General features: G+C 36.3%; 5 protein-coding genes and 2 long non-coding RNA genes across 10 annotated transcripts; 2 read left to right on the top strand and 5 right to left on the bottom strand.

The window, feature by feature from the left end:
• Window positions 1-12,563: 12,563 nt before the first annotated feature.
• On the bottom strand, window positions 12,564-21,951 carry LOC131017845 (putative late blight resistance protein homolog R1A-10). Of its 2 annotated transcripts, XR_009099879.1 has the most exons (3): window positions 19,170-21,951; window positions 18,904-19,003; window positions 12,564-12,941 (listed from the first exon to the last, which is right to left on the bottom strand). XR_009099879.1 is itself a non-coding variant. In XM_057946585.1 (2 exons), exon 1 carries the CDS (start codon window positions 21,829-21,831, stop codon window positions 19,207-19,209), a length of 2,625 nt encoding a protein of 874 aa, XP_057802568.1. In that variant the 5' UTR covers window positions 21,832-21,951; the 3' UTR covers window positions 18,746-19,003; window positions 19,170-19,206. The 2 variants fall into 2 exon arrangements, 1 of the variants encoding a protein (XP_057802568.1); XM_057946585.1 differs by lacking the exon at window positions 12,564-12,941 and having other exon boundaries at window positions 18,746-19,003.
• A 297-nt stretch (window positions 21,952-22,248) lies between these two features.
• LOC131017874 (uncharacterized) lies at window positions 22,249-23,549 on the bottom strand. Its single transcript, XR_009099903.1, has 2 exons — window positions 23,493-23,549; window positions 22,249-22,932 (listed from the first exon to the last, which is right to left on the bottom strand). It is a non-coding gene; the product is annotated as an uncharacterized LOC131017874 (long non-coding RNA).
• A 3,483-nt stretch (window positions 23,550-27,032) lies between these two features.
• LOC131017875 (uncharacterized) lies at window positions 27,033-27,772 on the bottom strand. Its single transcript, XR_009099904.1, has 2 exons — window positions 27,465-27,772; window positions 27,033-27,202 (listed from the first exon to the last, which is right to left on the bottom strand). It is a non-coding gene; the product is annotated as an uncharacterized LOC131017875 (long non-coding RNA).
• Window positions 27,773-39,958: 12,186 nt separating this feature from the next.
• LOC131017850 (putative late blight resistance protein homolog R1B-16) lies at window positions 39,959-42,764 on the bottom strand. 2 transcript variants are annotated; one of them, XM_057946593.1, is made up of 2 exons: window positions 40,234-42,764; window positions 39,959-40,147 (listed from the first exon to the last, which is right to left on the bottom strand). In XM_057946593.1, the coding sequence occupies exon 1, from the start codon at window positions 42,385-42,387 to the stop codon at window positions 40,255-40,257; it is 2,133 nt and encodes a 710-aa protein (XP_057802576.1). In that variant the 5' UTR covers window positions 42,388-42,764; the 3' UTR covers window positions 39,959-40,147; window positions 40,234-40,254. The 2 variants fall into 2 exon arrangements, with proteins under 2 accessions (XP_057802576.1, XP_057802577.1); XM_057946594.1 differs by having other exon boundaries at window positions 39,959-40,154; window positions 40,234-42,763.
• A 1,844-nt stretch (window positions 42,765-44,608) lies between these two features.
• LOC131018458 (disease resistance protein RPP13-like) lies at window positions 44,609-46,260 on the top strand. Its single transcript, XM_057947178.1, has 2 exons — window positions 44,609-44,926; window positions 45,796-46,260. Exon 2 carries the CDS (start codon window positions 45,841-45,843, stop codon window positions 46,258-46,260), a length of 420 nt encoding a protein of 139 aa, XP_057803161.1. The 5' UTR covers window positions 44,609-44,926; window positions 45,796-45,840.
• Window positions 46,261-60,291: 14,031 nt separating this feature from the next.
• On the bottom strand, window positions 60,292-63,098 carry LOC131017849 (putative late blight resistance protein homolog R1B-16). 2 transcript variants are annotated; one of them, XM_057946591.1, is made up of 2 exons: window positions 60,568-63,098; window positions 60,292-60,481 (listed from the first exon to the last, which is right to left on the bottom strand). In XM_057946591.1, the coding sequence occupies exon 1, from the start codon at window positions 62,719-62,721 to the stop codon at window positions 60,589-60,591; it is 2,133 nt and encodes a 710-aa protein (XP_057802574.1). In that variant the 5' UTR covers window positions 62,722-63,098; the 3' UTR covers window positions 60,292-60,481; window positions 60,568-60,588. The 2 variants fall into 2 exon arrangements, with proteins under 2 accessions (XP_057802574.1, XP_057802575.1); XM_057946592.1 differs by having other exon boundaries at window positions 60,292-60,488; window positions 60,568-63,097.
• Window positions 63,099-65,258: 2,160 nt separating this feature from the next.
• Window positions 65,259-66,910, top strand: LOC131018457 (disease resistance protein RPP13-like). The gene is made up of 2 exons (XM_057947177.1): window positions 65,259-65,576; window positions 66,446-66,910. The coding sequence occupies exon 2, from the start codon at window positions 66,491-66,493 to the stop codon at window positions 66,908-66,910; it is 420 nt and encodes a 139-aa protein (XP_057803160.1). The 5' UTR covers window positions 65,259-65,576; window positions 66,446-66,490.
• Window positions 66,911-72,089: the final 5,179 nt, after the last annotated feature.

Genomic DNA, 72,089 nt, shown 5'->3' with positions numbered 1-72,089 from the left:
AGTCTGTCCATATTTAGACAGGAACTTCCAATCCATGTGCCGGGCATGAGGATGGAAGACGCTCGCTTCGCTGGATACAAGTGAGGGTAGAGCAAACTTTGACGCCGGAGAGACGTTGAGACCCAGTGGAAGGGTCCGGTGAAGACCAAGTGTGTGAGCGTCATTCTTCCACTCCAAGACTTTGCAGTCATAGATTTCTCCTTTAGTCGGAACAATTTTTCTCTGCAACTTTTGAAACAATTGAAACTTTTTCTCACAGTGAAGACTGTGGAGAGTTGTTAGTTGATGCAGAAAAACTGTGAAGACAACATGGTATAAATAGACAAGATGTGAACCATGTAGAAGATGAAAAGATTTTTCGAAAATTGTGCCTAAAATGCAATTGAAGAGAAAATTCGCGTCCGCCGTCACTGCGAGGGACTGCGTCTTCAAAAAGTTGAAAGGCATCATTACATTCTGTCATGTCAATGAGCTTTTCAAGAAATTTTATTGCAGAGGCAAAAAGGTTGGAAGGATTTTTGGCAAAAAGATCAGGACAAGTTCAATCAAAATAGATTTTCACAAAAAAAAATCTTGTCCTTCTCGGATATTCCATTTTCCAACAATTTCCAACAATCAGTTAAAGTTTTTGAAAGAAACTGATCAGTTAGAGAAAAGGTTTTTGAACTAAAAACTTAAAACTCTTAACTGAAATAACTGATTTTGAAATGTAAGCATTTAAAATACTTACTGATCAACTGAACATCGTAGTCAGTTGATACCCCTTGATCCTGGTTGTTTCATCAGGATAACTTCTTCTTCAGATGAGCATTCGGACTTCATTGCTTTCCACGTCGGCGATTGTAGAAACAGCAGTTGGTTGACCACCAATCAGCATGACTGTTTGAGAGAATCTTCAAACACAGCATCACTCTTCAGGGTTGATGAGGCCGATCTTTGCACAAAGATCATTGAACCTCTCTTCTGGAAGAGCCTTGGTCAGCAGGTCCGCTCTCTGAATAGCAGTGGGAATCTATTCCACAGAGACATTCTTCTTTTCGACATGATCACGAATGAAGTGATGTCGAATCTCAATATGCTTTACTCTGGTGTGGTGAACTGGATTCTGGGAGATTGGAATAGCACTGGAGCTGTCGCAATAGATAGGAACTTCCTTTTCGTCGATCCCATAGTCCTTTAGTTGATAGACTAACCACAGGATTTGTGAGCAGCAGCTTCCGGCAGCAACATATTCAGCTTTAGTTGTAGAGGTGGCGACTGAAGTCTGCTTCTTTGAAAACCAAGAGATGAGCTTGTTGCCTAGGAATTGACATGTTCCGAAGGTTGATTTGCGATCAAGCTTGCATCCACCGAAGTCTGAATCTGAATATCCAGTGAGCTTGATGTCGCCGTCTGCTGGATACCACAATCCTAAATTGGGCGTGCCTTTGAGATATCTCAGAATCCGCTTAGCTGCATCCAAATGAGCTTCATTAGGATCTGATTGATATCTTGCACATACCCCAACTGCAAATGCGATATCTGGTCTGCTCGCAGTCAAATACAGCAAAGATCCAATGATTTCTCTGTACTTCTTCGAAGAGACAGAGCTTCCTTCTGAACCTGGATCAACTTTCCAGTTTGTGTTCATTGGGATCTTGACTGACTTCATGTGCTGAATACCGAACTTAGCTATCAGCTCCTTGGCATACTTGGACTGGCTGATCAGTATTCCTTCATTGGTCTGCTTGACTTGCAATCCGAGAAAGAAATTCATTTCTCCCATCATGGACATTTGAAACTTGTTGGTCATGATGTCAGCAAACTTCTTGCACATGCGTTCGGATTTGGATCCGAAGATTATGTCATCGACATAAATTTGAACAAGCAAGAGATCTTCTCCTTCTTTGAGAGTGAACAGAGTTCTGTCCACAGCTCCCTTTTTGAAGCCTTGTTCAACCAGATACTCCGAGAGAGTATCATACCACGCTCTTGGTGCTTGCTTCAACCCATAGAGCGCTTTCTTCAGCTTGTACACCTTTTCTGGTCCAGCAACCTCAAACCCTGGAGGTTGTTCTTCATAGACCTCATCTGTGAGCACTCCATTGAGAAATGCACACTTGACATCCATTTGGTGTACTTTGAAACCTTTATGAGCTGCGAAGGCTAAGAAGAGTCTGACTGCTTCCAATCTGGCATCTGGGGCGAATGTCTCGTCGTAGTCGATTCCTTCTTCTTGACTGTATCCTTTAGCCACTAGCCTTGCTTTGTTTCTCACAACGTTTCCTTCTTCGTCTTCCTTGTTCTTGAAAATCCATTTCAAGCCAATCACCTTTGCATCGTCTGGTCGATCTACAAGCTCCCAAACTAAATTCCGGTTGAATTCATTGAGTTTTTCTAGCATTGCGATGACCCACTGAGTAGACTTCAGAGCTTCTTCAATATCCTTGGGCTCTGTAGTTGATAAGAAACAGCTGAAATTCTTATCTTCGTTGATGCAGTTCTGATTGATGTCGAAGACGAGGTTTCACATTGATCTCCGAGTCTTGACGCCATCTGATGGTTCTCCAATGATGTTCTCCTTTGAGTGGAGTTCAAACCATCTTCGATACTTCTTGATCTCTTCTGGAGATGGTGGGGCTTCTTCGATCAGAATGGTTCTGAGGTGTTGAGCACCTTCTGGAGCAGGGGAGAGTTGAGCTGGGGCGGCTTCTGCGCGTTCAACTCGAATTTCAGCAACTGGAGTTCCCCTTTGACTGATGCCATCTGCATTGGCTCTAGTCTGAACTTCAGACCTTTGGTTGATCTTCTGATACTGAAGCATCTCAGAATCTTCATCTTTGCCAGGTCCCCACACCAAGACAGTAGAGGGCTCGATGTTGTGGATTTCAGCTTTGGAACCTTCAGCGATCTGAATACACTTTTCAGCTTCTTGTTCCCTGAAACCATCTGTAGACTCATCAAAGATCACATGAGGTGTTTCTTCAACACAAAGAGTTTGAGTATTAAACACTCGATAGGCTTTGCTTGAACGTTCTGTTCCAGAGTATCCAAGGAAGACTCCTGGATCAGCCTTGCTATCGAAAGTGTTCAACCTCTTCTTATCATTGTTGTGTATGAAACACTTAGAACCAAAAGCATGAAAGTAGGCAATTGATGGCTTTCTGTTCTTCCGTAACTCGTATGGAGTTCTTCTATGTCTCTGAGTGAGGAAGGAGCGATTCTGCGTGTAGCATGCGTTGTTGACTGCTTCGGCCCAAAACTTCAAGGGGAGTTTTGAATCGGCTAGCATCGTCCTTGCTGCTTCCTTTAGAGACCGGTTTCTTCTTTCTGCAACTCCGTTCTGCTGTGGAGTTCTTGCTGCAGAAGTTTGATGACTGATTCCTTGTTCATCACAATACTTATGAATGACAGTATTGAGGAACTCAGTCCCACGATCTGATCTGATGCTGATGATGTTGACTTCCTTTTCAACGCTCAGTCTTCTCAGCAGCTTTGGCAGTTCCTCCAGTGTCTCTTTCTTCTTGAAGAGAAAGATAACCCAAGTATATCGTGAATAATCATCCACAACTACTAGGGTGTACTTCCTACCATTGTAGCTTCTTGGAGTGATCGGGCCAAACAGATCCATGTGAAGTAGAGACTCTCTTGTCTGAATCCTTTCAGAACCACCTTCTTTTGATTGTTTCTAACAGTGAATTCATCCTTCTTGATCTTCACTGTGAAACCACTGTCACAAAATTGACTCACAGACAACATATTATGTTTAAGACCAGAAACAAAGCTAACATTACTGATACTGGCGTTACCCATGTTGAGCACATCGTAGCCTTTTGTTTCTCCGATTGAGTTGTCTTCGAATGCAACTTTGGATCCAGCTTTCTCAACATACTGAGATAGATATTCTTTGTAGCCCGTCATGTGCTTCGAACAGCCACTGTCCAGATACCACGTTCTGATTGAAGCTTTGGCCTCTTCCTTCTTTTTATGTTTCCTAACATTGACCTGCAAGGAAGAGTTGCTTCAGGCACCCAATCAAGCTTTGGGTCCTTCGATGTTAGCTCGAGTTCCCTTTGGAACCCATATCTGCTTCAGAATTGGTCTAGCTGATCTCTTGCGCTTTGTTGAATGTCTGATTGACGTCGTTGGCGCTTCAGGTGGCACATGAGCATTCTTCTGTTGAGAAATCCCTTTGAAGGCCTCACTCCTGTAGCAGTTCTGTCTGATGAGTGGTTGAGGTCTTCTTTGCTCGGCGAAGTATCTTTCCTGAGATACTCGAGTCTTTGCAGACTTTTGGAGACTTGGCTGATGTCCAGTAGCTTGTTGTCGTGAGTGGCTCTTGGCTCGTCTGGACTCAGCATTGCTTGGTCTCCATTGATGTTGTTCCTTCTGAAACTGAACTGAGGATGTCAGTTTCTGACTGATGTGGCTTTTCTTCCCCCTGGATTGATGAGGAAGATTCTTATTGGCTTCTGATGTTCCTTCCCTGATCTTTGACTGAAATCTTCTTTCCAGCCTTCTTAGTAGAATGATCTGGTTGGGGGCCTCCTTAGCTCGTCTGTAGCTTCGCGGATGTGGAATATTTGATCTAGCCATCAGTCTACGCTTGCGAACTTCATCCATATCATGATCTCTTGATTCTTCTGAGGTTGTGATTTCAGAAGAATCGTCCTTTGAGATGATCATGATATCCTTTCCTTTGTCAGCTGCAACCTTTCCTCCGATGCTGTTGACCAGTCCTTTCGATGGAAAGTTGCTCATCATGGGAGACTGCATCATGCAGTTCTTGACTGTTTCTTCCAGCTTGTGATTGAGCCTCTTGATTTCATGAGATGCTCTCTCACATTCTGAATTGGAGATTCTGAGCTCTTCTTCCAGTCAGTTGTTCTCCATGATTAGCTGATCAAGACAAGTTTCATCCGAAAAGTAGATGATTGTCTGATTCTTAGCTCGTTCATCATTGATCTCCTTGTCCATTTTTTGATTCTGCTTGAGGAGATCTTCGAACATTTTTCTCAACTGACAGTGATCATTCATGAGTTGATCAAACTCGTTAGTTTCATCGGATGAGCTACCTCCAGATTCTGAGTGGTCTCCTGAAAGCATCAGGAAGTTATCAGTATAAGGAGTTTTTGAGTGAGAGTTTACCTCTGAGCCATTCATTCCATTGTCGTAGCTGTTGTCAGCCACGCTTTCTGATTCATTGGCCATCAGGGCTCGGCTCTCATCATCTGAGCTGGAACTGTCGAATTCGGATGATTCTGATGTGTCTTTGGAAGAGTCAGCATCGTCAACAACCATCGTTTTCTTCTTCGAAAAGCTACGATCTTTCTTAGCTTTCAGTTCTCTGCGCTCAGCTGGAGTCAGATCAGGGCATTCATGTCGAAAGTGCCCTTTCTTTCTACATCCATAGCATTCCATATCTTTGATGTCGTAAGCAGCTGACTTCCTTTCTCCGCTTCGATCTGTGGAATGTCTGGAGTTCCCTTCTCTTTCTTTTCCTTTGTAGTGCTGCTTGTGGAACCTTCTGTACTTCCGGAACTTGGACTCCATCTTGTTGAATCTTTCAGTCAACAAAGAATATTGACTGAAGAAGTCCTCTGGGTTGAGTTCCGTTGGCTCCTTGATCTGCTTCTTGCCTTCTCTTGTTGAGGCCTTCAGTGCAACTCCTCTGGGTTGAGTTCCGTTGGCTCCTTGATCTGCTTCTGGCTTATGCTGATGAGCGACTGAGTAGATCTGCCATTCTCCACGTGGCAGTGCTCGAAGAATCTTCAGGTTGATTTCTCGTTGAGTGTATTTATCTTTGGAAATAGATTGAACTTCATTCAAGATAAGATTGAATCTTTGTTCCATTTCCTCGACAGATTCATTCTTGAGCATGAGGAAGGAGTCGAACTTCTGGCAAGCTATGGATAGCTTATTCTCCTTGATTTTCTCAGAACCTACGCACATCCTTTCCAGAATGTCCCACATCTCCTTTGCTGTTCCGCACTTGATGATCTTCATGACATGCTTGCCGGGAACGGTGTCGGAGATGATGCTTTTGGCGAGGTTGTCTAACTCATCTTGCTTCCTTTATTCTGTGGTGAAGTCTGCCTTTGACTTGGGCTGGACATCATCATAAGGATCCTATCGGAGATCAGCAAGAACCCTTTTGATAGTTTCGGTGATGGTGATCGGTCCGCTGGTGATGACTTCCCACATTCGGCAATGTTGGGCGGTGAGGAAGCTTTCAAGCCGAAACTTCCATATGTCGTATTTTTCAATACTAAACATAGGTAGAGAGGATAATCTGTTGTGGTTAGTCTCCATCAAAAAAGAGAGAACAGATAACAGCAGATAGAGCAAAAAGCAAGCACAAAAAGAAAGAGTAAAACTTTTTCGAGACCTTTAAGAAAAATGATCTAATTCAAATAGAACCTAGTCAGATGCAGATAGTTCTTGCGAACAACCTGCTCTGATACCAATTGTTAGGTCCGGGGGGTCTCGAATAGGTGTATGGGGGGAGGAATATACCTATAGGCTATTTTTACAACAATCTACTGACCTCAATCAGAGGAATCTCAGTCAGAGATTAAAATGAAACTTTACACGCAAACAAGGACTCCTATTTTACTGAAATCAATTTTGACCAACAAGGTTGACGACTGATACTGAACGCTCTTCAGTAATGAGTTATCAGTTAAGTTGCTGGAACTTAACTGATTCAAGTAAGGGGTTCAGTCGTGTTTGCTAAGATAGAGATGATATCACTCTTCCTTACTATCAGAGGATAGTTCAGTCAGATTGATATCATACGCAGCGGAAATTAAACTTAGTTTCAAAATAGCCTCGGTGGAGCAGATAGTTGGATTAAGGTTTCTCTTTGCTGTTAGTCAGTATTCAGTTTTATCAATAGAAATAGCACAAGTAAGAATGTAAAACTGAAAGCTGTAAATAACACAGAGACTTTTACGTGGTTCGGAAAAACCCTTTCCTATATCCACGGCTGGTTGATCAGACCAACAATCCACTCCGCAAGTGCTTCACTGGTGCACTGCAAACCGTACCCGTGTGCTTGCCTGGTGCACACAACCGTAAACTGAAGATAACCCCTCTTCAGCACCCACACACCTCGCGTAGGATTTTCCTACTAAGCACACCTCGTGCTCAGACTTTTCACTCAGAGTTCAGAGTACCTTCCTGAACTCCGAATCACTCAAACACTCTTATGGGGGAGAGGTTTAAACGAGTGCCAACTATACTTACAAAGAACAAGTTCTTTGAAGCAAGTTTGACCTTTGGCTTCTGGGTAAACAGATATATGCCTAGGGTCTAAGAGAATGTATGTAATCAGCAGTGACTGATTTTGGCTTTGGAATTCTCTTCTTCGATTCAAGCTTTGGGGCGGTTAAGCTTTAGGCTGAGTAGCAATTTCGGCAGAGCTTCAGCTTATGTCGTTGAATCGGTGAAGATTGAAGTGATCCTCGAGCGCTATTTGTAGGAGAACTCTTGAATGAAACCGTTGGCGTAAATCGTCCTCAAGATTTCTTCCGTTGGAGAGCAATTCGAATTTGGGCTGAGGCTTCAATCTTCGAGGTTCCTTGTCTGTGTGGAAACGGCTCTCTTTGATGGACAGGAGATGTGGCATCTCTGAAAAGTAACCACCAGATAGGAATGACCTCTGCAGAGATAAGATATTCTGAGATCTCTGCATTTAATGCGGTTGTACTTGTGCGTATGTGGCTTCCTCTGAACGTTGGAAGATCAGTCCTGGGAGGAATGTTCAACTGATACTTGACTTTAGTATCAGTCCTTTGCGCGCATTAAATAATCAGTCTTCAACTGGTTTTTCAACTGATACTTCAGTTGGTAACTGCAGTCTTCAGTCTTCAGTCTTCAGTCTTCGTTCTTCAGTCTTCAGTCTTCGACACCGCAACTAAACTAGAAACGAACTCTAACACTTGAGTTCAAAAATGATTCTAGTCTATTACATATAAGTCCTATGAATTTTGGTATCATCAAAACAAGGGTTAGGATATTCCACAAGGTTCCCAACAGAGTTACTTGCATGACCGAGAGATGTATGTTGATTGTAAAGTTTTGAATTGACTTTGTGAATGTTTGGATGGAAATGAACTTTGTTGAAATCAATCTCTTCCTAGGATTCATATAGATTTTGCTTGAGGACAAGCAAAAGGCTAAGTGTGGGGGAGTTGATTTATGCTTAATTTACTCTATTTTTAAGGGTTTGTTTGTGCGTGTTTTAAGATAATCTTCTGGAAATTGGTGCGTTTTATGGTGTATTTTATGCTTTATAGGAGATTTAGGCTTTCGAGATGGAAGAATGCAGTTTTGAAGAATTTTGGATGAATTTGGCGTTTTCTAGGTGTTCTGGTCTCCAGAGCAGAGGAACCGACATCTCCTGAGCAGAGAAATCACCATTCCTCTGGAGTCAGAGAAATCGAAGACCAGAGCAGCGACATCAAGTCTCCAGTGCAGCGGAATCAATCGCCAGAGAAATCACCATTTCTCTGGAGCCAGAGAAATCACCATTTCTCTGGAGTCAGCGAAATCAAGAAGCCAGTGTAGCGAAGTCATCACCATAGGAGTCAATAGTCAAAGCAGCCAAGTGAGAGTCAGAGCAGATAAATAAGTCAGAGCAGAGGGGAGAAAGTCCATTACAGCGGAATCGAGAAGCCAGAGAAATCACCGTTCCTCTGGCGATAGCAGAGAAATCATCCATTCCTCTGGCGTGACCCGTTTCTCTGACGACATCCGTTCCTCTGGCGAGAGCTGCGAATTCGGCATGAGTAGGAGTATTTTTCGGAGCGCGCATCCAGCTGGAGAGTTGCCTTATTTTACACGATTCTATTACCTTTAGAATTCTACTTTGCATGGCAACTTCCATGGTGATCCGAAGGAAATCTGAAAACTATAAATAGGTCCTCTTTTGACCTATTCAAGAACACCAAACCCGAACTTTCATATTTTCAGTTTTATAGCTTTAGAATTTTATTGCTTTTCTAGTTTTCAAGGCTTGGATCAAGATTGAAGATTCAAGCTGCTACAATCGTTTTTATTCGGTTTTTATACAATTTGTTTTTATAATTGCTTTCTTCTTAATTATGTTTAAGTTTTATTTCAACATGTCTGGCTAGTTTCCTTTAGCTGATTCTAGGGTTTGTAAATAGTTGATTGAATTTATGTGATTTATTTGTTAATACCTTTGTGCCTTCCAGTTTATGATTCATAATTCTTGGTGCTTAATTTCTTGTGAATTATCTGATCAATAGTTTGCATGTTTAGCTATTCGGTTTGAGACCTAGCGGAGATAACTGTTTAGCGGATTCAGGAATGTATGATATGATTTTAACCTTGAGACCTAACGGAGATAGGTGGATCATAGGGAGCTATTCTTAGGAACTATTGGGAGTTAGTAGATTTTCTTGAGACCTAACGGAGATAGAGAATTTACTAATCTACGATCGTTGCTGCTCTAGCGAGAGTAATTGATTAATTAAGTGATCTCTCATCATAACTGGATTAAATTGGTACATATGATTAATAGATTAATTGCGTAGATTTAGTTAATGAATTTACTACCCTAGGATCAGTTTTCTTTTATATTTGATATTTCCTACGTGATTTTAATTATTGTTATATTTACTTTTTAGTTTAAGTAAATCAATCTCTACTTTCGTTTGCTTGTCTACTGTTTTAGTCTGTTTAGGAGATAGCTAAAGTAGTTTCGTTGTGTCAGTCCCTGTGGATACGATACTTGGTTACCAATTTGTGCTACAATTGCACCGTGTTAGTTGCGGTAATTTGTTGCTAATAATTTAGTGATCAACGCATCTAATCTCCGCCTCCTTCGATTTCAGCCATGGCAGATCTGATCTGATCTGTGTGCTGCACGTATGGCACTTATGACACTATTAGTGCCATAAGTGCACACTTCCCCCTAGGGTTTAGATATTTCATTTAGGGTTTAGATTATCCATTTGGGATTTAGATGTTCCATTTAGGGTTTAGATTATCCATTTAGGGTTTAGATGTTCCATTTAGGGTTTAAATGAAGTTATTGTTGTTGTTTCTGTATTTGTGCTGCACGTATGGCACTTATGGCACTAATAGTGCCATAAGTGCCAACGGAAATCCAAAATAAAATCAAAGTAAAATCTTGGCACTTATGGCACTAATAGTGCCATAAGTGCCTAACCCGACCCGGCACGCGACCCGCGTGCCTGATCCTACCCGGTCCGCCCCATTAAGGGTAAAAACGTCCAAATCAATAAAAATGGCCAAATTTTGTGTTTTTTCAATGTGTGGCCATAAATTGTGTTTTATGCTTCATTATGGCTACTTCAAAATTTTACTCTAATAATAATGTGGAATGCTAATTTTTATTATCAAATCATTTTAAATTATTTAATAACTATAATTATCATTATATTTTATATAAAATTAAAAATTTATGTTTTTAGCTTCGAATTTTTATTGAGTAATTGATACGAATTATTTTATTTTATTTTTAAGACATATTTTGCATTTGCTTATATTTTTATGTTATTTAATTATATGTAATTTAATGTTGATTCTCGTCGCGAATCGCACAGACGCACGTACTAGTAGTGGAATAAAATTGGGCTTCTCTGTTATCATGGATCATCTTGTTAAATAGTATGACTACCAAACGCCCTATATAAAGTAAGATTATTTAACTATCTAGCCTTATTTAGGCTACCAAACACAACCTACCAAAGATCTAAATAGATAAATAATCTCAACTTTTCTTTAATATTTATCTTGATTTTATCGCAAATTCTCCTGTGCGACGGTCGCACAGGAGTGCGACGGGTTGACCCGGCCCAAACCCGCCCTCCTGACCCGGAACCCGCCCAAACCCGGAACCCGCCCAAACTCCTAATTATTACATTTGTGCATAACAATTGTTACTTTTCATAAACATAATATATACATTTGTTCATATAAATGTATATTGATATGTATAATGTTTTATATTGAATGAAGGTAAATATTTATATTAATATAAGTATACATTTGTGCGACCAAATGTATATCTTATGCTTAGGGTTTAGTTTTCACCTATTAGGGTTTAGTGTTCACGCTTAGGGTTTAGTTTACAGGGTTTAGGGTTTAGTTTATAGAATTTAGGGTTTAGAAAATATAATACTGTATATTAAATGAAGGAAAATACCTATATTTATATAAGTATACATTTGTGCGAACAAATGTATATATCATGCTTATTAAAAGTAACAATTGTTATACACAAATGTAATAATTAGGAGTTTGGGCGGGTTCCGAGTTTGGGCGGGTTCCGGGTCAGGAGGGCGGGTTTGGGCCGGGTCAACCCGTCGCACTCCTGTGCGACCGTCGCACAGGAGACCAGCCCTGATTTTATTAATCATATAATTTTCAAACACGGATACTAAACATGCACCAAGTATATTTGGTTATTAGGCTTAACTCATTCAAAGCTAGGGTCTTAGTGTTAAATAAGATTTAACTTTGAATATATTGTGCTAATAGGTGAGCCACGTCAATTTTTTGGAATTATTAAATAAACTGAGGATACAGTTTATACATAATTAATAATAAAATAATTATTAAAAACTATAAAATTTGACATTGCAAAAAAAATATGCAATTAAATTTATTAGATTAATCATAAAAGATCCTCAAATGTGCGCCAAAATAATAGTGTTTCACTATTTATTTCATATTTAAGTTTCGAACGTGTTACAATAGCAATCTTTAGGCATTAATAGCACACTTATCATACATTGGAAATGAATTAATAAATACATTAAGTTTATACTCGAAACCTATAGATTTCATATCTATCATTTTTTTAGAGAAATCATATCTACCATTTAATTCCAGGAAATCCCAACAAATTACCCTAATATATTAGTATAATTTTATATCTATTTAATCACAAAATTTCCAACACAAATTTCTTCGCTTATGCGATTACAGAAGGAAATCAGATAGAGGGAAATCAATGTGGCTCCGCCACTGGGATGAAGCGTAGCTAATATGATTAAGCTGAACTAGAGAGGGACGCTGGATACAAGAGTGAAGCTCAGGCCCAACCCATGTAGCCCAATAAATAAAAGCCCATGGGCCGAATCTGGCTGAAAAAGTCAACCCAAGCCTAGCCCAGGTCATTAGTGATCATCACAATTGAGTTTTGTGGGAAAACTTTGCTTTGATAGTATCCCATTATTTAGCTTACATATTCTTTTGTTGTTTATTTCTATTGAGAAAAAAAATAATTAACATAACCTTCTACGGCCAAAAATTAATATTCCCTCCAGGCCCACTTGACTTAATTTGTTTTTCTTTTCTTTTCGGGTTGTCCAATTAACATAACCTTCTAGAATCAAAAACTTATATTCCCTCCGCCCCACTTGACTTAGTTTGTTTTTCTTTTCGGATTGTCTCATTCGCTTGACATATTTCTTTTTTGAATAATCAATTTTCACTACAACAAATATGAGCTCACACACATTTTTACACTTTTACACTATAATCTTACTCTCCTAAATAACCATGCGGAAAAGAACTAGACCAAGTGAAGCGGGACGGAATGAATAGTGTATAACAAAAAAGGAAGGAAATTGTTCAAATTCAGATACATGCATGAGAAAGCTATAAAATCCAACTTAGATGACTGATATACAAATTTCAAGATACTTCATTCAACCCTCGGCCTGTAATCTATATAGTCAATCATCACAAAAAAAAAAAAAAAGTGTTAGTCATCGAGCCCATTGCATACGGCTTCTCAAGTACTGCAATTTATCTTCATTTGTGATTTCTAAAACATTGCACCTACAAAATTGAAGGCGTTCATTTGTCCAACCTCGTCACTCTTACTTTCTTTTGCTGACTCTGTAAATCAGGATGATCATTCCATTCCTTGCAGCCTCTTCCTCTTTGTGTTGAACAATCTATTAAGTGATCAGCAAACTTCATTATCAGAGCTATTTCAAATACTTGTAGAAAAAACACCTCGAGTCAAAAAGCACATAAAATCAAGCTCATGCTGCTTAAGACACATCCATTTTAATAACCCATTACCCAAAATGGCAACAAAAGGGTTGGGAACAAGTTCAAATTAAATTTCATTGCACAATGGGCCGGTCTTGCATGCGGCGGTCGCACTCCAGTGTGACGGGTCCGCCCCGACCCGCGCCCGACCCGACCCGTGCCCAGACCCGAAATCATGAATCCTAAATTATTACATTTGTTTATAATAATTATTACTTTTAATAAGCATGAAATATACATTTGTTCGCACAAATGTATACTTATATAAATATAGGTATTTACCTTCATTTAATATAAAGTATTATATTTTCTAAACCCTAAATTCTATAAACTAAACCCTAAACCCTGTAAACTAAACCCTAAGCCTGAACACTAAACCCTAAACCCTGTAAACTAAACCCTAAACCTGAACACTAAACCCTAATAGGAGTATTTACTTTTAATAAGCATAAGATATACATTTGGTCGCACAAATATATACTTATATTAATATAAATATTTACCTTCATTCAATATAAAATATTATACATATCAATATACATTTATATGAACAAATGTATATATTATGTTTATTAAAAGTAACAATTATTATAAACAAATGTAATAATTAGGAGTATGGGTCAAACCCACACGGGTCAGAGTTCCGGGTCAGGAGGGCGGGTTTGGAGCCGGGTCGACCCGTCGCACAGGTGTGCGACGGTCGCACCCAATAATTGGCGTTGCACAATTGATCAAGTGCCTGTGCCATACATGATTTCCAATCCACGATCTTTCTGTTACTCTCTGTTGAATTATTTTCAACCAGGGATGGATAAGATAACTAACTAACTAACTGATAGTCAGATTTATGTTTTAATGTAAGAGTAGTGATTTTCGGACACTGCAGTGTCCGGACACTGCATGAAAAACCGGTTTTTTTAAGGTTTTTTGATTGAGCCGGTTTTTTTCTAATTTATGGTTTTACTAAAATATCCTTTCCTTAAATTTCTCAACTACTTTTAATCTTTTCCTAAATATATTTTATTTACATTTTTATTTTCTGTAAATTTCGTTTTTTTTTTTTGCCATTTTTTTTCGAAAAATATTTTTTATTTTTAAATTGTTTTTTTATTTTTTTATCGCTTTTTTATTTTTCTTTTAAAATATTCTTTCCTTAAATTTCTCAACTACTTTTAATCTTTTCCTAAATATATTTTATTTACATTTTTATTTTACCTAAATTTCGTTTTTCTTTTGCCATTTTTTTTTCGAAAAATATATTTAATTTTTAAATTGTTTTTTTTTTCGTTTTATTATTTTTCTTTTAAAATATTATTTCCTTAAATTTCTCAACTACTTTTAATCTTTTCCTAAATATATTTTATTTACATTTTTATTTTACCTAAATTTTGTTTTTTTTTGCCATTTTTTTTTCGAAAAATATATTTTTTTTATTTTTTTTTATCGTTTTATTATTTTTCTTTTAAAATATTATTTCCTTAAATTTCTCAACTACTTTTAATCTTTTCCTAAATATATTTTATTTACATTTTTATTTTACCTAAATTTTGTTTTTTTTTTGCCATTTTTTTCAAACAATATATTTTATTTTTAAATTGTTTTTTTTTATTTTTTTTATCGTTTTATTTAAGCTCATTTTAGCTTTTTCATACATTCAATTTATTTCTTATGTTGATTATAAAAATATTAGTTGTTAATATAATTTAACTATATTGTTGATTAGTGTTTTAAGTGTGTAATTAATAAAGTATAAAATTGATAAAATAAGAGAGAGAATGTAATAAAAGTGATAAAGTAGGAGAGAGAATGTAATAGTTATTACCCAAAAAGGAAACGTGTCAAGATTCGTAAGACAGCCCAAAAAAAAAAACGTATCAAGATTCGTGGGACGGAGGGAGTATATGTTAAATGGTCTTGCAAGCGAAATCCAATCGTATAATTTTTTTTATTTTTTCCAAATTCAATAATTAATTTCAATACATTGCAAAATGCCATCGTATAATGCATTCTTTCTCATCCAAAAATATGTTAAATAGTGTCGCGGCCGAAATCCAATTGTATGAATCATTTCACTTTATTTCATTTATTTATATATTATATTCACAAATTTAACTTAAATTAATTAATAACTCATAATTTTATAACAAATAGTTATATCGACTTCGTTAAACTATAGTATAGCAGTTCATTGTCTTATTGGCATATCACGTTTAATTGTTTTCAATAAAGCATTGTATTTCCCTCAAGTATATGTTAAATAGTTTTATATGTTAATTTTATTTCCAAATTCACTAATTAATTTCAAATAATTTATTAACTTTATTTCATTGAACATAATTTTTTCGACTTCACAAAGTATATGGTACATAGTTTTCCAAACAAAATCCATTCGTTTGATTCATTTATTTTAATTTTCTTATCGTCACTCACACAGTAGTAGTTCATTCTCTTTTTATTACATCACCTTTAATAAAGTATATGTTATTTATTTTTTCGATCTATTTCCCATCATATGATTCATTTTATTTTTAAAAATGTAACTAATTTAGTTTAATCAATTACTTCAACTTTATTTCATTGAGTATAATTATTTCGACATCATTATTTAAACTATAGTAGTTCATTTTCTTATTATCAAATTGACATCAATACTATATTATGATACATTTTCTTCAAGTATATGTTATATAGTTTCCCGAGCGATGTCTCATCGTATGATTCATTTTGTTTAAGTAAGATTTTTAATTACACAACATAATTCCATTGAGTAATATATTTATTCATTTATAATATATTTTATGCAATTTTATGTTTTTTAGGCTAAAACATATTCAATTGTTTTGACAAAATATACATTACTTAAAATATAATATATTATAGGCAATTTTATTTTTGGCAAAACAACTTCAATTGTTTATACAATATAAATATTCCTTCATTACATATATATCTTATACAATTCAATTTATTTCATTTTTTTTTTCAAATTCACTAAATAATTCAACTTTATTTCATTGAATACACTTATTTCGACTTCATTAATCACACAATAGTGATTTATTTAGTTATTGTCATATCTATTACAATACTTTATTATAATATAATCAAATAAAGTATATGTTACATACTTTTCCGATCAAAATCCCATCGTATGATTAATTGTTTTATTTTTTACTTTTATCAACTTCACTAATTTATTTGAATTAATAAATTCAAATTGATGAACGTTGAGTATAATTATTTCTTATAATTATATCGCGTTTAATACTAAAATATAATACATTGTCTTCATATATATGTCATATAGTTATTGACTTCACTAATTTAATTCAATCAATTAGTTCAACATTATTTCATTTAGTATAATTATTTCGACATCATTATTTACACTATAGTAGTTCATTATCTTATTATCAAATCGACATCAATACTATATTACAATGCATTATCTTCAATGATATGTTATATACTTTTCCGACCAATATCCCAACGTATTCACAATTTCTTTTTTTCAAGTTCATTAATTTATTTCAATTAATTAAGTAAACTTTATTCGTATTATTCCAACTATTATAATATATTTAATCTAAGTATATATTATTTAATTTTTCAATCGATGCCCCATAGTATGATTCATTTTATGTTTATTTCTAACGCATAACTAATGCGTTTGTCACTACCGGACAAGGTGACAAAGTATTACTCACATATTATTGAGGTCTCAGGTTAAAATCCCGCAAACACACCTTTTTCTTTTTACTTCGGTTTTTTTAAAAAAAAATCTTCTTCCAAATGTTCTTTTTTTATTATATTTCTTTTTTTTTTAAAAATAATCTTCCATATGTTCTTTTAAAAAAAAATTCGAAAACAATATATAAATGAAAACAAATATAGGATTATTTTGAAGGGAGTCTTTAAAATTAGTAATAATAAAAATAATTAACATAAATTTCGCAACTTTTGCTTTTATTTCGTTTGTTTTTTTAACTTCTTCCAATTTTATTTTTTTGTTATTGTATTTCGTTTTTAAAAAAAAAAACATCTTCAATATGTTATTTTTTAAAAAATATTCGAATAAAATATATAAATGAAAACAAATCTAGAATTATTTTGAAAGGAATCTCTAAATTAGTAAAAATAAAAAAATTAACATAACATTCGCAAAATAAATTATATGTGGAAATAAATCTAGGATTATTTTAGGAGAATATCTAAATTACTGGAATCAAATATAGGATTAATCTTTGGAGAATGAAAATCTCTAAATTAGTGGAATCAAATCTAGGATTATTTTAGTATAATCTCTAAATATGTGGAAACAAATTAATAAAACATAATTTTGGAAAAAAAAACAATTTACTCTTAACACAACTAAAATATTAATTTCAAAAAAAGAATTCGAAAAAAAATGTAATTTCGAAAAATAAATATTAATAATAATAAAAATATCTGGAAATAAATCTATGATTATTTTTAAGAGAATCCCTAAATATTTGGAAACAAATTAATAAAACGTAATTTTGGAAAAAAAATAATTTACTCTTAAAACAACTAAAATATTAATTTCGGAAAAAAATAAAATTTAAAAAAAAATTCGAAAATAAATAATAATAATAAAAATATCTGGAAACAAATTAATAAACCATAATTTTGGGAAAAAAAATAATTTACTCTTAAAACAACTAAAATATTAATTTCGGAAACAATATTTAATTTCGAAAAATAAATAATAATAATAATAATAATAATAATAAAAAAAAATCTGGAAACAAATTAATAAAACATAATTTTGGAAAAAAATAAAAATATACTCTTAAAACAACTAAAATATTAATTTCGAAAAAAATATAAATTTTAAAAGTAGTTGAGAAATTTAAGGAAATAATATTTTAAAAGAAAAATAAAGAAACGATAAAAAAAACAATTTAAAAATAAAAAATATTTTTCGAAAAAAAATGACAAAAAAAAACGAAATTTAGGTAAAATAAAAATGTAAATAAAATATATTTAGGAAAAGATTAAATGTAGTTGAGAAATTTAAGGAAAGAATATTTTAAAAGAAAAATAAAAAAACGATAAAAAAATAAAAAAACAATTTAAAAATAAAAAATATTTTTCAAAAAAAAAATGGCAAAAAAAAAATGAAATTTACAGAAAATAAAAATGTAAATAAAATATATTTAGGAAAAGATTAAAAGTAGTTGAGAAATTTAAGGAAATGATATTTTAGTAAAACCATAAATTAGCAAAAAACCGGCTCAATCAAAAAACCTTAAAAAAACCGGTTTTTCATGCAGTGTCCGGACACTGCAGTGTCCGAAAATCTTTATTGTTAATGTAATAACTTCTTTTTGTGTTGCTTTATTCAAAAATTGCTTATTAGCATGAACTTCCCCATGTCAAAAATCAAAATTAATGTTTGTAGAGCAAAACAATGTAAACAAGAATGTGAATCTACTCACACATTCAACTTTTCAAAGCATGACAACACAATATATAATACATCCAGATTTATTAGTATGTACTAGTCTAGTGGTAGAGTGATTAATGTCTAAAACTAAATTAAATATCTCACTTTTGAGCCTATAGTCTCACTATCTTAAAAATTTTGTTCATCAAAAAAGAAAAAAGAAAAAAAAAACATCCAGATTTAAATGAAGCTATTTATCTTGAAAAAAGTAGGGAGTTTACCAACTATTCTTGCTTAAATAAACATTACCAATTAACCATTATCTCCACCCTGCCTTTTTATCATTCAGATATCTGATCACCTAGTATTAGAATCAGGCCCATCATCTACTTAAAAAGCCTCATAAGGGGAGAGCATACTCCAAATTTATATATTAGAGACAGAATTATTACCAAGTCGACGTGGAACGGAAAGGGTTTAGCTCGTCAAAACTCTGCATCTGAAAAGAAAAAAGAAGACGGGAGCCGACCAACAAAACTGACATGCTACCACCTGAAAATTGTTCAAAAGAGAGGAAGATGCTTAGTTATTGGCGAAGAATGTGCATTTTCATAACCTCTTTGTCATACTAAATCTGAAATGATAATTTCATAGGTACTTGTCTTTTCCTATAAACCAAGGTTGCTGTAGAAAAAAGATGTCATTACAAATTCCTTACCTGATACGAAGCAAAGAGTGAAGTTTGAAACAGGATATCAGAAATGCTTCACACGAACTTCGACACTTGCATGCTTTCTTCTATGAATCTCTTTTAAGGTCTGAATCTTTATTGCCGAGTTGAAAAGAGATTGGCTTTGATTATCGACCTCAATCAGTCGAAGAGTTCGAATGTCTCCAATACCAACTGGAATCTCTGACAAAGCTGGACAACGGTAAAGCATTAGGCACTTGAGCTGTGGGAAGTGGCTACCTTCAGTTGTCCAATGCTTCAGATTTGATTCATCGATAAGCAGAAGTCTGAGATTAACAAATTCTCCTTCAGAAGTATCCCAGTGTTTACCAGCACAAGCATACTTCCTTAGTTTTAACACTTGAAGATTAGGCAATGAACCGCACATCCTCATACACACCCAAGGAAGCCGGAAACCACTCAATGTTAACTTTATCAGCCATTGAGGAAAAACAAGACTCCGCCTCGTCCAAGGTGCCCCGTACGTCTCCAGTTTCAATTTCTCAAGTCGAAACAGAAGTCTAAGATAGTCATCATGATAGCCTTCATTGAACATTGTAGAGTAGCGTATTCCCAACTTTCTAATGTTTGGAATCATTTCAGTACATTTAAAATCCTGTGCCATTGAAAGAGTTTGCAAGTTTTCTAAGGGAAAAGCTACTCCTTCAGGATAGGGTAAAGGTTGAAATGAGAAGGCGATAAGATGCCTTAATCGGCTCAGCCTCCAAATCTCCACAGGCAAACAAACATCGGATCTATAAATAATCAAAGTCTCAAGATTTTGAAGCTTTGATATGGTTGGAGGAACAATACTGGTGGGAATGTTGGAAGCAAGGTAAGTTAGATAGATCAAATCAAACACTTGACTTGGCTCCCAATCCCAATAATCATTTCTGCGTAAAACATGAAGAACCCTAAGCAAGTTGAAATGGTGTACAGAGCTTCTGGGCTTATACCCTTTCTGCGGGATGCATATAATAGAATGTGTACGTGAGCAATGCATAGAGCCCTTCAGATCTAGATCATTCCAAGTGGCACTTACGCGCTTATGATTTTTCATGACTAATGGAAGAAAATGCCTTCTCAAAATAGGACTTGGCAAGTAATCCACCACAGGAAGAAGTAACTTCTCTTGTCGACCCTGTCTTATGCAAAAGTCCCGCACGATATCATGGAGGCTGCAGCTTTTGATATTGCCATCAAAGTCCCTTGCAGTCACCAAAACTAGACCTCGCTGGACTAGATCCTCCAAACAATCTTCCCCTTCATCTTCTAAGCTCTTAGATTCATTTTCGCATTTTATAAAGCCTTCAGCTACCCAAAGTTTGATGAGTTCTGAGGCACGAATCTTGTATGTTTCTGGGAAGCCTCCCATATACAAGAAACATGACTTTAGATGGAGAGGCAGATGGATGTAACTCAAAGACATTATGGTTTCCAATTGACAATCACTTTCTGCAATTTGCCTCCAAACACGACTTTTCTTGATCTTGGATAGAAGACCTCCCATCATGACAATGGAAAGAGGCAATCCTCCACATCGTGCTGCAATTACTCTTCCAGCAGGTTCTATTTTGGAAGGACAAGGTTGATCTCCAAACACTTTGTATCTTAGCAAACGCCAACTATCATTTTCACCCAAGGAAGGCATTTCATAAAAGGAAGTGTTAGCAAATACACCCACGTCTTGTATCCTTGTTGTTAGAATGATCCGACTTCCATTATTGTTGTCAGGAAATAGCTCCTTTAGATCATCCAAGGCTTTCTTACTCCTAATATTGTCCATTACAATAAGATACCTCCCACCCATTAGATAATTACGAATTTCGTCCTCCTTAGTGATCCTGCTAAATACGTCTCTCTTTGCTGAAATTCCATTCATGGAAGCTAACAAATACCTCAAATCCGTTAGACGATTCCCAATTTCGTCCTTGTTAGTGATCCTCTGTACATCTGAAATTCCTCTTATGGAAGCTAGTAAATCTGAAGCAATACTTCCCACACTATAATCTTGTGGCACTGTCACCCAACCCCGAATATCAAAATGCTTCACAATTGATGTATGAATACGAGAAACACGATCACTATAGTGAAAATCCGATGCATCAGTATAAACAAGTTTAGCAAGTGTAGTTTTACCACTACCTGCCTTTCCGACGATTGTGATGACTTGTAGTTTCGATGGCCGGAGCAAGAGCCGAAACCTCATCTTTGTCAGATAAAAACCAACCACAAGATTTTCGCTTGTGGGTGCACGTGATGAATTAACAACACAAGAATCACTCAGCCGTCGTCCTTTCTTAACTGAGTAGTTACTCCTGACGTAGTCTGCAACATCTCCCGCAGTTGACATAAACTTCTCTGCTACTTCTTTCAACCGATCAATATTGCTCGATCCACAATCTGATTGATTTTCTTCACACAGAAGATATTCGATAGCATCTTCTGCTGCATTTGCTACATCCCTGATTTGGCCTTCCAAACTGTTGACTATCTGTGGTAGGTCTTCGAGAAATGATTTCAAGTCAACGATGTGATCGAGGATGGATGCGATGATTTCTTGATGTAGAGGAAGAGTGGTGGGAGTGTGATCGTGATTTAGGATTTGGCTTATGGTTTGTGCAAGCGAAACAAGAGCGGCATAAGCCATCTCATGTACATACAAGCAACTAATCCAACTTGAGCAAACTAGAAGATCTTGGAAATCAAATGGAGGATGCCCAGAAAGGGAAAGTATGAGAGAGAGAGAGATAGTGGATATTACGATGATGATGATGATGATGATTTGGAAAGCAAACGAAGGAAAAATAGCGAAAATGATTAGCGTGCATGTGTTGGCCTAGTGGTAGAATCATTAATGTCTTGTCATGAGATCTTGAATTCGAATCCATCGCACAATTTTTAAATTTTTTATTTACTTATGTAATTTATATATTAAAAAAAAAAGTGAAAAGTACTAGCTAATCTCTGTCGTCTTATTAATCTACTAGAAATTTCACACCGCGTAAGACGCGGTGTTTCTATAATTGCTCCGTGAATTATGTGATCAGTAACAATGCTAATCAAATCATTTCCAAGTGTAGCCATATTATACTATGACTTGTAGGAGAATTTCCACAAGTCATAAACTCATAAACATTGTAGTAACCTACAGAGTACAATTTAAATACAAACTACTTAAATATTAAGACATTATGCATCATGTATACACAATGCCTTCAACTGGAACCTACATTGAGGCATATACAATGTACATACAAAAGACAACCTCAAAACGTTAATGAAATGTCACTGACATGATGCAGTACTACCAAAAGTCATAGATAGAATTGTACAAAGTACATACAAGTGTTGTCGTTTAGTTAATGACAAACAATACTGTATTTGCATACAATGTTGTATTGTTGATGACTTCATTCAACTATTAACATCGTTGTTTCATGTGGAATATTCACCTTTATTATACTCACCTTTATTTTGCTCGGAATAACCACTGCAATGAACATGTGGAAGTAAATTCGACCACATAAACAACGAGTCTTCTATGATTTCCTTTTTCAAGTACTCATTTTTTACTCTGAAAACTCTAGCATACCAATCATAACTATTGTGACTCTTTTCAAGTACTCACTTTTTACTCTTGAAAACTCTTGCATACCTCGGAGTTATTGTGAGAAAAATACCTCGGAGTCCAAATTTCGCAACAAGTGCTAGCGCATCATGTCACGACAATCCAGATCACGCAGCCCACCTATGAGATTGGAATAGCCACCAGTGTCAACAACAACAACACACATCTTTCTTTTTATTGATTTCTTATTTGAAAATTACAAACCACAATCAATAAAAAAATTAATAGGAACACCACTTACTAAACAATCTAACATAATGATAAATTGAATTGTGCAAATCTAGACACTGACACAACAAATATAATTATGCACCTCTCAAGCTTCTCGACCGAGTAGTCAAAGCATGTGAACACTCACGACCAAAAATAAGTGGCAAAGCCATAAAAGTTGCAGATGGATAAGGTAAGCTAAAACGTAAATGTTTTGAAGTTGTCACATGGCCGTGCAAGACATTTGAACAAAGATTTAATATTAAATTCCCAGCAAAACAAATACAAGCAACAAAGAATTGAGAAGTACATGGCAGGTGTGACAACACAGCTCGCAACATGCATTATAGAAGAATTAAAATTACCATGCACCATACTCTAAAGCAAAGACATGGAACAAATGAACTAAAGGTAAGTGTGCAACCGATACAAATGAGCCCCGAAAAAAGAAAAATACAAAGAAAGCTCACCAGTAACCTTATTTGAAAGCACAAGTACATCTTCTTTTCGTCATAACAAGATATTTGAAAAACGTGACCAAGGTGATAAAATGAGGATTCAGTAATTTAGTCAATGGTACAATAAAATATGAAAAGAAAATAGAGCACAAAAATACTATTTTGAGAACCAAGTAGGGTAGTGATTTACAGAAAGGGCAATTAATGGATGAAAAGTGTTCAAGCAAACATATTCGATGTGAGCAAAGACAAGCGGACCGTGAAGGCACCTGTCGAAAACCGGAAACCAAAAATAACAATCTCCATATAACACTAAGTAACAAATCCTTAAAAAACATAAAGGCTAGAGGCAATAACCCAAGTCCTAATCCTAAAGTAATAAATCTCATTCTCTAAACTTCAAAATGATTACTATAACTAAACGATAATTGGTAAATGACTTTTAAGTTTTAACTTTCTAAAGTTACGACCTTGTAGTTCATTTCCAACGTCACTTATAGAGTTCTTGTAGCTATGCTATTTACTTAAACACAATTTTGGTTACCAATATTGAATTTGATGATTATCCAGGTGGAGAGATCAATTATTTGTTCAATTACTGCCAAATTATTTCAGACTCATTAAAGGTGAAGCTATTTCAGACTCAGAAAAGGTGAAGCATCTGTATTGAGTTGGGCTACATGATAGTATACCTAAGATTCTCTGGAGCTATAGTTCTATATTTATGATAGTGTGTTAGTATATGATCTATTGGCATAATATGTTGGTGTGTTTTAAAAATTGCTGTTCCATAGGCAAGCTCAAGTTGTTTATGCATTTTAACATGGACCCTAAAAACTAATACTACATTTTAATTTATCATGATTTCAACACGTAAGAGAGAAAATGCATATTATGGAGACTTACCCAAGTGCAAGATAATGCTCACTACGCCCGTGGAGATGTAACTCTTGAAGAAGTGAATGTCAGGGAATGAGCACGTGCCTGAGAATAATTTAGAAAAAAGAATCACATGAATATTTAAACAAATCATATTTATCTTTTTTATTGGGGAGAGGGAGCAGTGGAATTTGAACCCTATACCTCACAGACAAGAGTTCGCACCTGTTGGTGTCCCCTTGAGGACATCAAACAAATCATATTAATACTTACTACATTTTGTACAAAAATTAGTACATGAAAAATTAAGAATATCAAACTTTAATTAAAATCCTACTTATTCATAATTAAAAATTAAGAATGGACAAATAAACTAAAATCCTATTGACTATACATAATTATATCGAGCATCCCTATTTTGGAAGCACCCAATTAGGCAATTATATTTTTGTCTAGTACTTCCAATGCACCTCCGGAAATTACTTCAATCAGTAAACATTGCATTAATAAATCAAACAAAAATTAAATCAATTACATTCAATTAATTAATTAAAATAAGTTTAAGTTAAAACTCTAGGCCCATTCCTTAATCATTATCATCAAATCCAACATTATTTCATTATCATCATCTGTACTCATGATCCATTCCAAACATGCAGTATTATTATCAATCAAAGATAGAGACTTACTTAAAATTCCCACAATATACTGCCCCTGTTCCACGGTGCTCTCTCTACTCTTTGTGTACCCTGTCAACTCTCTCTCTCTCTCTCAACTTCATCTGTCTCTGCACTTCACATTTGCAACAGAGAGTGAATCTCATCCCCAACTATCAAATCCCAAATCCCTCTTCTTCTTCTTCTTCTTCTTCCCCCTTCTTCTTAATTTACGGCGAATACCCAGAACGGTTTGTTCTCTCATCAATCAGCCGTCCGACTATATCTCACCGTCGTTCCCTATCGTTGACCACACTCCTCAGCTCGGCCTGACAATCAGCAGCTAACAAAACTGCGCCGCCGCCGACCAGCACTCTCAACACAGACAACAACACAAGAAATTGAGCCACAACTCAGCCAAGAGTGGTCGTTCCCAATCGTCGACCCACCCTGCACACCTAAGCTGCTGACGATGCAGCGGCTTAGTTCTATAGTTCTATTGTGTTGTGCTGTGCTCTGTTTTGTGAAAAAATTCTAGGGTTCATCAGAAAATTTAACGATAAAATACAGGTTTACGAAATCAAAGCTCACCTCCTTGTTTTGTTGGTGCAATGGATTTCTCTAGTGTGATTTTTGGTTGAATTTTGATCAGACTTTGCACTTTCACCGTTGAATTTGGGGTAGATTCTTACGGCAGAACCCTTTTCTTTTCGTCACCTGAACTGTATTAGAAACATTAGAGTAAAAAGGTTAAAGTGAAAAATAGAAATTATGTGAATCAGAGTCAAATATTGGAAAATGGTCACAAATGAAACGAAAATTTCGAAAAGGCCATGGGCACTATTTTTTCTACAGTACTATTCCTGCAATAGTATCCCACTCCTCTCTTATTAAGATTGTTAAATATATATACAAGAAAATAAATTGCTCAAACTTTGGAAAGCAAACAAAGAGTGAAAATAATTAGCTAATCTATATCTTACTATCGAGGTGGTCGTAGGTACAATCGGGTGTATCGTACAATCGAGTTGTACTCTCATTTAGACATACCGCATTCTGACCCGAATATGTATTCTGATCTAAACCTTATAAATAATACTATTCTGGATGCGGGTCAATCTAATTGTACGATACACCCAATATTGTATCCAAGTTATTGTATTTGTGCTTACTATATACCTACTAGAATCAAAAAAGGTTTACTCAAAGTTTGGTAAGCAAGGAAGGAAAAGAGTGAAAAGGACTAGCTAATCTATATCTTCTATCTGTGTTTAGATTCTATATACTATACTTGATGTCCCACTTTGTCTTCTATTTTTAATTTTTTTTTTCAATTTATATACCTACTAAAATTTTTGCACTGCATATTACGCGGTGTTGCCATAATTGCTCCTGCAATTATGAAATCAATTATGACGCTTATCACATTTATGCAGTTAATGTTGAGATAAATTTGATGTTTTATGGTCTTTGAAAATCATAATGTTTAATTTGTTTCTAATAATCGTTGTTAAGTGCAATTATATTAAACTATAACTTTGTAATAGCCCCACCCTAATCATGTCATTATCTGTTAGTATATAGCTAATTAGTTGAGACATTAGATTTTAATATACTAATTGAGTTGAGTTATATTGAGACTTATAATTACAGACTCCATTATTTTAGACCAAAATTTTATTTCGAAAGCCCAAATTAAATTGTCTCAAGTTTTTATTCACAGCCGAATAGCTATTTATTTGGGCCAAGAGGCTGTTAAGAAAATAGTGAGAAGCCCAATTCTTTACTTAATCAGTAAATTAGCACATTCTTGTTAGTTTTAATTGGATTATTAAAGTAGATTAGCTGCTCAAGCAGCACGTGGCTCTGCACCCATTACTCAGCTGTTTTCCAAACCGACTTAGAGATAGTATAAATATTTTCCTTCTCACGATCAGCCATTTTTCTTCAGCCTGCAATTCGGTCCAGTTCACCAATCGTCCCCAATAATCTTTCAATATAGAGCGACAACCAAGAACAATGAAAATAGATATAGATATACTAGTTAAGCATAAACATAGATTATAACATGGTATGCTTCACCATCAAAACTCAGTTTTCATTAGTTAATAAAAGAAAGGAAGAAACGGTAGAATCTTGAGCAGTTGACGAAGCTGCCACGCCGGAGGCGGCGACGCCGATTAATTCCTGAAATGGATAACAGTTAGAGATTTATTAATTGAAGATATTAAAACCAGAAAATAGAGGAAAAGAGAAGAGATAGATGAAGAAAGGGAAACGGCAGGAGCAGCCGCGAGCCACCACGGTGGGGCGCGACTGGCGGCGGCAACCGCCGACGCTACCCGTGCCACGGAAGTCTGCGGTGGCTGCCAACTGAGAAGGAGAGAGGGAGATGAGCGAAAGACTGAGGCAGAGAGGGAGATCGAGAGGGAGAGAATAGGAACTTAACTGGGACGAAGAGAGCGGTGGTGCGACGGAGACGGTGGTGGTAGCAGCGGCGACGGGCCTCGCCGGAGGGGCGAATTTCAGAGGAAAAAGGGAGGCAGCAAACCCTAGAATTTGGGGATTTTAGAGATCGGGAAGGAAATAGGGAAGAAAGAAAAGGAGGGGGAAGGAGAGGGCCGGCCTCGCCGCGCCGGAGGCGGGGAGGACCGGCGACATCTGCCGGAGGCGGGGAGCGAGAGAGAGACAGTAGAGAGAAAAGAGAGAGAACGCAGAGAGAGAGAGAGAGTGAGATTGCGTAAAGGAAAAAGGAAGAGAGTGATTAATTTGCCTAGATTAGATTTTATTTATTTATTTATTTAGGAATAGTGGGTAATTACAGTTGGGCATAAACAATTACTTGGGCTAATAAGTGCTGATGGACTTTTGTAAATTAAATTACTGTTGAGCTTGGGTTGGTTAATTCAGTGGTGGCTTTGGTTTAAATTTGGGCTCAAACTAGTAATTGGGTTTAAGCTGGTACTTGGGCCTATTAATCTCAATGGACTTAATAATAATAAATTGTGTTGGGCCTGGGATTATATAAGATGATGGAATTAATTTGTTAAGTTGGGCCATTAATTTATTTGATTGGACTCAATAGTATTTTAATTTAAGCTTAAATGGAGGATTATTAGCTAATAATTAGTTTGATTTATTAAATGGCCTAGACATGTAGAATTATTTTAATTAGTATGAGCAGAGTTATGATTAATGCCAGGATTATGATCATCGCAGTTTAAGTCTATATTGAGATTTGTTGATAAGTTTGCAAAATAGCAACTTGTCTTCATGCCAAGATTTTCAGTAGAACCATCACCTTAAAACCAACATAAATATTCTCTAAATAAATTTCACATCATGTTCTTATTATTTAATAGTCAGTATTTATACTGAAGGTCATACACAAGAGAGACGGTGAAACGATAGTTCAGAATCACCTGTGTCGTCAGACCACGATCAGGTGGGCTTTCTAAACTCAAAATATGAAGTGCACACTATTTCATGATGTTTACATGAATGAAGTTATATTAAAGTTGTTGACTTGCCAAAACTTTTATGAGCTTGTATGATACCTATCTGGCACCAGAAGTTAATCGAATTCGGATCCTGTTCTATCCAGATGTTAGACAGGATTAGTGTACACAAGGGACCGTGAGCCGATCTAGCATATCGGCCGGCCTAGGACCGTGAGCCGGTTTAGCGTATCGGCCGGTCTAGGTCCGTGAGCTGGTTTAGCATATCGGCCGGTCTAGGACTGTGAGCCGGTTTAGCGTATCGGCCGGTCAGTGACCGTAGAAGGTGGCCACCTTCTCGGCACACAGTTATCATTGCAGATATGGTAGAGTACAAAGAAGTATGTCTGCAGACGTATATATATATATATATATATATATATATATATATATATATATATATATAGAAGTTTTACAGTTTTGGCGTGCACAGGTTATTTAAATAAAACTCCTGTGTGATGTTTGAGATGACAAGTTCAATATATAGCTCTAAGAGCAAGCTTTAAAGTTATTTCGGCATGTGACCATTGAGTACCTTTTTAGTACTCAGCCCTGCATATGTTTTCTAAATATGCAGGTTAAGCTGTGATGCGGATGGAGGCGCGCAGAGCAAAGCTTTTGAAGTATAAGTATTAAATTAGGCTCAGGATTCCATGTCTTCATACATGTAATCCACTTAAGTATTTCCGCTGCAACACTTAGTATATTTTACTTTATTGATATGTTGTACAGGTTTTGAACCAATAGCTTTGAGAAGTATGTCACTTAAAAATTTGACAACTTGTCGTTATGTATTGCGAGTTGTCTGCTTTTGAGCTTTAGAAAAGATTGTTTATGATTACCAAATATTTTGGTAAATTATTATTTAAGCAGGTTAGTGATTTTTATTGAGATCTATTTTCTTTTTCATTTTCTTATTTTATTTTCAGTCACAATTTTTCCTGACTTAACTATTCACTAGCTTAGGTCGGGCTGTGACAGTAGGTCACAATTATGTTAGAATTGTTTAATTTTATATACTCATAAAGCTAGCATCAAGCTACGTGGTCCATTAACAAACCACCTAGGTGGTATTATTTTTAAGGGTTCTCTTGCATGCACCCGGTCGCGTAGTATGCGATCGGTTACTTTTAATAAGCATAAGATAAACATTTGTTCGCACAAATGTATACTTATGTAATAGTACAAGTTCTCATTAGTAAAAGTAACACTTATCGTGAATAAATGTAATACTTTATAAATATTACATTTCATTGTAACAATAATTATTTTTTGTACGACAATGATTATTTGACCAAATAGTTAAGAATATAAGTATTAATGAGTGAAAATAACTAAAAGTAAATATTATTGTGAAGAAATGTAAACTTTCAAACCGGTTGCATAGTAGTGTGTACCCAATAATTTGTGTATCTATAATTCATAAATTAATTATAAAAAGAAGAGATAATAAAATTTTAATGTTTTAAATTCCTTCTTTTCCATCATTTTCTACAATATTTACTCATTCATTCTTTTCACTTCAATAAAAAAAATAATATTATCCCTCCATTTTTCGTGTGATAATATTATACATTTTTAAAGTGAAAATGAGGGATGAGAAAGAGTTAAATTATCTTTTGAAGACTTTCAATGCAAAGCCATCACAATATTATCCCTCTATTTTTATTTTTATTTTTAGTGGGATAATATTTTAATATTTTTTAAAATTTATATATATTAAAAATATTTAAATGACTAATTCAAAAAAATTGATTGCCCCACCAATGATCAATGTGGCTCCGCCACTGGGATGAAGCATAGCAATATATTCCCTCCGTTTTCTAAATTTATGCCTGTAATTTTTTGACACGAGTTTAATAAAAAAATATTGAGATAATTATTGAGGGTAGAATAAAATTGTCAAATTATACATAACATATTTTCCAAAAATAGAAATTGCATATATATGAGGAATGTATCAAAAAAAATACTCCCTCTGTCCCACTTCAATTGACACTTTTACTTTGGGCACATAGATTAAGAATAAAGGGTTGGGTGTGTAAAGTGGGTGGAGATCATTTGTTTAATGTGTGCAGAGAAGGTAGGAACCACATACTATTTTTGGAAAGTGCCAATTAAAGTGGGACAAACAAAAATGCAAGTGTGCCAATTAAAATGGGACGGAAGGTGTATAATTTTAAGGGATGAAAGGAGTATGATTCAGCTGAACTGGAGAGGGACACTGGATACAAGAGTCAAGCTAGCTCAGGCCCAACTCATGTAGGCCAATAAATAAAAGCCCATGGACCGAATCATGCTGAAAAAGTCAGCCCAAGCCTAGCCCAATTTATCAGTGACGGTGATCATGACAATATTAAGCTTTGTGGGAAAGATTTGGTTTGATAGTATACCATTGTTTAGCTTACATATTCTTTTGTTGTTTATTTGCATTAGGGAAAATTGCATGTAAATACACAAACTTTGTCGAAAATCCATATTTGATGCGAAGTTAAGATTTTACATTTTAATACACTAATTTAATAAGTTGTTCAATTTTGACACATTTTCAATTTTCGGTAACCGAAAAATCTGACGTGGCTATTACATATCAATCACTTATCCAGCTGGAAGGGAAACAACGTATTGCATCAGCTGGAAGGGAAATCTGACGTGGCTATTACATGTCAATCACTCAGGCTTCAGCGGCGACAAACCCCTTCTCTGCAAGAATTCAGAAACGACGGCATCAACGATTCGTGATAGGGAGGAACTCTGAAGGTGGCGGCTAGGCTTCCGCCAAATTGCAAAATGACACTGGCGTCGGAGGGATGTGCGGACAGGGCCCAGCGGCCGCAGACGATCACAGGCGATGCAGATTTCTATTGGAGATAAAGAAAATAGGGCTCGATGCGATTTTAGAAATTAGGGCTTGATGTGGGTATTCAGAATTTAATGAGAGAGAGAGAGAAGAAGAAAAAAAAGAGGTGGCGGAGGCGGCTCATCGGGCTCAGTGAGGCGGTTGGCAGTTGCGGCGCCGGATCCCTCGCCAGGAAGAAAATCGAGAGAGGAAGATGCGAGGTTTCTTGGTCGCAAGGATCCCGACCACTGATTTTCGAGGTATGGAACTCAAATCTATTATGGATGGTAAGCGGAGGAGGTCCGATTGATTGTGGCGGAATGGATTTTGGGAATTATTTTTTGGATTCAGATTTGCTATAGATTTTCACCGAATTTTTTACGGAGATGGTAATAGATTCAGGAGAGAGAGACAGAGGCGATCGTGAACTTCAACTAGGCAAGGAACATCCATAAACATCAACAAATCCAGCAATACTTGGCTCAACAAGACACAAAACAAGACTCAACGAAATAAAATAAAAACAAAAGATCTCAACAAACTGACACAAAGACACAACCAAGACACAACCTCCTCACACTTAAGCTTTGCTTGCACTCAAGCAAACAAAGAAAAAGTCTAAATAAGGAGAACAAAACAACACAAAGACAAAGACAAGAAAATAAATAAACTAAAAAACTCAAAGAAGGGAAAGATGTCACCTGGATTTTCAATCACGTTAAGACTTTGGTGGTGGAAGCTTGTGGATGTGGTATGGAGGGGAACAAAAATAGGATAGCGGCGGCAGCGGCAACTAAAAATCAAGAACAAAAGCAAAATCAAAGGAAATACTAAGCAAACAAAATGCGAGAAAAGAAATTTGGGTTGCCTCCCACTAGCGCCTTTGTTTAAAGTCTTTGGCTAGACTTTATGATGCGATTAGAGTCTCATCTGAGGTGACAATGGAATTTCTTCCACTGTCGTCATGTGGGATGCATCGCAGTACGGCTCCAACTTGCTATAGTTGACTAAAAACGTCTTTGCCGTATCCAAACTCTTAATCTCCATCGCTCCGCCTAGGCAAACAGATTGTATTTCAAAAGGACCTATCCATTGTCTTCCAAGCATAAATCGGACCTTTTCACCAACTTCAAATGTTCTTCGGAATCGATGCTTGTGATACGATATCGCTATTAGATCCGCATACCCCATGTTGGTATGATAAACTTCCAGACGGAGCTCCTCCTCACACTTATCTTTTAAGTCGGGTGGTTCCACATCAAAATGCAGAGTTCTGTCGCATGGCTTCCGTTTGGGCAAACAGACCATATTTCCAGAATCTGCCAATTTCGAGTCAGTATGAAGAAATTTGTCCTGTTTGGGCAAACAGAACGTATTTCCAGAATCTGCCAATTTCGAGTGGACATGAAGAGACTTGATAGATTCTTTGACTTCTTCATTGTTCATCCCGCGAGCATCAAGACCAGTTGCCCTTTTGGTCAAGGTTGTTTCCAACTTGTCCCGCACATATTTAGTCTCAAGATGTTCTTGGACAAAAGGGTCAGTAACATTGGTGGCACAAGAAGTTTTAATAGCAGAAGGACTTTTCATGGTATCATCAATGTTGAAAGTGAACTTCTCTCCATGATAATCCAAACATATGGTACCACTATAAACATCAATGACTGCCCTAGTGGTCCTTAAGAAAGGACGACCTAACAGAACACCGACTGACTCTTTTGACTGCATACCACTCATTTTCACCACATAAAAGTCAGCAGGATAAACAAAATCATGCACCTTCACAAGAACATTCTCTAAAAGACCCTCAGGATGAACACATGACCCATCAGCCAACTGAATCACCACCTTAGTATCCACCAACTTCACACCAATTAGGCTATTATAAACAGCTAAAGGCATGACATTAATAGAAGCTCCTAGATCACACATAGTATGCTCAATCTTGGTGTCACCTATGAAACATGGCAGAGAAAACATACCTGGATCTTTGCATTTGGGCGGTAACTCCTTTTGTATCACGGCTGACACGTTCTCACCCATCACAATTTTTCCAGATTTCTTAGACTTACCAGCAATGAAGTCTTTAACAAACTTGCCTATCGGAGGAATCTTGAGTGCTTGGAGGAATGGAAGATTGATCTCCAACTTCCCAAATATTTTCATGAAGTCGATGAGCTCTTCCTCCGGCTTCTTCTTTGCTAACCTCCTGGGAAAGGGAACAGGTATCTCGATCTCGGGATTATGTAGACTCAAAGGTTTATGAATCTTAGACTGTTCACCCTCAACCAATTTATGTTATGCTTCTTGTCCTTTCTGCCCAGCTGTCGGGTTATGGTTTTGTTTGGCCAAACCGAATGTATCTGTATTCTGGGTAGCATAATCGATTTTCTCTCTAGAATTTTTTAATTTTTCCAGGCTGAATTCGACACCAGAATCCTTGCTCAGACACCCCTTTGAATTCTGAGTTGTGGGCTCACTCAACTCCTTGCCACTCCTCAAAGTAATCATACTAACGTTCTCTTTCGGATTCAATTGGACTTGTGATGGTAAAACACCTTGATTTCCCTTAAGTTGATTCACGGTTGTTGTGAGTTGAGATATCTGACGAGCCAACCCTTCCATCTGCACCTTGTGCTCTGCATGAGATTGTCGAAGTTTTTGCACTGCTTCATTGGTTGTTTGCAAATTATTTTGCAATAATTGTTGTGAGCCAATCAATTCTCTCATCATCTCTTCAAGAGCTTTTCCTTGATTTTCTTGTGTGGGTTGATGAGGTGGTGGTGTTGGATGTCCAATCCTTTGGTGTGGAGGTCGATAATTCTGCTGCTGTTGTGGCGGCACTTGTTGAGGTTGCTTCTGATCTGGATCCCTCCAACAAAAGTTAGGGTGAGGCGCTGGATCAGGGTAGTTGTAGAAATTATGGGATGCATTTTCTTGAGCTTGGAAATCCTCATCACCCCCAGTGCACTGCAAACTTGTGTGGCCAAAACATCCACATGCTCCACATGATTTTTTGGTCAGTTGTCCAGCACTTGCTACATTTTCCACCACGGTATTTAGCAATCTCTCCATTCTCCTCATTCTCTCTTCGAACTTGTCTTCAAAGTTAGAAGAGTTTGCTTGTGCAGCCTTCTTGAGCAATTGAATGCGTGGCTCCTCATACTCTCTCGTTGCCTCCACCAAGTGTTGGATCAATCTTTTGACTTCACTCACAGTGTTTTGAGAAAACCCTCATCCACTCGATGAGTTCACAAAATTTTTGGTATCTACTGTCATCCCTTGGTAGAAGTACTGCAGCAAATCTCCCTCGGAAAACTTATGGTTAGGGCAGCTATCCACCAACCTCCTGAATCTAGTCCAGTATGTGCTCAGTGACTCATCGTACTCCTGCTTGACTCCACTAATTTCCTTTTTCAGTGCATTCGTCTTGGTGGGAGGGAAAAATATTTCAGGAATAGCTTCTTCATCTCGGCCCATGAAGCGATAGAATTCGGTGGAAGGCTCGCGAACCAAGAATTTGCTTCAGCTGTCATGGTGAAAGGAAAAGTTGCCAACCTAAAACGCTCCTCTGACACTCCAGTGGGACGGTTTTACACTTTGCAAATTTTGATGAACTCGCTTAGAAAATCATATGGATCTTCTCCCTTCTTACCATAGAACTTAGGGAGAACATTAAGCAAATCCCAGCTTAATCTCGATGGAAGTAGCAGCCTCCGGCATTCGGATTGGAGTAGGAGGATCATCCGCCTCGTGACTAGAGAGGTCACAGTCACACAACCTAGGATCGTTGACAGCCATGTCGATTTCTGTACTCAAGTCAAAAATCAACTCAACTTCCTCCTCAAAATCTATTTCTGCCTCTGAATCAGGGTCCGTTTGGGCAAAGAAAGCCTCGTCAGCAATGGCAGCACTGGGTTCAGCCTTGACGAACTGTTCTGTTTGGGCAGACAGATCAAGTTGCGAATCCAGCAATCCTAGCAGCTTTCTTGCCTTAGCCTCCTTTCTTAGTTTCTTTGCGGTTTTCTCGATATCACAATCGTATAAGAGATTTGGCTTAGAAGATCTGCTCATAAACAAAAAGAAAATAAAAAGAAAAATAGGTCAAAAGGAAAAAAGAATTCAATTAACACCGCTCTCCGGCAACGGCGCCAATTTGGTGGTCGTCATATACCACCAAATAATTCCTGCAATACTATCAAGAATTAAGTGAGTATAATGATAAGCAGGGTCGAACCGTAGAGAGCAAGTAAAATCATACAATTCTCTAAAGACCTAAATTTTGGTGTAGCCACCACCACGCCTTAATTTTGAAAAAAATAATTATCAACTAAGAAAATAAATAAAGCACGAAAATATTCTAGAAAATAATCAAAAGAAAGTAACTCGGCTTGAATAAATCCATATTAATTTAATATCTCTGTTTATTGACTCAAAGGTGAGTTAATCCCTATCAACCAACCAGTTATAAGATACCGTGAATGCAACAGACGTACCCCAATTCCTACTTACTGTGTCGATAAACAGCTGGAGACGTCAGACCTGCTTATTTCCCTTATTAAAATATAACCTAGCTGAAGACGTCTGACCTAGATTTAATATTATAATAGCATTAAGATGAAGGAACCCAGTTTAGACAGATTACCCTAGATACCCTATTAATAATCAGTCTACCAATTTATCCCTACTACAAACATAGTAGCTTTATTACTAATTGATCATATTCCAACAATTACGGATTTGAGGAACCAATTGATTTTAATCCAATTAAATCTAAGTTGATCAGACTTAAATTAAATCAGAATTGACTTTAAATACAATGAATAAATCGGAATCAATAGGAATCAATTATATGAACAATTAGATCTCATAGATTATTAAATCAATATTTTATTATTCTCGCCGAATTAAAGAATTAACTACTCATAATTGAACTAATAAAATAAAACACAATAAAATTAAATAAAGAAAACATAAATAATAATCAAATGATAAAATAAACAAAAATGTTATCAGAAATTGAAAGAACAAATCTTGAAAACTCAAAATAAATCTAAACTAGAAAAAGAAAATAAATAAAAGTAATTGCACCAACAATAATATCATCGACATCAAAATCTTTTAGCCCAAATCAATTTGCCAATTTTCGACTCTTTCAGGCTCATTAGTAATTGCACCAACAATATCTTCTTCTTCTATTTCTTTCATAGAATCTCATCGACATCAAAATCTTCAATTCCTGTATCAGAAATCATCTAATTGTGTATGTTAAATTCCACTAAAGCACAAAATAATCCAATAACATGAATAACTAAAATACACACATTAAGAGTCAATATATGAAAGTAGCCACTTTTTTTTTAGTAACTTTAAAATTTACCCACTCAAATAAAAACTTAAAAGAAATACCCACTTTTTGTGTTAAATGATTAAACTGCCCTAAGATTAAAATTAAAAAAATACTCATATATACAACATCAAAAAGAGATCTTCTCTGTCTCATATTTCTCTCTCTCCTCTCGCTCTCTCTCTCTCATCGCAGCTTCCCTCCCTCTCGATCTGTTCTGCCGCCACTACCTTGGACCGACGAAGGTTCAATGCCGTCGCCGCTCCTCTCTCTCTCTCTCTCTCTCTCTCATCTCGCTCTCTCTCATCGCAGATCTTCCCTCCCTCTCGATATATTCTGCCGCCGCCGCCTTGGACCGGCGAAAGTTCGATGCCGCCGCCGCTCATCTCTCTTTCCTCTTGCTCTCTCTCTCTCATCGCAGATCTTCCCTCCCTCTCGATCTGTTCTGCTGTCAATGCCACCGCCGTGAAAGATTTGCAAATTGATTACGGATCATATTCTTCAATTTACATTAACACTTGTCTCGTCGAGTTTTAACTGTATATGTGCATATTGGTTTTGTCATGCTTTTTACAGCTGAAACATTATTACTTTAGCCCATCTAATTGGAAAAGAAAAGTGGCTTTAATTTAAACTCTTCCGGCAACTGTCTTTAATTCATGGGCACATACACGTCACATCTCTCTTTCTCTCTTGAATCTCATCGCCTAAGGCCGGCGAGCTCGCCGCTGAACGCATGGCACTGCCATAATTAAACTCATAATTGATAATTAATTAATTGGAATATTTTGGTTAATGTTATTGAATTTACGATCAGATCTATGAATTCACAACTTGATATTTTTAAATTCACAATTAGAATTATGAATTCACAACCAGATCTATGAATTCACAATTAATTGTTCTTGAATTCACAACCAACTCTATTGTTTGTTGTGAATTCAATTTTTAAAATTTGAATTCACAATTGTTTTAGTTGTGAATTCAAACTTTAAAATTCAAATTCATGACTACTTGAATTCACAACCAAAATAACTAATTATGAATTCGACAACCAAAATAAATCATGGTTGTGAATTCGAGTTTTAAAGCTCGAATTCACAATTAGTTATTTTGGTTGTGAATTCAATCTTTAAAATTCAAATTCACGACTACTTGAATTCACAATCAAAATAAATCCGGTTGTGAATTCGAGTTTTAAAGCTCGAAATCACAACTAGTTGTTTTGGTTGTAAATTCCCGAATTCACAACCAGTTTGATGAATTCACGGCTGAATTGCTAGTGTTAGTTGTGAATTCGAGTTTTAAATATCGAATTCACAACCAACTCTATTGCTAGTTGTGAATTCACAACTAATGTTTTTAGTTATGAATTCAAACTTTAAAACTCAAATTCACAGCTACTAGAATTCACAACAAAAAAATTCTTGTTGTGAATTTTACTGGGTTGTGAAATACGGAAATTTTTAAAAGGATAGTGTTTGAAGGAGTAAAATGGTAAGTGTGGATATTTTTTTAAATTTTTATCTTAATAGATAATTTTTAAGTTTACTAAAAGATATAGACTATTTTCAAAATCCACTCATTAATTTAAACCTTTTTCTGTAGCGGCTCTTGAGATGCAAATTGCAATGCACACGACACACTTTTTCTCTAGCGGCTTGCAGTGGAGAAAACAAGGGTTCAAGAAAAAAAACAAAAAAAGTAATGAGCAGGCTTTTCTCAATGGGCCACATGAGGTAGGCTGAGGCCCAATAATGATGGGTCTGCCTAACATTTCAATTTCAATACAAAGCAAGCAGACAGTCCATTTCAACACAAAGCTATGTTTTTTCACGTAAAAAGCAAAAGGAAACAAGTGATGACTGATGGTTTCTGTGTGTGATCTTATCTTCATTTATTTCTATAAAATAAATCAGATTTAGAAAAACAATATTGCTCTATTTCTAAGAATGTGATGATCGAATAAGTTCGAAAATAATTAATTCAATGTATTTGATAGATTAATCTATAGTAGCATACTTTCCTTATCAAAAAAAAAATCTATAGTAGCATTATTTCTATGTTATTTCATCACTCAAAAGTAAACACTGAACACCTCATAAATGACATAAACAAAACACAAGATCAATAATTCATGTTTGTGAGGATTTTTTAATTTGTACCCGTTATAAATAGACGAGCATTTCAAAAGAAACCCCCAAAAGATTATTTATTACAATATAATCACTCGATCCACTAAAAATTTATCATAATTTATTCGTTCCGAAAAAAATTATTACTATACGTCTATTTACAGGAGTATAGTTTACACAACTCACCACCTTATTAACCTTTAGTTCCCATTATTTAGAAAATTGTCATTAATGGAACTATTACTCTTCTTAACAACTCAATTTATAACCATTTAGTTTAAAACTATGTTTGTAGTGAGACTGAGACCATATATTACTCCACTTACCAACCTTACCAATCATTTTATTAAAACCAATAACTATATATAGTTTGTCAATTTTTTTGTGAATGAAGGGAGTTTTTTTTTTTATATATAAATTACCAGTATGACATAAAGAAATTTAAAGATCGCACTACAGGAAACTCAAATCCAAAACCTTTGACCTTGGGCATTAACTTCTTACCGCTTGGTCAACACACACACAATGAAGGGAGTATTTGTTTTATCAAAATGTTGTCGAAGAAGAAGAAGAAATTCTAACGAGAATCTTTTAGAAGAAAAGTGACAACTATTTCTTGGAATCCAACGACCGGATTAAATTTGAAATGGAAGTAAATATAAATTCTAACGAGAATCTTTTACAAGAAAAGTGGCAACTACTTCTTGAAATCCAACAACCAGATTCCACGAGAAAATCACACATCATAACTGAACCAATCAAAATCATCATTTAATCTTGCTTCAACGTATGCAATAGTTAGGCTAAAATGCTTGGTTTTCCAATCAGCAAGCTCGCGGTCGATGATACAAATTAATTAGAGCACCCGTGAGCCAACCTTGACTCTTAAAAATGGTCCCCACCATTTTGGAACCAACACCTTATATTGGAGAGCGGGGCTCTTAAATCTTGATTTTTATTTCGTATTTAATTTTAATGTTATTTTTAATTAAAATTAACATTAAATTTAACAACTTCAAATTACATTTATTAAAAAACACAATAACTTAAAAAACATTACAATAATTATTTTTTCTATTTTATCCTTATTTTAAATGTATATGTAGATTAAATAATGAAGTTATATTTAGTTGTTATTACATTGAATCCCACCCTGAAAAATGAAAGATTATGTACAATGTGTAGTACACTATAAATAGTGAAGCTACATTTAGTTTTCTATTTCTTGTACACTATAAACAGTGCAACCTGGTTGTACGGTACAAGCGCCAGCCCGGGCCGGTGTCCGCGCCCCAATGTGGATGCCCTTAACGCCTGCAAACTAAATTGCAATTATAAGAAAGATAGCTCGTGAATGAAAAGTTGATTTGAATTCGGCAAGACATGAGTCAATGACTAACCTGATGAGTTGAAAGAGAACATCAATAACGAACTTGAATGCTGTAATTTTCATACTCCGTTTCTTGTTCATTTTGTATCCTTTTGGCCGACTCCACGAGAGATTTGTTCCGCCCATCAACCTCAATCAGTTCAAGTGTCGGAATGTATCCAAAATCATCTGGAATCTCTGCAAGAGAAGGACACCGTTGAAGTACTAGACTCTTGAGCTTTGGAAAGTGGCTGCTGTCCATCAACCATTCTTCAAGATTGCATTCATCAATCAGAAGAAATTCCAGCTCTTCAAATTCTCCCTCACTTGTTTTCCAAATGCTTCCGTCACAAGCATAGTTTCTCAATTTGAGCACTTGAAGATTAGGCAATGAACCAACAATACTCAAATCTTCCCAAGGATGATGCCAACCGCTCAAGGTTAACTTCTTCAACGCCTCAGGGAAAACAGGATTCAAACTTGGCCTCAGAGAGAAATCACTACATATCTCCATTTTTAATTTCTCAAGTTTATCTAAACGTTGAAGATTTTCTAGATGATATTCATCGTCAAGCTTCCCTTCTATGTAGCATATTCCCAACTTCTTAACATTTGGAATCATTTCCACCATCCTTTCACTGCATACGAAGTTTGTTACAAGTGAAAGCGTATGCAAGTTTTCTAAAGGAGGAGTTTCTCCATCTAGACGGGGTAAGGGATGAAATGAGGAGGAGATGAGATGTCTTAAACGCGACATCTTCCATATTTCATCCGGCAAAGTCACCATACATGGCTTTGTTGGATAAACAATCAAGGTTTCAAGATTTCGAAGGCTTGATATTGATGAAGGAATCACGGTAGGCGAGCTCAAGGCAACATGCTTTAAATGGAGCAGCTCAAACACATGATTTGGGAGATCAGCTTTCACCATATCCAATATGCTAAGCAATCTAAATTTCTCCAATGAGCCTATTTTACTTCTTTGGTAGCATATGATAGTTTGGATGGTTGAGCCATCTATCTCTAGCAGATTATCAGAATAAGATACACTAATACGGAGTTGATCTTCGAAAATCTCAGGAAGAACAAACTTACCCATGAAATACAGAAGAAAGTTCTCTTCCAAGGATCTCACCAAGCACAAGTCGCGCAGCAGATCATGAACGCCACAGCTCTTGATTCCGCCATTGGACTTCCTCTTCTTGACCAGAACAAGATTCCTCTTTATGAGATCCATCAAAAACCCCTCTGCTACTTCTTCAGGGGATTTGGTCAATGTTGATTGCACAAAGCCCTCAGCTACCCACAATTTCACCAAATTTGAGACAGGAATCTCGTAATCCTCCGGAAAAGCTCCCATGTACAAGAAACAATGCCTCAAATGATGAGGCAAATTGGTATAACTCAAAGATAGTATTGCAGCATACTTCTCTTCCTCTGCAGTGATGGCTAGATTTATGTTGTTTGCAATCTGCTCCCAGTCGGCTTCAGTTCGACTGACCTCGGACAAAAGCCCTGCAATCACAACAATCGCAAGAGGCAATCCTCCACAGCTCTTCGCAATCTTCCTTCCTATCTTTTCCAATGTGGGAGGATAGCTTCTCCCTTTGAACACCTCCTTCTTAAGCAAATCCCAACTATCATCATCCCCCAAAAACTTCATCTCATGAAATTTCTTCGAAGAATCAGCACGAGCAGCCACATCCTCTAGCCTCGTAGTCAAAATGATGCGACTTCCGTCACCTCTATCGGGAAAATAATTCCTCACTTCATCCCAAGTTTTTTCGCTCCACATATCATCTATCACAATCAAATATCTCCTACCTATCAAGGTTTGATACACTTTCTCAGCCATTTCATGATTGCTTAGTCCGGATGTTTCCTCTCTCACAAATTCTTTCATGGAAATAAGCAAATTCTTAAAAATATCGCCAAAACTATAATCCTGAGACACTGTGACCCAAGCACGAATATCGAATTTACCTACGATTAATGGATCGTGATAAATAGTTTGAGCCAAAGTGGTTTTACCGATTCCGCCGGTGCCGACGATCGGAATGAAGTGGAGTTCCTTTGAATCTGTAAACAGGCGCTCCGTTATCGCTTTAACATCAGGCTCTAGACCAATCGCGTCGATTTTGGCCGGCGGTGCAAGCCTTGACGGCGGATTAGCACCGGATCGCATGTCTCTGTATCAGTTGACTTGATCGACCTCAACAGTTGACTCGATGGATCTTCAAATTTTGACCCAAATATTTCGTAAATAAATATGAAAGAGAACTATTTTCAGCTGGATTGTCTAGCAAACTGTTGAATTTGCTGGAAAATCATCGAGCAGAAAAGTGCCCAAATCGAATACAGTTCATAAACTCTTCTATGGGAAGAAGAAAGAAGTGTGGGTCAGAGATCAACTGGGTCGACTAAAGTCTCAAGTCATTGACCTGTTCCAAGTAGTAGTACGAAATTTGAGCAATTTCTTTCCAATGGAATGGAGGGAATAATAATTTGCTTCATTCAATACTTTAATGCTCAAGTATAAAAACTCCGGTGAAACCCGTTGCATAGTGCAACCAAAAGATTGTATCTTCATATGAATAAAGATTTGGGTCCTGTACGACTCGATTGCACCGATTGCACGTGAGACCACATCAATGTCAAATACCTGAAATTTTGGGTTCATGTGAAAGTTTGATACTTTCATTGCTCGAACGCATAAAACGAAAAAGTTGATCATTTGAATATTTAATTATTAATCCCTTAATTTAAATATTTATTTACTAATCTCTATTATCACGAAAATTTGTCATAATTTTTTTTATCAATTAAAAAAGAATATATGACGTTCATTTATAATACTATTAATCTATCAGAACCGATCACCTACTCACCGTGGGCAAGCATAATATGCCCACCACTAATGTGACAATTTTAATTTGAAAAGAGAATTATCATATCTTACTCTAATTAAAATTATCTTAGTTTAATTAAGATTGTCACATCAGTGATGTGCACATTATGCCTGCCCACGGTGAGTAGGTGATCGGTTCTGACTAATCTATATACAACTCTATCATCTTATTAACTTTCAATTCTTTATTAATTTTACAAAATTTGCCATGGATGAGATCCTAGCTAATTCCACTTCATAATCACTTAATTTAAAATTATATTTACTGTGAGATTCTTACTACACTAAGAAAGTGTTTGATTTGAGTGATATAACATGATTGATAAAATAATCTATATTAGTCAAGTGTTTGGTTTATATGATTAGATTCGTGATTGATAATTTGGCCTGAATCAAATCATCCAATTGAGTGATTATTTATCACCTCAAAATTGGATAAATTATTTAATAACTATTCCAATCATATCTATCTCATCCACCAAACCTATTTTATTATTATTTTTTACTCCCTCCGTCCGCCAAAAGTATGGCACAATTACTATATTTGGCGTCCGCAAAAAGTATTCCACTTTCCTTTTTAAGCCATGGTCCCACCATCCACCTTTATATTTTATCCTTACAAACACTCTTTATTTACAAAAAACTCACCCCAAATTCAATCTCCACCACACATCTCAAAAAGTGGTGGGACCCTTTCTCCACTACATCAACATCATCACCAATTTTATTAATCTCCGTGCCCAGCCAAAGTGCCATACTTTTGGCGGACGGAGGGAGTATTTTTTTGAGGGACCAAACCTATTTTATTATACTAACAAATAAACTTATACCTGCAAATCATAATATGAAATCAGGGGCAATTCTAAGGCCTACGCGAGACGTTCGAACGCATAGAACCCTCAAAAATATATAAATCCATATAAGTTTATTAATATTACTTTTTTTTTTCTCCATTCACAATACAATTAATTATGATTATTAATATTACTTTTTAAGTGGGACATTTCCTCCACTTACAATATCTTAACAATTTTCATTCAAACATGTGTCGTCATTTTTAGTGGACAGAGTGAATATAATTTAATAATAAGCGTTATATTTTTTTTTTCGTGACACTGTAATCAACTCTCACACATGTCTATGTTCTCTAATTGGTGAAAACGTAATTGTAAAAATATCAATAGTTAATCACAAATTCTTCTGTGCACCCGGGTATACAGTGTCATTTCAATAACATGATAGTGTCATTTAATATTAGTGTCATTTCAATATAGTGTTAGTGTCATTTCGCTACAATATTATTTATATAACATGATAGTGTCATTTATATAACAAAATAGTGTTAGTATCATTTTAACATAGTGTAAGTGTTAGTGTCATAAGACCACCTCATAGTTAATTTACCACTCTAAATTTTCCATGAGAATTATATCCATTCCTCCCTTTCACACTTTTCTTTTCTAGGCTTCCTCAAAATTGATTTCCAAGAGTCGGTTGATTGTCTGCGGATATTAAAGAAATCATCAGATCCATACTCGGCCACATCGTTGACTTGAAGTCTTTTCTCGGAGACTTACCACAAATAGTCAACAACTTGGAATTGGAAGGCCAACTCAGGGAGGTAGCAACTCCAACAAAAGATGTAATCGAATCTCTTCTGTCCGCAAAAGATCCATCAGATTACAGATCAATCAAGCAGACCGTCGGAGTGTCGGATTCCGATTTCGGGCTTCAGTTGCAGCAAGTAGCAGAGAAATTGGAGTCATTTGTGGTAGAGACGGAGCCAAGCCCCGGGCACGACTCGGGGATCTTCCGGGTAATTTCTTTGTAAAATTATCGATGGACTTTTCATTTTTATTATTTTTATTTTTTATATATAAAATTGGTAAATTTATATCTATTAAAAAAAATATGTTTTAAAAAATTTGATTTGCCTATTATATTCCTCATATATACTTAATTTAAGGTCAATTGTGTAATTTAATATTTTATACATATAATAAATTTAAAAATATATTATGATTTATATTTTATATTTCAATAATTATTTAAGTAGTAGTATCTATTAGAATTCTTTATCCATATAATTTAGTATTTTATATTCTGTAAATTTAATCAATTAGAATTACAATACAAAGAATTATATTTAATAGTTTTAATTTTTGTGAGTTTGGGCATTTAATTGATGTTATAGATGGTTCGAGACATTTTTGTTATAACCTCAATAGTTTAGGCATTTGATTGATATTATTAATAGTTGAGGATATTATTGGGACCAGGCATTTAGTTTGTCCTTTGATTGATATATTTGCGTTTATTTTGGTTGTAAAATTTTTATTGAAAAATAATGAATAAGAAAAGATGAGAAAATATTATTATTTTCTCTTTTCTTCTTTTTGTTTTTTTTTTACCATATGTTTATTAGAGATAAAAAAAATGAGAATATGTTGAAAAATATTTTCACACCCCCACCTTAGGACAATATTATCTAACATTGGCGAGAAAATGAGTGAAAAATGGGCTGCCCCGGAAAATATTCCACTTGCCTGGAGAAAATTTTCCGTCATAATAAACATGTGAAAATGATGGAAAATGAGTGAAAATATATTTTTTCTCTCCTTTTTTATCAAAGTAAATGCACCCATATAAAAGTATAATTTCCTCTGTTCATTTTCAAAATGCTAGCTCCGCACCTGCGCATCATCGAGACGTGCAGCCACAAGCAAAGATATGATGCTTGGTTCTCATGAAGATCTATTCTGGGTAATGAAGCAGCTTACTTTCGGTTGTTCTTCATCCAGACTACAAGTCCTTTCAATTGTTGGAACTGGAGGTATTGGGAAAACCACATTTGCTGAAACTATTTATAATAGTCCAATTATGGAGTGTTTTGATATTCGGGGTTGGGTGACTGTATCACAAGATTATAGCGAAGGAAGGGTTGCTTTAGATCTGCTAGCTTCTGTGAAAGGAATTTCAACTTTACAGAGCAAGATCCCCAAGGAGGACGAAATTCGCGAATACCTAATGGGTGGGAGGTATCTTATTGTAATGGACAACGTGTGGAGTAAGAAAGCTTGGGATGATGTGAGGAAGCTATTTCCTGACAATGATAGGTACCATATAATCATAATTTTAGATTTAGCATGATAAAAGTAAATATGATTAACGGATCCTGATAAATTAATAGTAAGATTCACAGTGGTTTTACAGATTCCGTAGGTGCCGATGATCGGAATGATGGGGAGCTCCCTTGAATCTGCAAACAAGCGCTCCTTTATCTTTGAACATTTCGATCGAGACCAATCACGGTGATTTTGGCCGGCGGCGCGAGCCTTGACGGCGGATTAGCAGCTGATATTGCATGACTTTGCATCTGACTATGTTTAAGGCTGTCATGAATAATTATAGTCTCAGTTGACTAGATCAAGCTCAACAGAATTATAGTCTCAGTTGACTGGTGGACTAGATCGAGCTCAATAGTTGACTCGACGGATCTTCAAATTTTGATGGAGATATTTTAGAAATAAAATATTCCATCCGTCCAGTAGGAATGTATTACATATGGGATGATGCATGTTTAAAGAAAACTTTAATAGATAATATGTTGAGTGAAAATGAGTGGTACGGTTGAATTTGATTGTGAAGTTATGTAGAAATTGAGTGATTGTAATTAAAAAAAGAAAGTGGGGTCATGTTTCAAAATGAAAGTGAAACACTCTTAGACGATAGACAAAAATAAAAAATGTAATACACTCTTAGGGGACGGAGGAAGTACTAGATAGTGCGGAACTGGAATAAATACAGAACTTCGTTTTAAAGAAAAGAGAAAGAAAGGGGATCCAATATTGTTCGTCATTCCAGATTTGGTCTATGATTTTGCAAGTAAACCAATAGCAACATAAGCAAATCTCTCATGTACACTTTAAAATCAAACTTTTCTTGTTCATTCTTCTTGGAATCAAATGGAAGAGACGAATGAAAGAGTGTGTGTTATGTGTGCATGTGTGAGAGGGGGTATACGTGATTTTTCATTATTTTAAAGGTCAGAAATAAGTTAAAATTCATTAACTACACTCGAGTATTGTAATTCAGTAATATTTCTCCTCTTTATACATGTGAATCAAAGTATATTTTAAACTTCAAATTATTTTTCGTTTAACATTATGCAATGTTAAGAGATCTAATTAGATAGACTAAACGCTCTATAAGATCTCGTCTCTAATATATAGGATTAGAATCAAATAAATTTTTTAATTTAAACATCTTGCACTTAACCTAAATTCGTGATTCCGGGTTCAAATTTTATTGGGGACACAATTTACTTTATAAATTAAGTGTAGTTATTTAGGTGTAACGTGTAAGAGATTCAATTCATTACAAAGAAGGTTTATATATAGTACAGCTCAATCCTACATTTATACATTTATTTATGACAGATTTAATATAGCTGCTATATCATGATTGAACTCTTAATTACTACTCCCTCCGTCCCACGAATCTTGACGCGTTTGGATTCGGTACGGGAATTAAGAAGTTGTAGATTAGTGTTTTAAGTGTGTAGTTAATAAAATATAAAAATAATAAAGTAGAAGAGAGAAAGTAATAAAAGTGATAAAGTAAGAGAGAGAGAGAGTAATAAAAGTGATAAAGTATGAGAGAGAAGGTAATAATTATTATCCAAAATGGAAACGTGTCAAGATTCGTAGAACGATCCAAAAAGAAAAACGTGTCAAGATTCGTGGGAAGGAGGGAGTAACTTTTTTTTTCTTTTTTTCTTTTTCCTTTTTTCTTTTTTGATATTCCTTGCCCATCTCATTCATTTGCTTGCCCATCTCCTGCATTTTCTACAAACATATGTACGAAAAAGAAAAGTAGTTACTGCACGCCAAAGAATTAAATTGCACTTTAATTATGACATGTTATGTGCTAGTGTAGAAGTAAAATGTGTTCTAAAAATACTATATTGAGGTTTCGGTCACCAATTTTTTTGATATACAATTTTGTTCAAATTGTAGCTAGATTCGTTGTCAAGAGATTAAAATAAGGGTTAGTCTTTACCCTATTTGAAAAACAAAAACAAAAATATACCCACTATAAAAGAAATGTATAAAATGTACACTTTTTGGGGTTGAAATGACTAAGATACCCTTAAAACAAAAAGAAAATACTAAACAAATCCCTCCCCCCCAAATCCCCAAATCGCAGACACTCTTCTCTCTCTCTCTCTCTTTCTCTCTCTCCACCGAGCGTCCAGCGCCTCCGCCGCAGCCTCTTGCGCCTATAATTGGTAATGAATATATCTCTGCAACTTCAACATCAAACACAAAACGAAACAATTTTGAAATATTCATCTTCAAAACCCCCAAAGCTTTTTCAATTGTAGGTTTTTTCGATTCGATCATAATCCGGTGGTTTGAAAGGTATATTGAGGTCTTCTATACATGAGTTACTGTTATCTAAAACTATTTTATGGTTTATGAACAACATTTTTGAATTGAGTTGATATATTTCGAAGATTCGTGTGTTTGTTCTATAGTGATCTACTTAATGTCGAGCAATAGTTCAATTTGAACTATTGCTCACCACGTTTGATATCTCCGCCTTGCTCGATAGTTCAATGCTCGACGCTTAACGCCTTCGCCCAGTTCTTAGTTGCTCGACACTCGATGCTCGATGCTCGACATTTGAACTATTGCTCGCCTTGCTCGACAGTTCAATGCTCGACGCTTGACGCCTCCGCCTCACTCGACAGTTCTTAGTTGCTCGACACTCGATACTCGAGCTATCGAGCAATAGTTCAATTTGAACTATTGCTCGACACCTCGATGCTCGACAGTACAATGCTCGACGCTCGACACTTGAGTGCTCGACGCTTCAGTGTCGAGCAATGCGCGAATTATACATAAGGGTAAAAATATGGGTTAATGGTGTTTTTTACCCTATTTGAAAAAGGAAACATAAAATATACCCACCCAAAATTAAACATATAAAATGTACCCATTTTGAGGTTGAAAGGACTAAGATACCCTTAAAACAAAAAGAAAATACCAAACAAATCCCCTCTCCAAAAAAAACACCAAAAATCGCAACCTCTTCCCCCCACCCCCAAAAAAAATTGCAGCCTCTCCCCATCTCTCTTTCTCTCAGCGCGCCTCCGCCGCCGTCGCCCTGGCGTCGTCGCCGCAGCCACAGATCCCGTCGTCGTGGCCGCCCAGATCTGCCTCCGTCGCGCACCGCCGTTTTTCTCTCCAGCGCGCTTCCGGCGCCTCCACGCATGCCTCCGCCGCATCCTCCCGTCTCAGCCGTCCAGCCTCTCCTCCTCCTCTGCCTCGCAGCGACTCCTCTCCAAATCACAGGCGCAACCTTCTTCTTCTTCTTCTTCTTCTTCTTCTTCTTCTTCTTCTTCTCTCTCCCATCTCTCTCTCAGCGCGCCTCCGCCGCCCTCCAGCGTGCCTCCGCCTCCGCCGCCCTAGCGCCGTCACCGCAGCCACAGATCCCGTCGTCGTGGCCACAGATCCACCGCAGCCTTCTTCTTCTTCTTCTTCTCTCTCTCTCTACCGATTCCCCCACCTACACGATTTCCGATCTGATGTCGCACGATTTCTGATCTGAAGTTTGATTTTTGAATTTGTGCCAAAAATGTTCAGTGCTCGACGGTTCACATTGCTCGACACTCAATGCTCGACACTTAATATCGAGCAATAGTTCAATTTGAACTATTGCTCGTCTTGCTTGACATTGAACTATTGCTCGACATGCTCGACAGTTCTTAATTGCTCGACAGTTCTTAATTGCTCGACATGCTCGACAGTTCTTAATTGCTCGACACTCGATGTTCAAGGCGTCGAGCAATAGTTCAATTTAAACTATTGCTCGACATGCTCGATGCTCGACAGTTCAATGCTCGACGCTTCAGTGTCGAGCAATGCGAGCAATGCGTGAATTACACATAGGGGTAAAAATGTCCTAAGTGGGTAGATTTTATTGTTTTAAAAAAAGTGGGTATATTTTATGTTTCATCTTCCAAAAAGGGTATATCACATTTTGCCTCTTAAAATATCCTAAGTGGGTAGATTTTATTGTTTTAAAAAAAGTGGGTATATTTTATGTTTCATCTTTCAAAACGGGTATATCCTATTTTGCCTCTTAAAATAATTTGGGTCTGCCGAACTAAAATAAAAATAAAACTTAAACCAAAAATTCAAAACAATGGTTGAATGCGATTCAATTCATTTATTTTTGTTTTCCTTTTTGTGAAATCGAATAACAATTTTTGGTAGAACGTCCATGATCAGAATCTAGCTATAATGACATATAACTAATATCTCTAAGTTTTTCCTCAACTATAAATTCACTCAGACGTAGATACAAAAATTTGGCGTGCCATTTACAGCCTCATCAAAACCATGTGATCAGCCAAACTCCAAAACGGGCAAAATCTCGATCAAGTTCACTGATTAGGACCAATGTTATTCAACTTCGGTGATTCTAACAGTGACACTGGCGGCGGCGCTTCCGTTCTTGCAGGGCATCCGCTCGAGTTCTCGGAGGGGCGCACATTCTTTCACGAGAAAACGGGTCGTGCATGCGATGGTCGTCTCATCCTCGACTTTCTGCCTCAACTCAATATATGTTTGTATTATAACTACATATTGTTAATGTGATGATGGTGTGTGTATAGGTGAGAATCTGGAGACCATGTTCTTGACCCCATATCTGGAATTGTACACTCCGGATTTCTCAAACGACATCAACTTTGTCTCGGACGGCGCCGACACTCTCGGGAAACAAGACTGAAGTTTCGTACACGCTGCGCAACCAAAGTTACGAGAGAACGCAACTTCAGTCTTGCTTCCCCAGAAGTGGGCGAAGTTGAGGCCGTTTGAGAATTCTAGAGTGTACAATTCTAGATATGGGGTTAAGAACTTGGTCTTCAGACTCTCACCTACACACACCCCATCATCACAATAACTCTATGTAGCTGTAAATAACATATATTGAGTGAGGAGGGAGACTCACACAAAAAGTCGAGGATGAGACGACCATCGCTTGCACGGCCGGTTGGCTCATGAAAGAGTGTGCGCCACTCTGAGAACTCGAGCAGCTTCCCTCCAAGAACGGAAGCGCCACCTGTGTCACTATTGGAATCACCAAAGTTGAATAGTACTGGTTTGTTGTGGTAGGCGGCAGCCGTCGCCGTGGTAATTAATGCCGAAGCCAAGGAGGAAGAAGCACACGAAAACAAGGGAGATTGTGCAAAAATAATACATTTTCTTGTTCTTAGCTGAAAGGAAGATGAAAAAGGAGACAATGTGATGGCTCAAAAGCATTACTCGCATCTTGATTAAATGGAGCTATTTTCCAAGTATTAAAAGAAGAAGAGATGATGCATACACTTTAACTTTTTTGGTTAATGCATTTACTATCATTAAATCTGCTCACCGAACTTTTATTGCAGCTTTGGTTTTTGTGCTCACACCACATAGGAATATTTGATGCAGATAGAGAGATGGAAAACAAGAAATTTGTATGTGGTGATCCAGAGAGAAAGAGAAAGAGAGTGCTGATCAGTTTTAAATTCTATAGAGAGAGAGAGAGAGAGTGGGGGATGTAGCTAGCATGAGATTAATGATGAGAGGGTGCTGAAAGCAAGAAATGGGTACCAAACTTTTTCTGCAGTTTTGTTTATGGTTAAAAGGGTATATTAGTGTTATTTATGTTATACTAGCTGAGATCAACCTCTTATTTAGCCCAATCTATTTATTCTAAATAATATTATTGTTGTCCATCGAAAGTATACAATAATTACTCAATTTGACGTCCATAAAAAGTATACTACTTTATTTTTTTGGATATACTCCCTCCGTCTGCGATATCGTTTCCACATTGTGGATGGCGCGGGTTTTAAGAAAAGTGGTGGATAGTAGTGGATATGTAGTGAGTGGAGTTTGGGTCCCACTATTGTTGTGAGTGGAAGTTTGTGGACCCTACTTCTATAAATGGAAGTGGAAATGATATCGCGGACGGACCGAAATGGCAAATGTGGAAACGATATCGCGGACGGAGGGAGTATATAATTTCACTTTCTTTTGTTAGCTACAACCACTTATTTTTATATGGTTTCACACTCAATTCAACCACTCATTTCTACTTAACACACATCTACCAACTGTTTTCTTAAAATCTATGTCCACCAAAAGTTGTATACTCTTGGTGAAAGGAAGTAGTAATATGTTCTAAAACTTACTACTTTTCACTTCCTAATGTTTTCTTCTTCCTTAGATTACATGTGGGAGAGTACCTGTCATGGCGACTCTTTGGGAAATTTTCAGCTGTTTTTTTTCTAAGACCGTCGGATACACTTGCAACTCTTGATAATATAGAGAAGGAGGTATACATAACTTATAAGATTAACCTATATTTATCTGCATTCTATGTGGGGAGTTCAGATTAGGAGGGTGTTTAACTAAGCTTGCTTTAGAAAACTCATAAGCTCCAACAAGTTGTAAGATGTTTAAAGAGTTTATAAAATGTAATGTTTCTTGAGCTTGTAATTAAGTTGTTAAAGTATTTGGATAATTTAACTTATTATATACAAGAGATGAAATTGTAAGTTAGAAGGACATATGTAATAAACTAGAGGACATATGTTGAAACCAACAAACTATATTTTGCCAAACACTTCTCAAAAACTTATAAGCTATTAAACAAATTGTAAACTATATATTTGAAGTATAAGCTTCATCTAAACACCCTATTAATAATGTGACTCGAGAATTAAAAAGTTGATTTTTCCTTTATGTTGTTGGAGGAATTGAATGATGTTGACAGCGTGAATCGAGTATCTTTGGGGTTTGACAAGATGCTACTTTGATGGAAATCATTGTTCATGAGCAGGATCGGTTAGTGTTTAAATTCGTTTGAATTTACTTTTTCATTCTTCATTGTTATTCTAGACTTCATATCCTTGTAACTATGGTGTACGCCGTTTTCATTTTATATTTGCTCTGTGTAGATATATGTCGACCAATTTATTAAAATTCGCATCCAAACATAACTCAGTGGTTGTTGTCGTTGGAATGGGCCATTTACATGGAATTCAAAAGAATTGGAAATAACATGTTGATGTAAATATCTCATGACATTTGTTGATTACTTTGTTTAATTATTAAATTTCATTGATCATTCCACGTTACAATTTTTTTATATATGGTCTTCAATATTGCAGATGGAGCAGCTTCTTCAGGAACGAGGCTTTGCAGGGTCTGTCTGTCCTAAAGTTTATTATTTTTCGTTAGATTATATGATTAAATATTAATAGGTATCCCAGACCAGCTAAATCTTACTAATTAGTTATTCATTTTCGTTATAATTTCTAACTCTACGGTAGAGATTGTGATGTTCTTAAGAGATGTTTTATGTCCTTATTAGACACTTTCTCTTGAAATCTGTTATATATATTTTTTATTTTTGATTTTTTGTATATAGATCTATCGTATGCATGAAAAATCATATCACTTTTACATTCTATATTTACTACCTTTTACCACTATGGAGCCCATTCCACAATCTTTCATTTTTGTCAACTACTCTTTTATTTCATTCATACTATATCAACTTTCATAGTTTCTGTGCCGAGCATCAAATGAGAGTTTATTTCGTAGACGGAGGGATCGAGTAATAATTACCAAATGCTATTAGTTTGTCATGTAAAATTTGCATGAAAAATCATATGCATTAGAAATCAATTACTCATGAATGCGACCAACAGGTGGTGGTAAAACCTTCATATCTTTTGCATGAATCTTTCATATATATACCATGCACCAATCAATCTCTCTTCAAACCACCACCATCCAAATCATGAAGATCATAGTCGTGATGAAACGCTGCAAATTCATTATAGATGTTAGCAACCAAGAGCCCATCCTAGAAATAAAAAACAAAATCCACCGCCTCATCGGAATCCCCGCCCAGTCCCAGACCCTGAGGGTTTGGGACTGGGAGTTGATTGACGGGCTCGACTTAGACGACTATCCGCTCATCTCCGACGGCACAAACATCAACCTCTCGACCACAAGCACCCCAGAATACTCCTCCTTCAACGACGCCAAGATGAAGATCACGGTCAAATTCTCGGCGAGGAAGATCGAGATCGAGGCCGACCAGAACGACACCGTGTGGAGCCTGAGGGAGAAGATCCACATCATGGACGGAACCAACCCTTCCATCTGCACCTTGTGCTCTGCATGAGATTGTCGAAGTTTTTGCACTGCTTCATTGGTTGTTTGCAAATTATTTTGCAATAATTGTTGTGAGCCAATCAATTCTCTCATCATCTCTTCAAGAGCTTTTCCTTGATTTTCTTGTGTGGGTTGATGAGGTGGTGGTGTTGGATGTCCAATCCTTTGGTGTGGAGGTCGATAATTCTGCTGCTGTTGTGGCGGCACTTGTTGAGGTTGCTTCTGATCTGGATCCCTCCAACAAAAGTTAGGGTGAGGCGCTGGATCAGGGTAGTTGTAGAAATTATGGGATGCATTTTCTTGAGCTTGGAAATCCTCATCACCCCCAGTGCACTGCAAACTTGTGTGGCCAAAACATCCACATGCTCCACATGATTTTTTGGTCAGTTGTCCAGCACTTGCTACATTTTCCACCACGGTATTTAGCAATCTCTCCATTCTCCTCATTCTCTCTTCGAACTTGTCTTCAAAGTTAGAAGAGTTTGCTTGTGCAGCCTTCTTGAGCAATTGAATGCGTGGCTCCTCATACTCTCTCGTTGCCTCCACCAAGTGTTGGATCAATCTTTTGACTTCACTCACAGTGTTTTGAGAAAACCCTCATCCACTCGATGAGTTCACAAAATTTTTGGTATCTACTGTCATCCCTTGGTAGAAGTACTGCAGCAAATCTCCCTCGGAAAACTTATGGTTAGGGCAGCTATCCACCAACCTCCTGAATCTAGTCCAGTATGTGCTCAGTGACTCATCGTACTCCTGCTTGACTCCACTAATTTCCTTTTTCAGTGCATTCGTCTTGGTGGGAGGGAAAAATATTTCAGGAATAGCTTCTTCATCTCGGCCCATGAAGCGATAGAATTCGGTGGAAGGCTCGCGAACCAAGAATTTGCTTCAGCTGTCATGGTGAAAGGAAAAGTTGCCAACCTAAAACGCTCCTCTGACACTCCAGTGGGACGGTTTTACACTTTGCAAATTTTGATGAACTCGCTTAGAAAATCATATGGATCTTCTCCCTTCTTACCATAGAACTTAGGGAGAACATTAAGCAAATCCCAGCTTAATCTCGATGGAAGTAGCAGCCTCCGGCATTCGGATTGGAGTAGGAGGATCATCCGCCTCGTGACTAGAGAGGTCACAGTCACACAACCTAGGATCGTTGACAGCCATGTCGATTTCTGTACTCAAGTCAAAAATCAACTCAACTTCCTCCTCAAAATCTATTTCTGCCTCTGAATCAGGGTCCGTTTGGGCAAAGAAAGCCTCGTCAGCAATGGCAGCACTGGGTTCAGCCTTGACGAACTGTTCTGTTTGGGCAGACAGATCAAGTTGCGAATCCAGCAATCCTAGCAGCTTTCTTGCCTTAGCCTCCTTTCTTAGTTTCTTTGCGGTTTTCTCGATATCACAATCGTATAAGAGATTTGGCTTAGAAGATCTGCTCATAAACAAAAAGAAAATAAAAAGAAAAATAGGTCAAAAGGAAAAAAGAATTCAATTAACATCGCTCTCCGGCAACGGCGCCAATTTGGTGGTCGTCATATACCACCAAATAATTCCTGCAATACTATCAAGAATTAAGTGAGTATAATGATAAGCAGGGTCGAACCGTAGAGAGCAAGTAAAATCATACAATTCTCTAAAGACCTAAATTTTGGTGTAGCCACCACCACGCCTTAATTTTGAAAAAAATAATTATCAACTAAGAAAATAAATAAAGCACGAAAATATTCTAGAAAATAATCAAAAGAAAGTAACTCGGCTTGAATAAATCCATATTAATTTAATATCTCTGTTTATTGACTCAAAGGTGAGTTAATCCCTATCAACCAACCAGTTATAAGATACCGTGAATGCAACAGACGTACCCCAATTCCTACTTACTGTGTCGATAAACAGCTGGAGACGTCAGACCTGCTTATTTCCCTTATTAAAATATAACCTAGCTGAAGACGTCTGACCTAGATTTAATATTATAATAGCATTAAGATGAAGGAACCCAGTTTAGACAGATTACCCTAGATACCCTATTAATAATCAGTCTACCAATTTATCCCTACTACAAACATAGTAGCTTTATTACTAATTGATCATATTCCAACAATTACGGATTGGAGGAACCAATTGATTTTAATCCAATTAAATCTAAGTTGATCAGACTTAAATTAAATCATAATTGACTTTAAATACAATGAATAAATCGGAATCAATAGGAATCAATTATATGAACAATTAGATCTCATAGATTATTAAATCAATATTTTATTATTCTCGCCGAATTAAAGAATTAACTACTCATAATTGAACTAATAAAATAAAACACAATAAAATTAAATAAAGAAAACATAAATAATAATCAAATGATAAAATAAACAAAAATGTTATCAGAAATTGAAAGAACAAATCTTGAAAACTCAAAATAAATCTAAACTAGAAAAAGAAAATAAATAAAAGTAATTGCACCAACAATAATATCATCGACATCAAAATCTTTTAGCCCAAATCAATTTGCCAATTTTCGACTCTTTCAGGCTCATTAGTAATTGCACCAACAATATCTTCTTCTTCTATTTCTTTCATAGAATCTCATCGACATCAAAATCTTCAATTCCTGTATCAGAAATCATCTAATTGTGTATGTTAAATTCCACTAAAGCACAAAATAATCCAATAACATGAATAACTAAAATACACACATTAAGAGTCAATATATGAAAGTAGCCACTTTTTTTTAGTAACTTTAAAATTTACCCACTCAAATAAAAACTTAAAAGAAATACCCACTTTTTGTGTTAAATGATTAAACTGCCCTAAGATTAAAATTAAAAAAATACTCATATATACAACATCAAAAAGAGATCTTCTCTGTCTCATATTTCTCTCTCTCCTCTCGCTCTCTCTCTCATCGCAGCTTCCCTCCCTCTCGATCTGTTCTGCCGCCACTACCTTGGACCGACGAAGGTTCAATGCCGTCGCCGCTCCTCTCTCTCTCTCTCTCTCTCTCTCTCTCATCTCGCTCTCTCTCATCGCAGATCTTCCCTCCCTCTCGATATATTCTGCCGCCGCCGCCTTGGACCGGCGAAAGTTCGATGCCGCCGCCGCTCATCTCTCTTTCCTCTTGCTCTCTCTCTCTCATCGCAGATCTTCCCTCCCTCTCGATCTGTTCTGCTGTCAATGCCACCGCCGTGAAAGATTTGCAAATTGATTACGGATCATATTCTTCAATTTACATTAACACTTGTCTCGTCGAGTTTTAACTGTATATGTGCATATTGGTTTTGTCATGCTTTTTACAGCTGAAACATTATTACTTTAGCCCATCTAATTGGAAAAGAAAAGTGGCTTTAATTTAAACTCTTCCGGCAACTGTCTTTAATTCATGGGCACATACACGTCACATCTCTCTTTCTCTCTTGAATCTCATCGCCTAAGGCCGGCGAGCTCGCCGCTGAACGCATGGCACTGCCATAATTAAACTCATAATTGATAATTAATTAATTGGAATATTTTGGTTAATGTTATTGAATTTACGATCAGATCTATGAATTCACAACTTGATATTTTTAAATTCACAATTAGAATTATGAATTCACAACCAGATCTATGAATTCACAATTAATTGTTCTTGAATTCACAACCAACTCTATTGTTTGTTGTGAATTCAATTTTTAAAATTTGAATTCACAATTGTTTTAGTTGTGAATTCAAACTTTAAAATTCAAATTCATGACTACTTGAATTCACAACCAAAATAACTAATTATGAATTCGACAACCAAAATAAATCATGGTTGTGAATTCGAGTTTTAAAGCTCGAATTCACAATTAGTTATTTTGGTTGTGAATTCAATCTTTAAAATTCAAATTCACGACTACTTGAATTCACAATCAAAATAAATCCGGTTGTGAATTCGAGTTTTAAAGCTCGAAATCACAACTAGTTGTTTTGGTTGTAAATTCCCGAATTCACAACCAGTTTGATGAATTCACGGCTGAATTGCTAGTGTTAGTTGTGAATTCGAGTTTTAAATATCGAATTCACAACCAACTCTATTGCTAGTTGTGAATTCACAACTAATGTTTTTAGTTATGAATTCAAACTTTAAAACTCAAATTCACAGCTACTAGAATTCACAACAAAAAAATTCTTGTTGTGAATTTTACTGGGTTGTGAAATACGGAAATTTTTAAAAGGATAGTGTTTGAAGGAGTAAAATGGTAAGTGTGGATATTTTTTTAAATTTTTATCTTAATAGATAATTTTTAAGTTTACTAAAAGATATAGACTATTTTCAAAATCCACTCATTAATTTAAACCTTTTTCTGTAGCGGCTCTTGAGATGCAAATTGCAATGCACACGACACACTTTTTCTCTAGCGGCTTGCAGTGGAGAAAACAAGGGTTCAAGAAAAAAAACAAAAAAAGTAATGAGCAGGCTTTTCTCAATGGGCCACATGAGGTAGGCTGAGGCCCAATAATGATGGGTCTGCCTAACATTTCAATTTCAATACAAAGCAAGCAGACAGTCCATTTCAACACAAAGCTATGTTTTTTCACGTAAAAAGCAAAAGGAAACAAGTGATGACTGATGGTTTCTGTGTGTGATCTTATCTTCATTTATTTCTATAAAATAAATCAGATTTAGAAAAACAATATTGCTCTATTTCTAAGAATGTGATGATCGAATAAGTTCGAAAATAATTAATTCAATGTATTTGATAGATTAATCTATAGTAGCATTATTTCTATGTTATTTCATCACTCAAAAGTAAACACTGAACACCTCATAAATGACATAAACAAAACACAAGATCAATAATTCATGTTTGTGAGGATTTTTTAATTTGTACCCGTTATAAATAGACGAGCATTTCAAAAGAAACCCCCAAAAGATTATTTATTACAATATAATCACTCGATCCACTAAAAATTTATCATAATTTATTCGTTCCGAAAAAAATTATTACTATACGTCTATTTACAGGAGTATAGTTTACACAACTCACCACCTTATTAACCTTTAGTTCCCATTATTTAGAAAATTGTCATTAATGGAACTATTACTCTTCTTAACAACTCAATTTATAACCATTTAGTTTAAAACTATGTTTGTAGTGAGACTGAGACCATATATTACTCCACTTACCAACCTTACCAATCATTTTATTAAAACCAATAACTATATATAGTTTGTCAATTTTTTTGTGAATGAAGGGAGTTTTTTTTTTTATATATAAATTACCAGTATGACATAAAGAAATTTAAAGATCGCACTACAGGAAACTCAAATCCAAAACCTTTGACCTTGGGCATTAACTTCTTACCGCTTGGTCAACACACACACAATGAAGGGAGTATTTGTTTTATCAAAATGTTGTCGAAGAAGAAGAAGAAATTCTAACGAGAATCTTTTAGAAGAAAAGTGACAACTATTTCTTGGAATCCAACGACCGGATTAAATTTGAAATGGAAGTAAATATAAATTCTAACGAGAATCTTTTACAAGAAAAGTGGCAACTACTTCTTGAAATCCAACAACCAGATTCCACGAGAAAATCACACATCATAACTGAACCAATCAAAATCATCATTTAATCTTGCTTCAACGTATGCAATAGTTAGGCTAAAATGCTTGGTTTTCCAATCAGCAAGCTCGCGGTCGATGATACAAATTAATTAGAGCACCCGTGAGCCAACCTTGACTCTTAAAAATGGTCCCCACCATTTTGGAACCAACACCTTATATTGGAGAGCGGGGCTCTTAAATCTTGATTTTTATTTCGTATTTAATTTTAATGTTATTTTTAATTAAAATTAACATTAAATTTAACAACTTCAAATTACATTTATTAAAAAACACAATAACTTAAAAAACATTACAATAATTATTTTTTCTATTTTATCCTTATTTTAAATGTATATGTAGATTAAATAATGAAGTTATATTTAGTTGTTATTACATTGAATCCCACCCTGAAAAATGAAAGATTCTGTACAATGTGTAGTACACTATAAATAGTGAAGCTACATTTAGTTTTCTATTTCTTGTACACTATAAACAGTGCAACCTGGTTGTACGGTACAAGCGCCAGCCCGGGCCGGTGTCCGCGCCCCAATGTGGATGCCCTTAACGCCTGCAAACTAAATTGCAATTATAAGAAAGATAGCTCGTGAATGAAAAGTTGATTTGAATTCGGCAAGACATGAGTCAATGACTAACCTGATGAGTTGAAAGAGAACATCAATAACGAACTTGAATGCTGTAATTTTCATACTCCGTTTCTTGTTCATTTTGTATCCTTTTGGCCGACTCCACGAGAGATTTGTTCCGCCCATCAACCTCAATCAGTTCAAGTGTCGGAATGTATCCAAAATCATCTGGAATCTCTGCAAGAGAAGGACACCGTTGAAGTACTAGACTCTTGAGCTTTGGAAAGTGGCTGCTGTCCATCAACCATTCTTCAAGATTGCATTCATCAATCAGAAGAAATTCCAGCTCTTCAAATTCTCCCTCACTTGTTTTCCAAATGCTTCCGTCACAAGCATAGTTTCTCAATTTGAGCACTTGAAGATTAGGCAATGAACCAACAATACTCAAATCTTCCCAAGGATGATGCCAACCGCTCAAGGTTAACTTCTTCAACGCCTCAGGGAAAACAGGATTCAAACTTGGCCTCAGAGAGAAATCACTACATATCTCCATTTTTAATTTCTCAAGTTTATCTAAACGTTGAAGATTTTCTAGATGATATTCATCGTCAAGCTTCCCTTCTATGTAGCATATTCCCAACTTCTTAACATTTGGAATCATTTCCACCATCCTTTCACTGCATACGAAGTTTGTTACAAGTGAAAGCGTATGCAAGTTTTCTAAAGGAGGAGTTTCTCCATCTAGACGGGGTAAGGGATGAAATGAGGAGGAGATGAGATGTCTTAAACGCGACATCTTCCATATTTCATCCGGCAAAGTCACCATACATGGCTTTGTTGGATAAACAATCAAGGTTTCAAGATTTCGAAGGCTTGATATTGATGAAGGAATCACGGTAGGCGAGCTCAAGGCAACATGCTTTAAATGGAGCAGCTCAAACACATGATTTGGGAGATCAGCTTTCACCATATCCAATATGCTAAGCAATCTAAATTTCTCCAATGAGCCTATTTTACTTCTTTGGTAGCATATGATAGTTTGGATGGTTGAGCCATCTATCTCTAGCAGATTATCAGAATAAGATACACTAATACGGAGTTGATCTTCGAAAATCTCAGGAAGAACAAACTTACCCATGAAATACAGAAGAAAGTTCTCTTCCAAGGATCTCACCAAGCACAAGTCGCGCAGCAGATCATGAACGCCACAGCTCTTGATTCCGCCATTGGACTTCCTCTTCTTGACCAGAACAAGATTCCTCTTTATGAGATCCATCAAAAACCCCTCTGCTACTTCTTCAGGGGATTTGGTCAATGTTGATTGCACAAAGCCCTCAGCTACCCACAATTTCACCAAATTTGAGACAGGAATCTCGTAATCCTCCGGAAAAGCTCCCATGTACAAGAAACAATGCCTCAAATGATGAGGCAAATTGGTATAACTCAAAGATAGTATTGCAGCATACTTCTCTTCCTCTGCAGTGATGGCTAGATTTATGTTGTTTGCAATCTGCTCCCAGTCGGCTTCAGTTCGACTGACCTCGGACAAAAGCCCTGCAATCACAACAATCGCAAGAGGCAATCCTCCACAGCTCTTCGCAATCTTCCTTCCTATCTTTTCCAATGTGGGAGGATAGCTTCTCCCTTTGAACACCTCCTTCTTAAGCAAATCCCAACTATCATCATCCCCCAAAAACTTCATCTCATGAAATTTCTTCGAAGAATCAGCACGAGCAGCCACATCCTCTAGCCTCGTAGTCAAAATGATGCGACTTCCGTCACCTCTATCGGGAAAATAATTCCTCACTTCATCCCAAGTTTTTTCGCTCCACATATCATCTATCACAATCAAATATCTCCTACCTATCAAGGTTTGATACACTTTCTCAGCCATTTCATGATTGCTTAGTCCGGATGTTTCCTCTCTCACAAATTCTTTCATGGAAATAAGCAAATTCTTAAAAATATCGCCAAAACTATAATCCTGAGACACTGTGACCCAAGCACGAATATCGAATTTACCTACGATTAATGGATCGTGATAAATAGTTTGAGCCAAAGTGGTTTTACCGATTCCGCCGGTGCCGACGATCGGAATGAAGTGGAGTTCCTTTGAATCTGTAAACAGGCGCTCCGTTATCGCTTTAACATCAGGCTCTAGACCAATCGCGTCGATTTTGGCCGGCGGTGCAAGCCTTGACGGCGGATTAGCACCGGATCGCATGTCTCTGTATCAGTTGACTTGATCGACCTCAACAGTTGACTCGATGGATCTTCAAATTTTGACCCAAATATTTCGTAAATAAATATGAAAGAGAACTATTTTCAGCTGGATTGTCTAGCAAACTGTTGAATTTGCTGGAAAATCATCGAGCAGAAAAGTGCCCAAATCGAATACAGTTCATAAACTCTTCTATGGGAAGAAGAAAGAAGTGTGGGTCAGAGATCAACTGGGTCGACTAAAGTCTCAAGTCATTGACCTGTTCCAAGTAGTAGTACGAAATTTGAGCAATTTCTTTCCAATGGAATGGAGGGAATAATAATTTGCTTCATTCAATACTTTAATGCTCAAGTATAAAAACTCCGGTGAAACCCGTTGCATAGTGCAACCAAAAGATTGTATCTTCATATGAATAAAGATTTGGGTCCTGTACGACTCGATTGCACCGATTGCACGTGAGACCACATCAATGTCAAATACCTGAAATTTTGGGTTCATGTGAAAGTTTGATACTTTCATTGCTCGAACGCATAAAACGAAAAAGTTGATCATTTGAATATTTAATTATTAATCCCTTAATTTAAATATTTATTTACTAATCTCTATTATCACGAAAATTTGTCATAATTTTTTTTATCAATTAAAAAAGAATATATGACGTTCATTTATAATACTATTAATCTATCAGAACCGATCACCTACTCACCGTGGGCAAGCATAATATGCCCACCACTAATGTGACAATTTTAATTTGAAAAGAGAATTATCATATCTTACTCTAATTAAAATTATCTTAGTTTAATTAAGATTGTCACATCAGTGATGTGCACATTATGCCTGCCCACGGTGAGTAGGTGATCGGTTCTGACTAATCTATATACAACTCTATCATCTTATTAACTTTCAATTCTTTATTAATTTTACAAAATTTGCCATGGATGAGATCCTAGCTAATTCCACTTCATAATCACTTAATTTAAAATTATATTTACTGTGAGATTCTTACTACACTAAGAAAGTGTTTGATTTGAGTGATATAACATGATTGATAAAATAATCTATATTAGTCAAGTGTTTGGTTTATATGATTAGATTCGTGATTGATAATTTGGCCTGAATCAAATCATCCAATTGAGTGATTATTTATCACCTCAAAATTGGATAAATTATTTAATAACTATTCCAATCATATCTATCTCATCCACCAAACCTATTTTATTATTATTTTTTACTCCCTCCGTCCGCCAAAAGTATGGCACAATTACTATATTTGGCGTCCGCAAAAAGTATTCCACTTTCCTTTTTAAGCCATGGTCCCACCATCCACCTTTATATTTTATCCTTACAAACACTCTTTATTTACAAAAAACTCACCCCAAATTCAATCTCCACCACACATCTCAAAAAGTGGTGGGACCCTTTCTCCACTACATCAACATCATCACCAATTTTATTAATCTCCGTGCCCAGCCAAAGTGCCATACTTTTGGCGGACGGAGGGAGTATTTTTTTGAGGGACCAAACCTATTTTATTATACTCCCTCCGTCCACAAATTAATGCCCTACTTGGGTCCTGGCACGGAGACTAAGAAAGCTGAAAAAAGTGATGTGTATGAAATATAAGGGTAGTTGACTAAAGTGATAAAGTAGTTGACTAAAGTGATAAAGTGATAAAGTGTAGTAAATATAGAATATAAAAGTGAAAAAGGTGTTTGAAGGTGGGTCCATTAGTGGCAAAGGGTAGTAAATATAGAAAAAGTAAGAGAGTAAAAGGGTACAAAAAGCAAAACAGGGCATTAATTTGTGGACAGTTTTTTAAAGCCAAACAGGGCATTAAATTGTGGACGGAGGGAGTAACAAATAAACTTATACCTGCAAATCATAATATGAAATCAGGGGCAATTCTAAGGCCTACGCGAGACGTTCGAACGCATAGAACCCTCAAAAATATATAAATCCATATAAGTTTATTAATATTACTTTTTTTTTTCTCCATTCACAATACAATTAATTATGATTATTAATATTACTTTTTAAGTGGGACATTTCCTCCACTTACAATATCTTAACAATTTTCATTCAAACATGTGTCGTCATTTTTAGTGGACAGAGTGAATATAATTTAATAATAAGCGTTATATTTTTTTTTTCGTGACACTGTAATCAACTCTCACACATGTCTATGTTCTCTAATTGGTGAAAACGTAATTGTAAAAATATCAATAGTTAATCACAAATTCTTCTGTGCACCCGGGTATACAGTGTCATTTCAATAACATGATAGTGTCATTTAATATTAGTGTCATTTCAATATAGTGTTAGTGTCATTTCGCTACAATATTATTTATATAACATGATAGTGTCATTTATATAACAAAATAGTGTTAGTATCATTTTAACATAGTGTAAGTGTTAGTGTCATAAGACCACCTCATAGTTAATTTACCACTCTAAATTTTCCATGAGAATTATATCCATTCCTCCCTTTCACACTTTTCTTTTCTAGGCTTCCTCAAAATTGATTTCCAAGAGTCGGTTGATTGTCTGCGGATATTAAAGAAATCATCAGATCCATACTCGGCCACATCGTTGACTTGAAGTCTTTTCTCGGAGACTTACCACAAATAGTCAACAACTTGGAATTGGAAGGCCAACTCAGGGAGGTAGCAACTCCAACAAAAGATGTAATCGAATCTCTTCTGTCCGCAAAAGATCCATCAGATTACAGATCAATCAAGCAGACCGTCGGAGTGTCGGATTCCGATTTCGGGCTTCAGTTGCAGCAAGTAGCAGAGAAATTGGAGTCATTTGTGGTAGAGACGGAGCCAAGCCCCGGGCACGACTCGGGGATCTTCCGGGTAATTTCTTTGTAAAATTATCGATGGACTTTTCATTTTTATTATTTTTATTTTTTATATATAAAATTGGTAAATTTATATCTATTAAAAAAAATATGTTTTAAAAAATTTGATTTGCCTATTATATTCCTCATATATACTTAATTTAAGGTCAATTGTGTAATTTAATATTTTATACATATAATAAATTTAAAAATATATTATGATTTATATTTTATATTTCAATAATTATTTAAGTAGTAGTATCTATTAGAATTCTTTATCCATATAATTTAGTATTTTATATTCTGTAAATTTAATCAATTAGAATTACAATACAAAGAATTATATTTAATAGTTTTAATTTTTGTGAGTTTGGGCATTTAATTGATGTTATAGATGGTTCGAGACATTTTTGTTATAACCTCAATAGTTTAGGCATTTGATTGATATTATTAATAGTTGAGGATATTATTGGGACCAGGCATTTAGTTTGTCCTTTGATTGATATATTTGCGTTTATTTTGGTTGTAAAATTTTTATTGAAAAATAATGAATAAGAAAAGATGAGAAAATATTATTATTTTCTCTTTTCTTCTTTTTGTTTTTTTTTTACCATATGTTTATTAGAGATAAAAAAAATGAGAATATGTTGAAAAATATTTTCACACCCCCACCTTAGGACAATATTATCTAACATTGGCGAGAAAATGAGTGAAAAATGGGCTGCCCCGGAAAATATTCCACTTGCCTGGAGAAAATTTTCCGTCATAATAAACATGTGAAAATGATGGAAAATGAGTGAAAATATATTTTTTCTCTCCTTTTTTATCAAAGTAAATGCACCCATATAAAAGTATAATTTCCTCTGTTCATTTTCAAAATGCTAGCTCCGCACCTGCGCATCATCGAGACGTGCAGCCACAAGCAAAGATATGATGCTTGGTTCTCATGAAGATCTATTCTGGGTAATGAAGCAGCTTACTTTCGGTTGTTCTTCATCCAGACTACAAGTCCTTTCAATTGTTGGAACTGGAGGTATTGGGAAAACCACATTTGCTGAAACTATTTATAATAGTCCAATTATGGAGTGTTTTGATATTCGGGGTTGGGTGACTGTATCACAAGATTATAGCGAAGGAAGGGTTGCTTTAGATCTGCTAGCTTCTGTGAAAGGAATTTCAACTTTACAGAGCAAGATCCCCAAGGAGGACGAAATTCGCGAATACCTAATGGGTGGGAGGTATCTTATTGTAATGGACAACGTGTGGAGTAAGAAAGCTTGGGATGATGTGAGGAAGCTATTTCCTGACAATGATAGGTACCATATAATCATAATTTTAGATTTAGCATGATAAAAGTAAATATGATTAACGGATCCTGATAAATTAATAGTAAGATTCACAGTGGTTTTACAGATTCCGTAGGTGCCGATGATCGGAATGATGGGGAGCTCCCTTGAATCTGCAAACAAGCGCTCCTTTATCTTTGAACATTTCGATCGAGACCAATCACGGTGATTTTGGCCGGCGGCGCGAGCCTTGACGGCGGATTAGCAGCTGATATTGCATGACTTTGCATCTGACTATGTTTAAGGCTGTCATGAATAATTATAGTCTCAGTTGACTAGATCAAGCTCAACAGAATTATAGTCTCAGTTGACTGGTGGACTAGATCGAGCTCAATAGTTGACTCGACGGATCTTCAAATTTTGATGGAGATATTTTAGAAATAAAATATTCCATCCGTCCAGTAGGAATGTATTACATATGGGATGATGCATGTTTAAAGAAAACTTTAATAGATAATATGTTGAGTGAAAATGAGTGGTACGGTTGAATTGATTGTGAAGTTATGTAGAATTGAGTGATTGTAATTAAAAAAGAAAGTGGGGTCATGTTTCAAAATGAAAGTGAAACACTCTTAGATGATAGACAAAAATAAAAAATGTAATACACTCTTAGGAGACAGAGAAAGTACTAGATAGTACGTGCGGAACTGGAATAAATACAGAACTTCGTTTTAAAGAAAAGAGAAAGAAAGGGGATCCAATATTGTTCGTCATTCCAGATTTGGTCTATGATTTTGCAAGTAAACCAATAGCAACATAAGCAAATCTCTCATGTACACTTTAAAATCAAACTTTTCTTGTTCATTCTTCTTGGAATCAAATGGAAGAGACGAATGAAAGAGTGTGTGTTATGTGTGCATGTGTGAGAGGGGGTATACGTGATTTTTCATTATTTTAAAGGTCAGAAATAAGTTAAAATTCATTAACTACACTCGAGTATTGTAATTCAGTAATATTTCTCCTCTTTATACATGTGAATCAAAGTATATTTTAAACTTCAAATTATTTTTCGTTTAACATTATGCAATGTTAAGAGATCTAATTAGATAGACTAAACGCTCTATAAGATCTCGTCTCTAATATATAGGATTAGAATCAAATAAATTTTTTAATTTAAACATCTTGCACTTAACCTAAATTCGTGATTCCGGGTTCAAATTTTATTGGGGACACAATTTACTTTATAAATTAAGTGTAGTTATTTAGGTGTAACGTGTAAGAGATTCAATTCATTACAAAGAAGGTTTATATATAGTACAGCTCAATCCTACATTTATACATTTATTTATGACAGATTTAATATAGCTGCTATATCATGATTGAACTCTTAATTACTACTCCCTCCGTCCCACGAATCTTGACGCGTTTGGATTCGGTACGGGAATTAAGAAGTTGTAGATTAGTGTTTTAAGTGTGTAGTTAATAAAATATAAAAATAATAAAGTAGAAGAGAGAAAGTAATAAAAGTGATAAAGTAAGAGAGAGAGAGAGTAATAAAAGTGATAAAGTATGAGAGAGAAGGTAATAATTATTATCCAAAATGGAAACGTGTCAAGATTCGTAGAACGATCCAAAAAGAAAAACGTGTCAAGATTCGTGGGAAGGAGGGAGTAACTTTTTTTTTCTTTTTTCTTTTTCCTTTTTTCTTTTTTGATATTCCTTGCCATCTCATTCATTTGCTTGCCCATCTCCTGCATTTTCTACAAACATATGTACGAAAAAGAAAAGTAGTTACTGCACGCCAAAGAATTAAATTGCACTTTAATTATGACATGTTATGTGCTAGTGTAGAAGTAAAATGTGTTCTAAAAATACTATATTGAGGTTTCGGTCACCAATTTTTTTGATATACAATTTTGTTCAAATTGTAGCTAGATTCGTTGTCAAGAGATTAAAATAAGGGTTAGTCTTTACCCTATTTGAAAAACAAAAACAAAAATATACCCACTATAAAAGAAATGTATAAAATGTACACTTTTTGGGGTTGAAATGACTAAGATACCCTTAAAACAAAAAGAAAATACTAAACAAATCCCTCCCCCCCAAATCCCCAAATCGCAGACACTCTTCTCTCTCTCTCTCTCTTTCTCTCTCTCCACCGAGCGTCCAGCGCCTCCGCCGCAGCCTCTTGCGCCTATAATTGGTAATGAATATATCTCTGCAACTTCAACATCAAACACAAAACGAAACAATTTTGAAATATTCATCTTCAAAACCCCCAAAGCTTTTTCAATTGTAGGTTTTTTCGATTCGATCATAATCCGGTGGTTTGAAAGGTATATTGAGGTCTTCTATACATGAGTTACTGTTATCTAAAACTATTTTATGGTTTATGAACAACATTTTTGAATTGAGTTGTGGTGAGGAGCAATATATGCAGAGTAGGGAGAGAGTACAAATCAGAGGAATCACCCTCATCAGAGGAGCCGTATGGGTCAGGAGAACCATTTATACCAGAAGGATTTCATCCATCAGAGGAATGACTCTAGCCAGAGGAGTCATCCGCACCAGAGAAGTCATGCTTGACAGAGGAGCCCTCTCCTCCAGAGAAATCATCCGCGCCGGAAAAGTCACCATCGTCAGGGAGGTCGTCGTCACCAGAAAAGTTAACTTCATCAGAGAAGTCACTACCGCCAGAGGAGATGCCCTTGCCAGAGAAGACGTGTTTACCAGAGGAGTCCCTCATGCCAGAGATGTCAATATCACCAGAGAAGACGCCTTCGCCAGAGAAGACATTTCCATCAGAGGAGCCAATAAACGCGCGGGAAGGTCTCCCGCGTATTATCGAAATTACCAACGTACCCTTCCACCACGCAGGACGCATGCACCGAAGATGTTTTTACTATTTTACCCCTCCGCTTGTAAATACTATAAATAGGGTCCGAGCTCGTGTATTATTTCTTACGCTATCTCATATTTTCGAATACTGCAGTTGTTTTCTCTCTTGAGCAAGGTTCCCGATCAACTCTTTTTACTCTTTCCAGCCTTCTCGACTAGGTAGAATTTTACGTTTCCTTTCATAGATTTAGGTGTTGGTTCCGTAAACACCAACTGGCGCCGTCTGTGGGAAAGCTACTGAATTAAGACGTGAGGTTACGGTCGCCGGCGTACGCAGATCTGTAAATCCAATCGGATTTGTGGGCGTCGGCACCGATGGGTCCGATAATCGGGACAACTAGTTGTTTTTTATTGTTTAAATTGTGTTCTCCGGGTCAATATGTCATTAATTTTCTTTAATCTGCGCTGATTTATGTTTTGAGTGCATGAGGAAAGGTGGCGACGGGTATGAAACATGAATCGGGGAAAATTTACGTTTATTTACCGTTGATCCGGACTAGTTGTCCGTAAATAAGGGGTTCTCTCGTAGAATTGACGTTTTCTTCACCGATCCAGTGTTTTGCATGAAGAAATTATAATTTGGTGCTCTGTTCCAATTATGTTCGTCGTTTTCTTATGGATCTTCGATATCTTGAGTATATGCCACTTGTGCATGGGTGTTTTACGTGTCAATGTGATAATTGTGGGCGATTTACGTGTTTCCTCCGATAATCTTAGAATTATACTAGAGATTTACCGAATGTTGTACTGTTTTCAGTCAAGCGTGTGGCTATTACTGTTAATCCATGGGTCTGCATCGATAATACGTCGATTAGTACTTTACTTCTGCTGTGTTTGGGTTCATGCTGTTAAATCCGTGGGTCTTCTTTACTGGGGTTCGATAATTACCGTTACTTCCTTTGCCTGAATGATAAATCTTTGTTCTATATCGTTGGATTGGAGTTGATGCTTTGTTCTTGTTATGTTGGCTCTGTGCCGGGGGTTTATAGACGTTTTTTCGTTTAAGGGAGGGGGTTTATGGGTGTTTTTCGTGATTTTCGTGGTTGATCTTCGATTCCGATGATGGAGTGGGGAAATTATGTTCTGTTCCTGGCATATTGGGGTTTTTTACTGCGGATCTATGGGTTTTCGTGGCTAATCTTCGATTTCGAGGGTATTTACCGGCATGAATGCGTATTTGTTGTGGTGAGATTCGCATTGTTGTTTTGGGGACGGTCTTCACTTATGGGAAATGATTATTTATGCTTTCCATGTTTTCCCTGACTAATCTTCATATTATAGTAGCATTTTACATAATTCCTTCTGTTATCATGTTTAATGAGGCGTGCTAACATGTCTTCTGATGGTTGCTCTGCTTGTACTTGTCTCTGGGTATCTTGCATCTGCTGGATTTTACTGAGGGCTCTGTTTTCTCAAACTATACTCTGGGTTTATTTCTCAGAGTGTAGGGTTACTTGGAAGGGAATGTTCTAACGGTCTTCGTACCGGTGATTGAGATTTTTTATTGGGTTTCTTATACCGGAATTCCCGTCGGTAGCGGAGGGTTTTGTTCTTTCGTCCTCGATATCATTTCTCACTTTGTTTACATGTAGGTACCATGGGATCATCAGATGCTCACCGCAACCTAGAAAGGGAGTTCGACTCCGCTGCTCTCACCACTGAGATGCCACCTTCATTGTTCCCGGGCCTCCAGGGCAATGCTACCTTCACTGCCCCACCAGGGTTTCAGGCTATCCCCGCCACTCCGTTGACAGGGTTGAATGCAAGTCTCCAGAGATCTGCTTTGGTGACTCCAGGATCTGACATGCCATGCTTAACTCCCGCGTCTGGAGCGGGACAAATCACGTTTGGATCGATGGAACAGATGATGGCGCTGCTTCACTACTCCGCTGTGCGTCAGGCACTAGGAACTCCCATGTTGTCCGCTGTTCCCACTGTAGCTCCACTGGTGGGAACGGCTACTCTGCAGGGCGCTGAGGCCCCACCTCCCGCTGCTCAGGAGGTAAACACTTTAGCAATCAACAAACAAGCTGCGGTGCCTCTGGAAGTACAAGGGGACCCTGCTGACAGGGAAGTGGAAAGAAGACCAGATGGGAGCCGGGTCAGACTTAACAGTGTGGTGAGAAAGGAGAGGGTTGACGAGTCTGATAGTCAATCCGTCTCTTTGGTGTTCGAGGAAGAGAGACCGAGGGAGAAAGCTCGGCTAAAAAACCAAGTGTCTCAGCTAAAACATCAACTCCAGGATCTGGAGGAATCACTGAGGGAGAAATCCCGAAGGGAGGACAGGGAACAAAGGTCAGGAAAATCGCACCGGGTGGAAAAGTCCCATCGATCGGAAAAATCAC

Source organism: Salvia miltiorrhiza, chromosome 3, assembly GCF_028751815.1.
Source record: "Salvia miltiorrhiza cultivar Shanhuang (shh) chromosome 3, IMPLAD_Smil_shh, whole genome shotgun sequence".
Classification (NCBI taxonomy): domain Eukaryota; kingdom Viridiplantae; phylum Streptophyta; class Magnoliopsida; order Lamiales; family Lamiaceae; genus Salvia; species Salvia miltiorrhiza.
This window is presented reverse-complemented; position numbering and strand designations above follow the sequence as displayed.

Excerpts from the sequence above, each read along its gene's own strand:
- LOC131017845 (XM_057946585.1), bottom strand. The coding sequence starts at position 21,831 with ATGGCTTATGCCGCTCTTGTTTCGCTTGCACAAACCATAAGCCAAATC.
- LOC131018457 (XM_057947177.1), top strand. The coding sequence starts at position 66,491 with ATGATGCTTGGTTCTCATGAAGATCTATTCTGGGTAATGAAGCAGCTT.
- LOC131017850 (XM_057946593.1), bottom strand. The coding sequence starts at position 42,387 with ATGCGATCCGGTGCTAATCCGCCGTCAAGGCTTGCACCGCCGGCCAAA.
- LOC131018458 (XM_057947178.1), top strand. The coding sequence starts at position 45,841 with ATGATGCTTGGTTCTCATGAAGATCTATTCTGGGTAATGAAGCAGCTT.
- LOC131017849 (XM_057946591.1), bottom strand. The coding sequence starts at position 62,721 with ATGCGATCCGGTGCTAATCCGCCGTCAAGGCTTGCACCGCCGGCCAAA.